At 40.6% G+C, this 52,404-nt stretch overlaps 7 protein-coding genes and 1 long non-coding RNA gene across 17 annotated transcripts; 5 read left to right on the forward strand and 3 right to left on the reverse strand.

Annotated features, from left to right (window-relative positions):
* Window positions 1-317: 317 nt before the first annotated feature.
* On the reverse strand, window positions 318-4,099 carry LOC103704128. Of its 2 annotated transcripts, XR_603570.4 has the most exons (3): window positions 3,954-4,096; window positions 993-1,285; window positions 318-885 (listed from the first exon to the last, which is right to left on the reverse strand). It is a non-coding gene; the product is annotated as an uncharacterized LOC103704128 (long non-coding RNA). The 2 variants fall into 2 exon arrangements; XR_003385052.2 differs by having other exon boundaries at window positions 318-1,285; window positions 3,954-4,099.
* Window positions 4,100-10,675: 6,576 nt separating this feature from the next.
* On the forward strand, window positions 10,676-14,806 carry LOC120110135. Its single transcript, XM_039124076.1, has 2 exons — window positions 10,676-14,172; window positions 14,365-14,806. The coding sequence occupies exons 1-2, from the start codon at window positions 10,676-10,678 to the stop codon at window positions 14,804-14,806; spliced, it is 3,939 nt and encodes a 1,312-aa protein (XP_038980004.1).
* Window positions 14,807-16,709: 1,903 nt separating this feature from the next.
* LOC103704127 (probable mannose-1-phosphate guanylyltransferase 1) lies at window positions 16,710-20,981 on the forward strand. Of its 8 annotated transcripts, XM_039125076.1 has the most exons (7): window positions 16,712-16,893; window positions 16,988-18,222; window positions 18,393-18,509; window positions 18,587-18,719; window positions 19,586-19,648; window positions 19,756-19,995; window positions 20,068-20,981. In XM_039125076.1, the coding sequence occupies exons 4-7, from the start codon at window positions 18,609-18,611 to the stop codon at window positions 20,737-20,739; spliced, it is 1,086 nt and encodes a 361-aa protein (XP_038981004.1). In that variant the 5' UTR covers window positions 16,712-16,893; window positions 16,988-18,222; window positions 18,393-18,509; window positions 18,587-18,608; the 3' UTR covers window positions 20,740-20,981. The 8 variants fall into 8 exon arrangements, with proteins under 8 accessions (XP_008785518.1, XP_038981004.1, XP_038981002.1 ...); XM_039125074.1 differs by having other exon boundaries at window positions 16,988-18,509; XM_039125073.1 differs by having other exon boundaries at window positions 18,321-18,719.
* A 1,282-nt stretch (window positions 20,982-22,263) lies between these two features.
* LOC103704125 (CASP-like protein 5B3) lies at window positions 22,264-26,294 on the reverse strand. Its single transcript, XM_008787290.4, has 3 exons — window positions 25,866-26,294; window positions 24,512-24,644; window positions 22,264-22,813 (listed from the first exon to the last, which is right to left on the reverse strand). The coding sequence occupies exons 1-3, from the start codon at window positions 25,994-25,996 to the stop codon at window positions 22,613-22,615; spliced, it is 465 nt and encodes a 154-aa protein (XP_008785512.1). The 5' UTR covers window positions 25,997-26,294; the 3' UTR covers window positions 22,264-22,612.
* A 279-nt stretch (window positions 26,295-26,573) lies between these two features.
* On the forward strand, window positions 26,574-27,914 carry LOC103704187 (NADPH-dependent aldo-keto reductase, chloroplastic-like). The gene is made up of 4 exons (XM_039124078.1): window positions 26,574-26,578; window positions 27,287-27,512; window positions 27,610-27,625; window positions 27,661-27,914. The coding sequence occupies exons 1-4, from the start codon at window positions 26,574-26,576 to the stop codon at window positions 27,912-27,914; spliced, it is 501 nt and encodes a 166-aa protein (XP_038980006.1).
* Window positions 27,915-32,631: 4,717 nt separating this feature from the next.
* On the forward strand, window positions 32,632-39,227 carry LOC103704122 (NADPH-dependent aldo-keto reductase, chloroplastic-like). The gene is made up of 7 exons (XM_039125077.1): window positions 32,632-32,802; window positions 33,606-33,656; window positions 36,055-36,131; window positions 36,264-36,351; window positions 37,494-37,772; window positions 37,890-38,135; window positions 38,834-39,227. Exons 1-7 carry the CDS (start codon window positions 32,692-32,694, stop codon window positions 38,915-38,917), a joined length of 936 nt encoding a protein of 311 aa, XP_038981005.1. The 5' UTR covers window positions 32,632-32,691; the 3' UTR covers window positions 38,918-39,227.
* Window positions 39,228-40,594: 1,367 nt separating this feature from the next.
* Window positions 40,595-42,482, forward strand: LOC120110319 (uncharacterized protein At2g39795, mitochondrial-like). The gene is made up of 3 exons (XM_039125080.1): window positions 40,595-41,015; window positions 41,561-41,928; window positions 42,037-42,482. The coding sequence occupies exons 1-3, from the start codon at window positions 40,731-40,733 to the stop codon at window positions 42,194-42,196; spliced, it is 813 nt and encodes a 270-aa protein (XP_038981008.1). The 5' UTR covers window positions 40,595-40,730; the 3' UTR covers window positions 42,197-42,482.
* A 2,084-nt stretch (window positions 42,483-44,566) lies between these two features.
* Window positions 44,567-52,198, reverse strand: LOC103704123 (protein YIPF1 homolog). 2 transcript variants are annotated; one of them, XM_039125079.1, is made up of 7 exons: window positions 51,911-52,198; window positions 51,473-51,515; window positions 51,299-51,367; window positions 50,413-50,572; window positions 48,637-48,910; window positions 45,534-45,781; window positions 44,567-44,883 (listed from the first exon to the last, which is right to left on the reverse strand). In XM_039125079.1, exons 1-6 carry the CDS (start codon window positions 51,962-51,964, stop codon window positions 45,590-45,592), a joined length of 792 nt encoding a protein of 263 aa, XP_038981007.1. In that variant the 5' UTR covers window positions 51,965-52,198; the 3' UTR covers window positions 44,567-44,883; window positions 45,534-45,589. The 2 variants fall into 2 exon arrangements, with proteins under 2 accessions (XP_038981007.1, XP_038981006.1); XM_039125078.1 differs by having other exon boundaries at window positions 44,567-44,841; window positions 51,911-52,197.
* Window positions 52,199-52,404: the final 206 nt, after the last annotated feature.

Here is a 52,404-nt window from a genome sequence, read left to right on the forward strand (position 1 = left end):
GTAATATGATTTAATACCAACAAAAAAAGACATCGATGGCACTGTATCAATAAACGTACTGCAAACTTATTCACTCCATGCACTGCTGTTACATATTCTCTACCAAACCAACATCGATCAATACATTCATTTGAAGCCTATAAACTATTGCCACGAAAAATATTTGCTCTCTTTGCATGTGAAATGGTGATGCTAGAATTTAAAGGCCTGAAATACTCATGGGACATCCAAAGTAGAGGGGAAAACCATGGCATCTTTTATTTCTCCATCATCACACGTTTTTTGCAGCAAAAAAAAGCATGATTGCATTGTTCATGTAGTACTTAATCAAAATCTAATTGCAGCAACTCAAAACAGAGTAGTCCACCCAACAGAACGTCAAACATATGGCACATCTTAAGGAGAACAGGGCAAAAAAGTGAGAAACACGGATTTCAGCATGTGATTATCCGTCTATGAACTTTTTTCTATGTGACCATGTGGGTATTAACCATGAACAAGAAGCAAATAACCATGCCTAACAAACTACAACAGTCAACAGTCAAAATGATCCTCTGGACTTCAAATAGCAGCAGGACTATCCAATCAGAACTTCGATTCAAGTTCTTGAAGCATATACAGCCTCTTAAAGATTCTGAAGTTTTTGAAGCAAAATTTAAAAAGAAAAAGAAAAAAGGAAAACAAACAGAGCAAAAGAGCTTCCATCTGGAATCCAAGTGACTCCAATTATCCTGTAGAGAGCTCAACTTTGAACAGCCCTTGGAGTTGCCCACTCATCAACTCACAGGATAGGTTGTCGCAGCCATATTCCCTGAGCTTGTTGATAACGCTCTCAGCATAATTTCCTGCTGAAAAAGCTGAACCAATTCAACTCCATCCAGTCTTCTGGTCAACAGCAACACAAAAAATTTAGTCAAGAACAGAAATATGGAAGGGCACCAAAAGATCAGGCTTGTCTTAGTATTCTCAGAAAGGTTAATTGATTCCGACACCTCATCCCAGTTCAATTCCTCTCTGATCTGGCTCTCATGCATTTGACGGCATGCATTCCTTTGCTAGCGCCAGAGGAGGGTACTGCAGTTCAGGCAGCTTAAAGGCAGTCGATAAAATCACACAACCATCTGCTCAAGTTGCTCATATGGCAAGATCCCTGTAAGGGTGTCCTGACATTCAGTGATTGCCTTTCTTACCACAAGGCCCGCATCATTCATACCATGAAAGTGGCTCCTGCTTTTCCCATAGCAGCCAATGGATCTTTTGTGGCTTAAATCTTTGGCTCTGCTACCTGCCATCAGTTAAATCAGACAATGAATTCTTGAATGAAAATTTTGATGATAAAGCAGAAAAAGAAATGAACGAGAGCAAATGACCACTGTGTGTGAGAGAGAATTGCATGAATATTAACTCAATGGGTGAACTGTTTCACTAGTCTGATGCTATCCTGCATAAAAATACTTTTCAACGCAGAAACTTACATGCTACACAAGTATATGGTGACCTAGGATACAAACATAGAAGAACCGCAAAGCATATAAAAAACAACAAATCAAAAGTATCAGTTTGTCCACTTTCATAGGCAAATGGTTCTTCCTTGATTTCAGGATGATGCATCCTCAGTGACATTAGAATGCTGTGAGCTATGATGATACTGATAAATTCTTACACAAACAAATGCAATATTGACACTTCACCTTACTAACATGTAGGCCCTACTGCCTCAGCCAATTTTCGGCGGATAGCAGCACTTCCAGTATCAAAGGTGCACGATATTTGTGGCAAAGAGATGTGGTAGCTGACTGGTAAAACGGTAATGTATTCTTTCTAAACGAAATACCAATTATTCCATGGGAAAGCTCATGTCACCCAAAAACTGAAAAACAAATTGGTATACTCTTTTTTTTTGCATGATATTTGTGGCAAAGAGATGTGTTAGCTGACTGGTAAGGATGTGCTGAAATGGTAATATATTCTTTCCCAATGAAATATGACTTACTCCACGAAAAATCATATGTCACCCAAAAACTGAAAAACAAATCAGCATACCTTTTTTTTTGGGTCTTGATTTGCAATTTATCAGACATTATATGGTACAATTTGTACGCTCCCAGTGGAAGGTTAACCAGAAATTAAACCTGGAAGCAACCCACCCACCCCAAACAACAAGAGGTTACCACCTTAAGAAACCTGATGAATTACAACCTTGAAAAACAGCTTCTTAAAGGCTGAAATATCAACAATATGTGAGTTCTCCCACTTTTAACTTTTTCTTAGAAAGAGAAAGAAGAAAGAATGGCCCCAAAATGACACCTACTACTCAAACATACTCAAAAAAATAAGAGATGACCCAAAACATACTCACACGTATATTACCATTTATTTTTGGTTTCAGTACATTCCAGACATGACTGACTGAAACTGCTGTCTTGGCAAAATTGCACTGAAATCAATCAATTTCAACTTTAAGTGGTTAAAGCTGCTGATAGAGGCAGTTATAGATCAGTTTCAGCCTAAGTTAAATGTTGAGTGCCCCAGAATGAATTAGAGGTAATGAAATTGGGCTTTGTAGTGATATGCTGGTGTGAAAATTATTTTTTGTAGACTTATCTACCTTTCTCAAAGATACTCATTTCAGGGAGCCAAGGTGATGAATCAGTATTGTGATGGAAGAGTGAAGATTTTGGTATCCTGTTTTCAGAAAAAAAAAAAAAAAAAAGCTTCTACAAAGAGATGTTTAAGAAGTGAGAGATCTCCCTGCATTACATGCTCCTCAATTTTGTATACCAGAAATCTGTGAAGTTTACTCTATAGAGCTCCTGGACAATACCCCTGCCTAGTCCCATTCTAGAGGGTGGCAATTGCAAAGTTTGTTTGAGGCCCTGTAGAAGCATTTTGCAAGAGAACCATTGTTTGGTGTCTAGGAGGTTGTTCAAGAAAAAATCCATGAGACGGGAAAATCTTGTTAAGAAAGGGATTGATGTGGAATAAAAGGGCTCAGTATTCTGTGGATGATGAGTCAATCAACTATTACTTTATTAAAAAATTCTTCCTGTGGGTAAATATTATTTCCTCATATTATACAATACGTTAGTCACTGCAAGATTGCCTGCCATGGATGTTAAATCGGTCTTCATTATCTTTTAATGGAGCTCATAGAAGAGACTAGATGATCATGTAGCAGTATGATATAAGGAAAAGATGAAATAGAATGTACTCCAAAACATTGAGAGTTCAGAGTCACACGTCAGATGATTTCATGATTAACTGCAATTATAGAATATTTCAGAATGGGGAAACTTGGCAACAAGATACGTAGTTTCAAGGTAGAACCGCAGCTATGAAGTATGAACTAACTGTTAGTGAGGGGTAAAATCAATGGCTTGCTATTAGTAGATCAATACAACAGTAAAACAAAAGGAATTGTCTCCGTGAGGGGAAAACTGGAAAGTCAATTTGTTAGCATTTGTTCTATGGACAAAGTAGTCACATCTATCGATTTGAAAGCGTAGAAGATCTGCCGAGGAAGAAACCTCGTTCCTTCTTTATCTGTTCCCATTAACTAAATCCATAAACTCTGGAGCATTAAGTCTCTCTGTTCTTTAACAATCAAAGAAACAAAACAAGAAAAGCTAAATCATATTAAACAATACAGATAATCTTGATGGACAAGGCATCAAAGTATTTCCCTCGAAGGTCAAACGCATTAAGCATCATGATTCCCGGGAAAACCCTAAAAAGATCTGATTTTTATGCCAAATCCCTAAACAAGCAACGGATGGCATATATATAAATGACAACGAACTCCAAATTGAGCCGATCAAAATCTTCACCAAGACCCACCAACACGTTGGATTCCAAGGTTCTTCTTAGGGTTTCACCGCCCCATACATTAGAGAGCAAAGATGGATCAAATATACGAATCTTGAGAGGGTAAAGGAGAAGGAGAAGGGTCGAACCTGGGGCCCGGCACCGAGCACGGAGAGAACTCGAGGTCACCGCCATCGGAGAACCTCTCGCTGCGCTCTTGGCTATACGGTCTTCCGTGCCCTGTCTACAGGACTCCGTACCAGTTCGAGGCCTTGCAGCTAAAAGTTGCGAAAACATACACTAAAACCCATGTACATCAATAATATTATACTGATGTCCTCCTCTACTTAATGGCACCCATTTCTTCGTTTTTGAACCAATCTCGTCGTGCTGCTTGCCGGGACTAATTGTACACCGGGAGGACTAGTTTAAAGTTGTGGACCTGGGTTACGGAAAAATTGCGTTTAACACCCTGCCAGTTAGAACTTGCACTTTAGAAAAATTTACATGTAAATCCTTATATATTTGAAGTATCGCGTTTTGGATTTTTCTATGGTGTATTTTTGTTTACAAGTACGTAATCCTAGCCGTCCATTTAAAATTGAATAGCTTTAGATGAATGACCGGATGACTAGTAGTACAGGTTACCATATTTGGTTCTTATTATAATTAAATGTAGAGTCTTATCCTTTTTATATTCATCTATCCGACCCTTTACCTTCTTCTACCCCCCTTGTTAGAAACTCCACCATTTCTTTAAAAATAAACCATTTCTTTGCAACTAGATATAACTTTAGCCCAAGTGCCCAACCATTAAAAAATATGTATGATTAAACTGATGCCAAGAACGTACTTGAATCATTTTAGTTGTCGATAGAAGTCTCTAATGCTCTATTTTAGTTCCCCTAATCTCTTTTTGGCCTAGCAAAGTATTGTATTTTCTAAAATAAATCATTTTGCAACTAGATATACCTTTAGCCCAACCTTTAAAAGATATGTATGATTAAACTGATGCCAAGAACATACTTGAATCATTTTAGTTGTCGATAGAAGTCTCTAATGCCCTCCTTTAGTTCCCCTAATCTCTTTTTGGTCTAGCAAAGTATTGTATTTGCTAAAATAAACCATTTCTTTGCAACTAGATATACCTTTAGCCCAACCATTAAAAGATATGTATGATTAAACTGATGCGAAGAACATACTTGAATCATTTTAGTTGTTGATAGAAGTCTCTAATGCCCTACTTTAGTTCTCCTAAACTCTTCTTGGTCTAGCAAAGTGTTGTATTTGCTAAAGTAAACCATTTTGAGATGGTAATCGGGCTTTGATAGTGGCTCACAATCATTTTTTGCTACCCTGTCTTGTAAACTTATTTGAAAATAAATCGTTCTCCTAAAAATAATATTTTCTTGGAAGGTATATATAACTTAAAAACTCCATTCTGACTAAAAAAAAGAAAAAAAAACTAAAACCTCTGATATTTTGGAATCTTTGTTTTGTGTGAGAACATATTTGTAATATTCTCATGACAAAGTTTTAGAAGGTGCTGCCTCGGCGTTTGCATGATTTGCAGCATGTGATATCATTGGTTGCTTTTAACATGATAATAAAGACAACAATGATTTATAAACATCCAATAATAAAATTGTCTCATTCTTCTAGTTTCTTATCGTTATCAATGATATAATTATTATTAAACATAATTATTAAAATTGCATGATTTAAGTTGAATGGAAGGATCCCATCTTTCCTCTCTGAAAAAAAAAGGTTGAATGAAAGGAATTACACAGGGACTCATTTAATGAGATTGCCACCGTTGCGGGTTTTCCCAAACATAATTAAGTTTATTGATCCTTTCATCATGTTTGTTTTGTTTGACTGAAATAAATACGTGGTGACATTGCCTCGTACTGAAATTGTTCTCCACCAACCCTTCTATTCTGAAACAAATTCCTAGCTTGAACGAGGAAATGTGACCTGTCTCTAAGATTTTGTCTCTAAGATTTCGGTGCTCATGAGACTTGAGTATCTTGTACCATAATAACGGAGAATTAGACCTTAATTGACAGATTAATTTGGCATCAGTCCATGCCAACTTCGATCTATTTAACCCCCCAGTATTTTCAAATGGGCGTTTGCATTTGGCAGATCACGTTCATGGAGGATAGTGTGGTTGAGGGAAGAATAATTGATTAACTTTTAGTAGTCGTCTTTAAAGGCAAATCGCATGCATCATTTATTTTTTGAGCTTAATTTTTAAATATTTTATTTTTTAATTTCTACAGATGTATTGGTATTAGTTTGATTTAATTCAACTTATTTTAACTTAATAAACTTACGGAAACACCCTTCCAAGTTTGGATCATTTACGCATAGATTCTGAAACTTTAAAAAATACCAATTAGCCATCAAAACTTTAAATTTGTTGCAACGTGGCCCAGCCATCTATCTCTGTTCCAAAATATTATCATGAGAAAATTATATATAATAATTTTTATATAAAATATTGGAGTTGCCCTTTCTACTAACTTAGCAAAAGGCTCTTATTTTGGCAGAAATTGAAAGAAAGGGCTTTGAGATCTGTGTTGGCAGATGAATGTAAAGGATGGGGTGCTTTCAGAGCTGTGCAGATAGATGGATGACAAAGGACCGAGCGCTTCAAGATCCATACAAACGGATGAATGATAGAGGATAGAGTAATTTGAGATCTGTGTAGGAAGATGAATGCTAAATAATGAAGTGCTTTGAGATCTATGCAAACAGATAGATAATTAAGGATGGAGCGCTTTGAGATTTATGCAAGTAGATAGACAATAGAGAATAAAATACTTTAAGAGTTGTGTAAACAGATGAATGATAGAGGATATAGTATTTTAAGACGTGCAACAATGCAAGCGAATAGATGATACATGATGAAGTGCTTTGAGATTTGTGTGGGGCGAATGGATAATAGAGGACAGGTGCTTTGAGATCTATGCAGGTGAATGGATCATGGAGGAAGTGTCTCGAAATTTATGCAGATTGTTGGATGACAAAAAAGAGGCCTTTTGAGATATGTGCATGTGGATGGATAATCGACGATGAAGCACACTGAGATCTGTGCAGGCAGATGGATGGCAAATGATGGAGCGTTTTGAGATTTATGCAGGTGGATAAATGACAGAAAATAGAATGATTGAGATATATGTAGATGGATGGATGATATCATGATAGAGAATGAAGTGGTTTAAAATCCATGTAGATGGATGGATAATAGAGGATGGAGTACTTTGAGATATGTGCAAATAGATAATGACAGAGGACAACCTCTTAGAAGAAAGGATTTTTTTTTTTTTTCTGATTCCATTAGCGGTGTTAGATTCCATATAGACGGTTAAGCTATATTACAATAAATTTGAAGTTTTGGTGGCTAATTGATACTCTTAAAACTTTTGGAGCTAACTGTAAATGGCCCAAACTTGATCGGGCATTTTTATAATTTCTCTAAGAAAAGAAAAAAAAAGAAATCAAATGTATGAAGCCTTGCGTTAAATGTGATTAACCTAACCCCGCTCAAGGTTTATTAGTCCACGCGTTTCCAAATGCCAAAATCTCATGCCATTGGCAAACAGATCGCCACGATCACCTAAATGCATTTCAAGAACATAAATGGAAAGGCATTTCACCTTGCACGTGTTGACTTGAACCGGGTACTGGAGCCAGTGTAATTTGGGGGGACAAGATGCATAGGATTCATTAATGATTGAACAAAAAGGACCATAGAAAAATATTTCAAGGAAGCTTCCGATGCAAAAGGTTGCGACAGGGTCAATACCGCCACAATCCGTGCAAAACTACTTACGTTTCTTCTTCAAACCATGAGCCAAAAAATGCCTTGCCGTGTACAATGCCTCTGTTTGGTATGTATTTAAAGGATATATATATATATATATATATATCCTGCTAAAATGAGCAATTCATACTATTTTAGCATGAATATATCAAAAAATAAAATATTCCGCAGTGCTTGGATGCTGAGTCGGTCTATAATACATCATCAGAGTGTTTAGCTACATGAGAGACCATCCAATCTTTATTTATTTATTTATTTATTTAATATATACATGCTTCTTATAGGGAAAAAACTACGTTGGAAAGAAACAGTTCAAGGAGTTTGCCCATCAAAGAAAAACCAAAAGGAAACTTGAGAGAGAAACTCTGGGGAAATAACGGCTAGTTACGCCGTACCTCAGAGGTGTTTAACGGCTACTTACGCCGGCGTCTTCCCTCCGGCGATCGTCACCGATCCAGCCTGACAACCCCGGAGGGGGGGGGGGGGAGGCCATTGCCCTCATTCATCCTTGCAGTCGGGTTCACCTTAGAGTAACCCCGCCGTCCAAACCGTTAGCTCAGTCTCCCCGTTCAGCGGGCCTTCATCCTCGGCCTCCTCGCAGGCGGTTCCCGGCACTCGGCTCTGTGCTTATTTTCCAGTTAACTTCCTTCCCTTCTTGCAGGTGGACTTCGTAGGGCGCCGTCATGGATCGGAAGGGGAAGGGGAAGGCGCCGGCGGGGACGGAAGCGGGAGGTACGGCGAGAGGCTCAGGTAAGCCCAAAATACCCGGTGGAGCATTCGACGGCGGTCGTGGGGAGCACTCCGGTGCCTGGTCGAGGCCGGGGCCGTGGGTGACTCAGTGGCCCACGGCCGCGGAGATTGAGCGGCTGAGCCGCCGCTTCCCGGAGATCGTGACGCTCCGGGAGGAACCTATCGCGGTGGCTCGCGTGGAGTGGGACGGGCGGGCTGTTGTGGTGCGCAGCCTGGGTCGTCGAGTCCCGGCCGAGTGGGTAGCCAAGGATGTGACTACCCGGGCCAAGCTCCAGGATGTGGTGGCCGTCCCTCTTGCGGACGGCTACCTAGCTCTCCGTTTCCGATCATCGGCGGACCGTGAGCGCGCCCTCAATCTGGGACCTTGGGTAGTGGGGGGGCAACTCCTTGCTATGACCCCCTGGGTCCCCGATTTTGAGCCAGGGGAGGAGACGGCGGCGCCGGTGGAGGTGTGGCTTCGCCTTCCACGCTTGCCGCCGGAGTATTGGACACCGGCGACCATCCTGGATATTGCAAGTAGGGCCGGCCGACCAATCGCCGTGGACGCTGTCACCGAGCAGCGACGGGCGATGGCGTTCGCCCGGGTGAAGGTTGCAGTCGATGCATCCGAACCCCTCAAACCTGGAATCCGGATCCAGGGGAAGACGAAGGTGCGGTGGCAGCCCTTCGTCTTCGAAAATTTACCTCTCCTCTGCTCCCGGTGCGGGCGAATGGGCCACATGGAGGCGGCCTGCCGGTTCCCGATGGCCTCTGGGGTGGAGGTTCCGCCACCTGTGGCGGTGGACCCTGGTGGCGGGTCGGCTTCGGCGCCCCCTGGTGTAGGGGAGGAGAACCCAGGGCTGGTATTTGGTCCCTGGATGGTGGCGACGCGGCGGAGGCCTCCGCCGCGGGAGTCCCGACCACCACGGCCGAAGGAGGCTCCACCAGTGCCTGAATCGGGGCCGTCCCGACCGCCTTCTCCGGTAGCTAGACCGGAGATGCCCGCGTCTGACCCGAGGCCTGGGTCGCCTGCCGCTCGACCGCCATCGCCAGCTGCCCTACCGGTGTCCCCTGTGGACACCGAAGGCTGGCAAAAGCCGACGAAAGTCGCCAGGCGACGATCGCCGGCGGGTGGGGGCGAGGGCTCGCACCGAGAGCTCTCGATCCCGCTCTGGGTCGACTCGGTCGATGACCTCGACGAGGTCGACCGAGCGGCGGACTCGGCCCTGGTCGTCTCTGGGCCCAGCGAGCCGAGTCGGGGCTGCGCCAAGCGGGCCAGGGCCCCGGTGGGCCCTAGTTCGCCAAGGGGCCCAGGCAAGCAGGCCCAGTCGATTAGGCTGGGCCGCCGGGCCCGGGCCTTCAGAGCCCGACGCGGGGCCCACGGCGTGTCCCGCGCCGATGGCGCGCCCCGCGCCGATGGCGCGCCTGCCCGCGCCGATGGCGCGTCTGCCCGCGCCGAAGGCGCGCCCCGCGCCGATGGCGCGCACCGCGCCGTTGGCGAGTCGCGCGCGGGTAGTAGGCCGCGTCCGCGGGCTTCGCGACGGACCGGGGCTGTGCGGGCCCAGCTGGGTGCACGGGGTGCGATGGGTCACTCCCATCTGGCGCGGGCTCTCCGTGGGCTACGCGGGTTGGGTCGATCTGGGCCGCGGCCTTTGCTGCAGGGACGGGGCCCGCTAGCTCTATTAGGGGGGATCCTAGTGGATCTTCAGCGGGGGGCCTACAAGCCCAGTCAGCTGAGTGCTTGGGGATTGGGGCTGCGCAGGACTTTCAGGATGTGCAGGCCCAGGATGATCCGGCTTGGGATCTCGTGGAGCCAACTGGCCCTTTCCAGTATAGGTCTCCAGGTCGAGGACCTGTCCCAGTGCAGGGGACCCACCTGCTTGTTGGTCAGACCCCTCCTGGGCGGGACCCTTGGGATTCTTTTGTGGGTTCTGGGAGAGGGCCCGATGGTGTCTACCGTTTTGGTACTCCGACCCAAGCTTTGGGTGAGCAGCACTTGGCTAGCCCAGGGGTGCCACTGGAGGCAGGTTCGGTAGAGCCCCTGACGCTTCGTGATGAGGCAACAGGGGTGCCGCTCGGAGAGGCGCCACATGAGGGTCTCCCGGAGGCAGATGCCAGTGGTGACTGCTCCACGGGATTAGCTACGGCAGAGGGGGACCACCCAGCTGTCGTGCGACTCATCAGGGCGGCAGTCATGTGCGAGGTATCTGATGAGGTCGAGCAGCTGGGGGATGTAGGCCGCCAGCCTGAGCTAGCTCCCGAGGCCCAGGGGGAGGAGGTACCTGAGGCCGACCGAGCAGTTGTTGATCCATGAGGATTCTAGCCTGGAATTGTAGGAGGGCGGCCAAGCCGGCCTTCATGTCCTCCTTTAAACGGCTAGTGCAGTTCCACTGTCCTGAGATTTGTTTTCTTTGCGAGACACGTTTGTCGGGTGATGGGCTCGGTCGACTGAGGCGACGCCTGGGGAGGGACTGGGAGACCTATGCAGTCGAGTCCCAGGGGCTGTCTGGTGGCCTTTTGATCCTGTGGAGGCGGGGGGTGGCGAAGATTGATGCCTTCCACAACTGCTCTCAACAGGTAGTGATGGTTGTTTCGGAACCTGAGGCGGACCCCTGGGTGCTGTGCGGTGTGTATGCGAGCACGGACTACAGGGTCAGGAGACCCCTTTGGCATGAGATTACCAGCTTGCTTGCCCAGGGTATCCCAACGGTGGCAGTTGGTGATTTTAATTGTATCCAAAGTGCGGATGAAAAGAGGGGAGGTGCGCCTTTCACTGATAGGATTGATAGGAGGGAGTTTCGCGACTTTGTGCAGCTAAATGGCTTGGTGGACTTAGGCTTCTCGGGGCCACGGTTCACCTGGTGCAATAATCAGCCTGGCGGTGCTAGGGTGTGGGAGCGGCTAGATAGGGCCTTTGCTTCCCCAGACTGGATCCTTCGCTTCCCTACCTGCCGAGTTAGCCACTTACCCCGGATTGCATCGGACCATTGCCCCTTGTTGATCTCGACCTCGTCGGTATCGGGTCACCATAGTCCTTTTCGTTTTGAGAAGATTTGGCTGTCGTACCCCCAGTCCTGGGACATTGTTCGAGAGGCGTGGCGTGTTCCGGTGCGGGGGGACGCGATGCGGCGAGTCTCACGCAAACTCGAGTTGACCAAACGGCGGCTCCGCCGTTGGAATCGCGAGGTAGTGGGTGATATTTTTCGGAGATTGGAGGGGGTGGAGGAGGAGATTACGACACTACAGGAGAGAGAAGACCTACGGGGTGCACTCCCGGAGGATGACATGTCTCATCTTTGGGGGCTTCTTGCGACGCACCACTCACTGCTACGACAGCATGAGATTTTCTGGCGACAGAAATCTCGGGTCCAATGGGTTAACGAGGGTGATCGCAACACTAGGTTTTTTCATCGGACGACGGTTATTCGGCGTCAGCGGAGTATGATCCACTCACTGCGTGATGGGTCTGGCCGCCGAGTGGAGGGTGAGCCTGCCGTTGGACAGGTTCTACTCGACTTTTTCCGCGCCAGATGGACTGAGGATGAAGGCCCTGGTGCTGATGACCACCTTCCGCGGGCTGATGTAGGTATTACTGATGATGAGAATATGACCCTGGTTCGGCCGGTGTCGGCGGAGGAGGTGCAGGAGGCAGTCTGGGCGCTAGCAGCGGACAAAGCTCCAGGACCAGATGGGTTCCCCCCTATTTTCTTCCGCAGATATTGGGGTATCATTCGGGAAGCTGTGATCGAGGCTGTCCAGTGTTTCTTCACCCAGGCAGCCATGCCTGAGGATTGGAAGGCCACTTTCATTACGCTCATCCCGAAACGCCAAGAGGCAGTGGAGCCGGGTCACTTTAGACCCATCAGTCTATGCACAACCTTGTACAAGGTTGTGGCGAGAATCATGGTGGGCAGGATGAAGCCCCTACTGCCAAGCATTATCAGCCAAGAGCAGGGGGCTTTCATTGCGGGAAGGAACATTTCCCACAATGTCATGCTGGCTCAGGAGATGATGTGGGATCTCCAGCGGGCATCGAAGCGGGGCAGTTTGATGGCTGTCAAGCTGGATATGGAGAGGGCTTATGACAGGATCAGATGGAGTTTTCTCCGGAGGGTACTGGAGGCTTATGGCTTCCACAGGCGATGGATTGGATGGATCCTAGGGTGTGTCCAGGGGCCTAAGTTCTCTATTTTAGTCAACGGCACACCTTCGGTATTTTTTGAGTCCACCATGGGGCTGCGACAGGGATGTCCCTTATCCCCTTATTTATTTATCATTTGCTCTGATATATTGTCCCGTGCCCTCCAGAGGGCGTGTGCAAGCCGGGAGCTGGAGTCCTATGTTCCAACACCGGGGGCGGGACCTGTCTCTCACCTACTTTTTGCTGACGATTGTCTTCTTTTGTCCAGAGCGCGGGTTTCGGAGGCACGTGTACTTCGCAGAGTGTTGGCAGCTTACTGTGCGGCATCCGGACAGAGAATCAACTTCACGAAGTCGGCTATCCAGTTCAGCCCCAGCACAGAGAGCAGAGTCCGACAGGAGATCAGGAGTATCTTGCAGATGCCCGAGCAGGAGGGGACTCTGGTTTACCTGGGAGTTCCCATCACGGGCCGGAGGCTACGAGTGGCGGAGTGCTCGGGGTTGGTGCAGCGGGTCGAGAGCAGGCTGGAGGGATGGAGGGCATCTTCACTATCCATGATGGGGAGGCTGACCCTTGTCAGATCGGTGCTTGGGTCCATGCCGGTATATCTCATGGCCAACACTGTGGTCCCTAAGACGACTCTGTTGAAGATTGAACGTCTTCTCCGGAGCTTCCTCTGGGGGTCCCATGGTGGGGGTCGTGGGGTACATTTGGTGGCCTGGGAGCGGGTATGTCGGCCCACCAGTGAGGGTGGTCTGGGAGTTCAGTCCCTTCTGGAGCGGCGTGAGACACTCATTGCACGGCACGCAGCTCGTTTCTTGTTGGAGCCACATGGGCTTTGGAGTCGGGTGATGGCAGCCAGATATGGCCGAGGGAGCCTCGAGGCGGCACGGCGCGGTCGCCGCATCTCTTTCATGTGGCGGGAGATTGGGCGGTACCTGCCGACCGTGTTAGCTCATACCAGGTGGCTGATGGGCGATGGCCGGACCATTGTTGTGACTGATGACCCATGGGTAGATACCATTCCCTTGAGATATTGGCCGACGACGGTGGATTTCGAGGCAGCAGTAGGGCTCCGGGTGTGCGACCTCCTAGCACCAGGGAGGGCAGAGTGGGACGTGGACAGACTCTACCAGTTGTTCGGGGCACATCTAGCTGAGAGGATACTTGCCATGCCAGTACCAGGATGCGAGGGCCCAGATGTCAGGGTTTGGAGCACTTCGTGCAGGGCCAATGTGAGGCTGGGTGATCTGGCCCGGGTGATTCAGCGCGAGCATGAGAGTGGATGGGACGGTGCCTGGATTTGGAGGTCTAGGCTCCACCCGAGAGCAGCACTTTTCCTATGGAAGGTGATGTGGGACCGCCTTCCGACGAGAGCTGTGCTGAGCCGACGTGGTCTGGGGATCCCTGCGGAGTGTGGGGCCTGCGGTGCGGATGAGTCAGTTGATCATGTACTATTTGGATGCTTGTGGGCGCGGCAGACATGGCAGTGGACGGGTATCCCAGAGGAGGTTTGGCGGGAGAGGAGACTGTTTTTGCAGATGATACGTCAGTGGCTGACTAGTCCGCGGACATGTCAGGAGGCCATCCGAGCGATTTGCACCGCCCACCAGATCTGGTTGGCAAGGAACGCTCGCACCTTTGGCGAGCGTCGGATGTCGCCGAGGTTTGTTGCGGAGTCCGCTCGAGCATTGGCGATGGAGTTCAGACCTGCCAGCCCTTCAGATACGACCTTGATAGCTCGGGACACCTGGGGTTCTTTCTCTGCTCAGGCAGCTCTTCGGACGGTGTTCTTCACCTGGGAGCCCCCACCCCCGAGTTTCCTCAAGGTCAATTTTGATGGCTCAGTACTGGACAGTGGTACACGAGGCGGTGCCGGCTTCGTCATACGAGACCCTCACTCTCGGGTAGTGGCAGCGGGCGGCTGCCGGCTTTTCGACACATCAGTGCCAGCGGCGGAGTTGCGAGCTGCCTGGGCCGGCCTCTGCCATGCGCGGCGGGTACTGCGGGCTAGCTCGATCATCTTGGAGGGCGACTCATCCACTGTTATTGGGTGGATTCGGCGGGAGAGCATTGACCATCCTCTGATCCGGGATATTAGGATGATGATGAGGGACGTTGTGGCCTTTGAGGCCAAGCATGTATTCAGGGAGGCCAACGGAGCGGCCGACTGGGTTGCTGCATATGCAGCACACCATTCGGGATATGCCTTGTGGGCAGGAGAGCGGGAGTTGCCATTGGCACTACGCGAGATTTTGTATTTTGATGTTCTTGGGTGTATTCGGACACGCGCTGTCTGAACAACCCGTTTCAAGCAAAAAAAAAAAAAAAAAAAAAAAAAAGAAAAAAAGAAACAGTTCGAGAGGAATTGCTGCAAAAAGCTTTAATGGCTTCCATCTTAGATAAAAATAATAATAAAAAATAAGAATCTAAAGTTTTTAAAACAAGACAAGGTAGCATCAGAATTTCCATATAGATATTTCTCTCTCATAAGCTCTTTAGTTAATTGTATCTATTATGTCAATCTAACTTGAGAAAGGAAGGCATGTGCCCCAGTGAGACCCCTATGATAAAGGGCAATGATACATCCATGTTCCCGTTTCAATTAATCATTTTTCCTTTTTTCTTTTTTTTTTGGCCTTTACATTGCACATGCTCCTTGTTTGTATTCTCTAAAATGGGCTCATATAAATTTGTTATTTAGTGTTGAAATGAAAGAAGCAACTCTATTGATTTTTTTAAATATGTAACAATAGTTTATATGCTAGTTGTAAATAAAATATTAGAGAGCATGTATTTTAATCAAATAAATAGTAAAAATTAAAACTTATAAAGTGGAAAAATAGTCAAACAACAATGGTTATTAGATGCCTCATTTAAAGATCGAAAAGATTCTTGCGGTCAAACTTAGTGTCGATTGTAACTAAACTCCTTTTAGTTTTGTATCTTTTGTTGCATTTATTTTAAATTTACTTTTTATGTGTTGTGACTTTATTCAGTTCTTATAGAAGTATTGGAATACTGCTTTCTTCTACCCGTATCTTTGCATCTTAGTTCAAGTTTATTTATGCAGTCATACTCTTTTCATACATCATCTAAAAATGCCAATTCTCGGAATAACATCAAGTAAACCATCTTCTTGCAATCCGTCAATTTGAAAAGAAATAGAAGAAATACTTATTTTAACCTCCATTCCTGCCTACTTTTATCACACAAAAAACTCTCTCATCACCATATGTTAATAGATACTTCCATCTTTAGTAAATAAGTCTATTTGGCTTGCTTCTTGATCGCTTCAAAGATAGTAAATATAAATAAAACATCATCTAAAAGAAAAGGCATACATACTGTAAGTAGAATACCGAATTCCTATTTTTTTTCATGTGTATTGTTGTGCCATAAACTAACCTTCAATTTAGATGAAAAAGTCTTTCAATAGACTCTCATCTTTTCTACGTTAATTCCTCCCTTTTTATGTCTATGATCATATTATTGCAAAAATTTTAGTGCAGTCACCTTCCAAAATATAAAGAGAAGAGGAGAAAATAAAACGCCAATATTTCTATATTTAACCAGAATATGTTTTCAATTTAGACCGACCTAGAAAGACCAGTTCCTATCTTTCTATGTGTATGATCATTGTCAGAGTTTAATGCAGCAAGGAGAGGAAACATAAAGAATGAAAAATGAAAGGTGGCACATCTCCTTCGACTTCGGAAAAGAATATTTTCATATTTAACTAAGACATATTTTTAATTTATGTTTTACTCTCCAACAAGAAAGAAAGTACGCAAGAAATTATATTTATATTAGTTCTTGCTCATTTCGTAAAGAAAAATAAGAGTACATGAGCAAGAAATTTAGAGAGTGATTCATTGATTTTTTTTCATGGATGACAACAAATCCATGAATTATTCACCTACCACTATTTGTACATGAATAGGTTCATACTTTCAATGCGTATTATTACTAATTCAGTTGTTTCCCATGCGCCGTGCATGGGCGGCACACTGCCGTTGTATGACGTGACTCGCCGTTAGGGGAACAGCGAACTCTCTCTCCTCTCAGCGTCACCGACTAAGAGACGACCGTTAAGGAGGAGAGATTAAAAAAATAGAAAGGAGATGGAATAGAGATTATCGTCGTTATTAAATGAGTAAACCAGGATTAGTTCTAAAACTCGGCAGGTGGCTATATATGAAGAGCAGCGGGATCTCCCTCCGGGATTCGCTTTCTGAAACTTCTTGCGAGCCTGAGCACGGAGCTGCTCTCCCTTTTCTTTTTTTTTTCCCTTTTTCTCGCTCGAAGGGTGTATAGAAGATAAGGAGGCAGGGATTGGAACTCGCCGGGATTCGCGTCCTCTAGTCGGAATCTGACCAAAATCTTGGTAAGATTCGACAAGCTTCTCCATTTAAATCTTTCCCCCTTTTTTTTTTCCTTGCTAGATTTATGTAGCAGGTAGTGATCTCATCCTCTTAAAGTTTCCGGTCTTCCGACATCTGGAGGCGTCTTCCTGTCTCGGTCCGGGCCCTTCGAGTTGGATCTCCGGGTGGATGCGGCAATGTGGCCTGGGAGTTGTTCGATTATTCGAGGAAAATGATTAAAGTTTTAATCTTTATGCTTCTGTTGTTCGACTAGGGTTTCCACACCTGTTAGGAAGCTTTTTTTTATAATAATAATAATAATTTAAGTGTTTTTTCATATAATTTTGATGAACTTGCCTTTTTTTTTTAAAAAAAAAAACTACCCAAAAATTTACAATCTTGAGAATTTTGTTTACCTTTATGTGCTTCAGTTGAATACTAGCCAACTTACTTGACTTATAGAGCTTATTTGCGTCTCTACTACAAAAAAGTCCATTTTGGAGCTCCTTTTAAGTGCCAGTTTTTTTTTTTTTTTTTTAATAGATTTGGTGAAATCTGCTCTTTTCCCGCCCTTTCTTTTATGATCTTTTGATTTAGTTGAATATCAACCGTATTTTTCTCCACTTAGAGTCTCTAGTTTCTGATTTCCAACAGCTAAGATGATTTCATTCTATTATAACAAAGTCTCTTCTCAGTTCCTTTCTCTAGGTCTGATTGCAAATACATGATTTCATTCTGTTACCCTACTCTTGTCTTATGCTATTCCTTTTTTTTTTCTTGTAAATCTTTTCTGCATTGTTGAGTTCTTCCCCTTCTCTTCATCTTGCTAGAATTATGCTTAGGATATTAACCGAGATTCTTTTAGAATTTTGACCCAATCATTAGAGTACTGAATTATGAATATCAAAGAAATAACTCTAAATGATTACAATCCATTTCCTTTCTTCCTTTCAAGGAAAGCATAATTACAACATGATTCGTAGTCTTTTGAAAGGATTCTGGAGGACTTTCCTTTCTGTTATGCATACTTCTTAGGAATAGCCAACAAAAGAGAATTCATAAGACCAACCCTATAATAAAGCTTTATGCTTCAGGTTGTGGTTGTGCTTCACTTCAAAGAGTTGAAAGAAACAATTGTTTTCTCAAAGAAAAAAAAAGGCTCTAATAAGAGTTAAAATGAAGTATCTTTTACCAGTGGCTTAATTTGTTTATTGGGAACTTCAATGGTTCGGCTTTCTTGCATTGATGAATGCAGCCTGTGATCAAAAAAAGGAAACAACACAAGAAAAACAGGACCATTGAAAACACAAAGGGCGAGATCATATTAGCTGGAATTTGGAGCTTCATTCCAAGTAGAACGTAACGACAGTTTTCACCTAAACCCTACCGATTTTTATGCTTCGAGCGACACCTGCACAATCTTTTTTCTTTCCACACTGCCCGACCGCAGATTTCAGTTCCTGTGGTTTCTTCCTTGCATGTCAAGACACTATGATCTTGTCGCTTTCTTGGTGCTTGGAAGGAATTTTTCTGAGCGGAGTGGATGCCAGGCTGGTCACATCAATAGCTTTTCAGAGTCCTTTATGAACAAAGTGGCAATCACTCTCCATTCACAGATGCAAATATAGAGTTCCATAAAGTAGAATACTGTGACTTCTTCTCAGGTTTCAGGTTTGGTTTGCTTCGTGGTATTGATTTCTACCATTTAATCAAAAGGGGAAGAAGGGAGCAGCCAACAATGAAGGCACTCATCCTTGTTGGAGGTTTTGGTACCCGATTGCGGCCTTTGACACTCAGTGTCCCAAAGCCTCTCGTTGATTTTGCCAACAAGCCCATGATCCTGCATCAGGTATATGTTTTCTGTAGTTATGATGTTGTTAGAGTAAATAAGAGGAAGAGTAATTCTCATTAAGGTAAAAAACTGTTTTTTCATGTATAGTTGATGTCTGGTCTTAGAACGTAATCTAATTTTAGCATGTTGTACCTTTATTTGTGTGTATCGAGCCAGTTAAATGAATGTAAGAATAGTTTTTGGAAAGATGAAGAATGCTACAATTCTTTCTGCATATATCATTTAATTCACTTTGTGACTCTTGCTTCTTAATTCTAAATCAGATTAAAGGATTGTCACTTTAGAGATTGCATTATACCTTTGAATGTCAAGAATTGGCCCCAGTTGTGGTATCAACTAGATAAGTCTTTATGGCCAGATCTTCTTTTTGCTACTTCAATTCCATTTTTGCCTAATTTTAGTAATTCATCTAACCTTTATAAGGCATGCCTCGGTAGGTCCATGTCCATAATTTATTTTGGATCAAAGCACTTTTATATTGTTGTAGATCTCTCACAACAATCATCAGTTAAGATTTTTTTTCTTCTTTTTTTTTTTATCGAGAATCAAGTGCATTTTTGTCAAGTATATTGATCTCTATGGTTAGGTCTTTCTTTCTGTAACTTTAACTAATTTTTTGGGCTAACATCAACCATAAGGGGATACTTTGGTAGATACATCTCTATAGATTCTTTTCAGATCGAATCACCTTGGTCTTGTTGATCTGTTATTTTTTCTGGCAGAAGGAAAGATAAGCTATCCTTATAGATTTTATGCAGTCATAGTGTTAGTCTGAACCAATATTCTTAGTTGTTTGGATATAACGCCGGAATCCACATTCAAATTCTTCATTGTAACCAATGGTTTATAACACCTATGATCAGATTGAAGCTTTGAAAGAGGTTGGAGTGACAGAAGTTGTTTTGGCCATCAATTATCAACCAGAGGTAAAAGCATGGACCTGTTATCTATATCTACCAGTCCTCTATACTATTTAGCGGGCTGTCTTGCAATTAAGTTTCTGCATGCCCTAATCTGAGGTCTCTGTATTCAGGTAATGCTCAACTTTTTAAAGGATTTTGAGAGCAAGCTTGATATCAAGATTACCTGCTCCCAAGAGACAGAGCCATTAGGAACAGCTGGTCCCCTGGCTCTAGCCAGAGACAAGCTAATAGATGGTTCTGGGGAACCCTTCTTTGTCCTCAACAGTGATGTCATCAGTGAATATCCATTTGCTGAGCTGATTAAGTTCCACAAAGCGCATGGCGGAGAGGCTACAATTATGGTAACCAAGGTATAAACCAAGTCTTGGCAATTATTTCCTGTAACATTTGTTTTATTTGCAGCCTGACCTTTTATCTGATAGGTTGATGAGCCATCCAAGTACGGTGTTGTGGTTATGGAGGAGGAAACTGGAAAGGTTGATAGATTTGTAGAGAAGCCAAAAATATTTGTGGGCAACAAGATCAATGCCGGGATCTACTTGTTGAATCCGTCTGTCTTAGACCGCATTGAACTGAAGCCCACCTCAATCGAGAAAGAGGTTTTCCCAAAAATTGCAGCAGATCAAAAGCTCTATGCCATGGTCCTGCCTGGTTTCTGGATGGATATAGGACAGCCAAGGGACTACATCACAGGCCTGAGGCTCTATCTGGATTCTCTTCGCAAGAAATCTCCCTATAAACTAGCTGTTGGCCCACACATTGTGGGAAATGTTTTGGTGCATGAGAGTGCTGTGATCGGAGAGGGGTGCCTGATCGGACCAGATGTTGCGATTGGACCAGGGTGCGTTCTGGAGTCTGGAGTAAGGCTGTCAAGGAGCACGGTGATGCGAGGAGTTCGGATTAAAAAGCACGCATGCATCTCTAGCAGCATTATTGGGTGGCATTGCACTGTCGGACGGTGGGCACGGGTTGAAAACATGACTATCCTTGGGGAGGATGTGCACGTCTGCGATGAGATATACAGCAATGGAGGTGTCGTGCTCCCTCACAAAGAGATCAAATCAAGCATCCTAAAGCCTGAGATCGTCATGTGAGCATGGAAAACTGGAGTGGTTTGGGTTGCAATTAGAGCTATAGTTGTGTTATGTTCCTGTTCTTTTCTTATTATTTCTGTCTCTAGCTGCAAGTGTATGGCTATTTTGCTGTCTGTCAGTTTATAAGCGTCTATGTATGCTTTGTTCCAGTGCTGGGCTCATGAAAGTTTGTAGTCTGGGTGTGTGGATATAAATTTCTCCATTGGACATGGAAAGTTAAAGAGTTTTATTCTGTGATAAAATCTTGCCTGTGGGTATTGTTTTATTTGTTGATCTTATCCTCCTGCTTCAGGAGCAGTAACGTTGCAAGGTTGAGCATGATCAGTCGTCCTTACATTTGTTTTGGTTTTAATACCTTGTCCTCCTCCTAGGAGATATGCAGTTAACTATGAACATGGTGGATAGGCGAGTAATACTTGCCTATTTCGTTTAGATCTCATTCATGGAATGTGATAACGAGGGTTGCGTAAGTATATTGATTTCAAACCATCAAAAATAGAAAGCCTTGGATCGGTCAATAAGGGTAGTCAGGTGAGATTTATATAATAGGTCTAAATTGATGGAATATTAAGACATTTTGTTGATGTTGTCCCAAGTTGCGACTTACTTCTGGCCATGACTTGCATCATTACTGGCCAAATGAAAAGCAACCTCCTATTCCGATTCAGAGCGATTACGGCTGACTTCCTGGCTACAATTGCGGACAGTTGGAGTTCCTTTTAATCTCCTGTAAGTCTTCTAATTAAACAATGCGACCGCGAGCTTTGGTCAAGTTAGAATTGTAGAGATTGCAAGCAAGTACAGTGACTTCTAATCCAAATCTTCGGAAGCTGACCGCTGTATCTTTGTGAGGGTAAAGGAAATGGATTCAACGTAATTGAGAGCCTGATTTCAGGCAAAAGGAAATGGTATATCGCAGCATCTGGAACAGTCAGGAGCGTCTCTTCCACAACCCAAGTTGTAGGAAATTTATTCAACATAGAAGTATGGAATAATTTAATAGTCTAAAGAGAATATCTAAACAAGACCAGGGTTGTAGAGGGTAAGAGTTTAAAGACCGTAGGAATTCATAATATCTGTCCATCTTATGTACTTCAGCATACTTCAAAAACATATCTACATGTGAATAAAGAATCTCATGACTAAAAGAACCTCATCTTATCATGCATTCATCAGGAAGTTCCTTTGGAATCAGGCATGGATTGTGCAAGATGCAGAGCGTCAATTCAGTGGCTTCAGCATTTGCCCAGCCTAAGCGGAGGAGGCTCGTGTGTTACAGGAAATCAACCACAAAGGTACTGAAACGGGCATTTTCTCTCGTTATCATGATCATTTGGTTTTCAGAGTCTGTTCTTGCAGCTCCCCCTCTTTCATGCTTTACATCCTGAGTCCATTAAAAACCTTACAAGATGAGCTATGATGATGCATAATACCACGGTGTGTGGAGGCAACTAAATCGGCCTATCCATAGAATGCCATAGAATGCTACACTATCAAGGACTCCACCTAAGCCTCTTAATCAGCAAACTGACTGACTCATTAACATAGGAAGCTATTAGTACAGCAAAAACTGAAACAAAATAACAAATAAAAGAAAAGAGAAAAAGGAAACTCATTTTTGCCTGCTTCCATAGCCAGCACTGTCATCAACTATCGCAGCAGATGCAGAAAAAAGCTGGCCAGGCTAGATTGTAAAGCATTACATGAGCTAGAACTTTATAATACAGGTAAAGTATACAACAAACATGTTCTGGTAACTTGGGAAGTGACTTGCAGCTCAAAGCTCAGCACCATTTTCTTAAATTATGGTGAATTTCGTTTCTTTTTTAACAGTAATTAATATCACAAAAAAGAGAGATTCATACAAGACCCGTCAAGCTGATGCCAGGAGCCAAAACATCACTAGGGAAGATACGGCAATTAGCAGCCATGTAAGAAAAGCCAATGCAATGGAGATTTCAAACTTGCCACATGAGAATTGAAGAATTATTCTGCAGAAGTCTGAATCTCTTGCAAAGAGAACTGTTATAGCCGCTGAAGAGCATGCCGCCGCAAGTGACAGGATTGCTGTTACCTGAATTAGGTAGGATAACTTGCCTCAGTGACACAGAAATATGAAAAGGAAGTCCTGTATGAGCTCAGTTTTCAACATCCCTAGGTATGAACAACACTTGACGAGATGTCAAGTAGAGTGGTAAGAGCATGAGGTAAATGACTACATCACAGAAACAGCAGCATGAGATAATGGATTCAGCGCACGGTTCATTCTATGATTCATTTGAGTAATTAACATGGCAATGGCATTTACCACGTTGCTTGCTTTCTGCTCACAATTATAATCACAGTACTCAAGATTTTGCTATTTTGGTGATGTTTTTTCTATAGCATGCCCGCAGGAATAATTCAGCTGAAACTCCTTAACAATTAATTACGGAATTGGAAATTGATTAGAAAAAATTAACTGACAAAGAAGAAGAAAAAAATGAAGATTGGATCAACTGTGTTTTCATGAAGCTATGAAATGGAGATCATACAAAAGTTTCAGATAGAATCAGTTCTTGTTCATATGCAACAACATCCAAAACAATGCACACAAACTTGACCAGATGAGACAAAGTGATAACTCTAACAAGATTGCAACTTTGATTTGTGACTTAGGTCTAGCGAAAATACAAATATAACCATGGCACAATGCCTCAGCTTAGAAATGAATGGTACCCGAAATGAGTTGAATACTTTCATATTACCCAATTATGTTAGATGTATAAGATTAATTTATGTACCCTCACCATGAATACAGTCCCTTGTTAATCAAACATAAACAAGCATAACTTCTCGTCTTTTCTTTTCACATTCAATTTTCACAACACAAATTACATGTGACGAAATGTGGATAGATTCACAGAATTTCCTATGGGCTTTTTGAAGAAGTCTTGACTTCAATTCAGTTAAGGGGGTTAAGAAAAAAACATAGTTCCAGATCCTAGCTACAAAAACTGCTTTCATCAAATGTTTTCTTGGTAATCTGAATTAGTTCCTTAGACTGCAAACCTTAATATCCCATAAAGGTGGACCAGAGGCAACTTGATGTTTAATTACTTCCCTAAAATATGCAGATGGAAAGGGAGTATTGACATGTCGCATGGTACACAAAAGTCATCATGTCATACCATAGAAAGCAGAAACATCACAGAGATTCTTGTAAACTTAGTGAGTACAACAGTGAAACAATAGTAAGCTTGCAGAGCTTCTCTCTCTAAGTCATAGAAACATGCATTATTTGAGCAAATGATTGCATTCAGAATGTCCTGAAATATTCTGTCAAAGAGTTCCAAAATCCCATTTTACTTTCATTTAATAAATGAAATTATACCAAACATCGAGCAGTGTAACTTGAAACAAACATGGGTAAAAAAAACATCGGACAGCAGATATGGCACCGTGACTTTGTTCATCAGCTGGATCTAAAGAAAACAAATATTTTAAAGAGAAGCAGGTGATGGTGATGTTATTTATAAAGGGTTCCATGACTTATGTCCTATAAGCAGGTCCACCAAGCATTTCCCGTCAGACAAGTTTCAATTGTATTTGAGTATGAACTTGCCATAAATGAAGCGAAAAACCTCAGCTGCCTTACATAAGGATTATGTTCGTCTGCTAGAGGGATTGATGTATCATTTATGCATGCAAAGAGAATATTAAATTCTAAGAACTGATCAAGTCATCTAATTGTGACATGTAACTAAAACAGAGTAAAGGGATGAAACATTACCCAGTCACCGACCAAGAACAAGCTTACTAACATAGGATTATGCAGATCTCTTTTAATCTTTAAGGCATAGATATCAACACATGCAAGTCCCAAGCTCCATAATGCTTGTAGTCCCATAGAAGAAATCAAATAGCTGAATCCAAAGGCATTACCAACAATTCAGTCCAATGAAAAAGTCAATATCATCAGAACAGTATGTTGAATATGCTAGACAAGCTTTACAAAGCATAATCTGCAAAATCGTTTTCTTTCATGAACTTATCATTTCAGAATCATAAAATATGATTGCACAATACTGACCTAGGTATATCAGGGAGTAAACTTTCCTTTTATTATACTCTGCTGGTTAATTAGCTAAAAGTACTAGCTAGAAACAAACAATCCATGTGCTGACTGTTTTGAACAAGTTCGATGCTGTTTATTCTCGTTGATTATTTAAGACCGAGCATAAGATTTTGGAGAAGTTCGAAGCCATTTACTATTGTCGACTATTTAAGTTTGGAGATACATATGTGGAGATAATTTGTGGGTCAATAGCCAAAATAAAGTCGGTCCTGACTAGAGGATCGGAGCTTGTCATCGATGATCTGCATTATTCAATGTGATCTACTATCTCTAAATTGTTTATTGCTAAAAATCATGCAATTTGGAGAGCACTAGCCTATGCAGCCATTGGTCAATATATATATATATTGTTCGTGTTATTTAAATTGTCCATATTTACCATTGGATGTATAAGTGCTGCATAGGCTAAGAATCTCTAAATCACATGATTTTTTGATAGTAAATAATATAAAGATAGTACATAACATCGAATGGCTTGGATCATTAGTGCCTGGGCTCTCGATCATCTGGTCAGGACCAACCTTATTTGGATTGTTGTATAAGTGCCAACATATTAGCTCTATTTTTGTAATGTGTGCATGTTGGACAGTAATAGGCTACTTAACTGCCTCCCCGGGGGTTGCAATGCCTAATATGTTGCCATCATTTGCAAAAGTTTTACTTTTTAACTCAAAAACTTAACCACAAGACTATTATGTCGTTAGGTCCCCGCCTAGAAACCCCCTCTACCACTAACTGGACATCTACAGCCATCCCGATATATAAGAGCGCTTAACGATAAACAATCAGCTTGATATCTCAACAAAAAGAAGTCACAGGCTAAATCAAAGAGGCATAAAGGTACGGCAATAAATATGTAACTTTATGAGATTAAACTAAAGTATCAAATATAAGAAAATTAGAGTTAGAATTAAGCATCTGAGTTGCCAAATCACTCAATTCGATATTAGATGAACACTATAGTTTAAGGGCTACCATATTAAAAAGGGACCTTGGGATTGGGTCATACCAGAAGGCGGTGTAGTTGGAGAACCCTAGAGCGGAGACCATGAACCCAATCGAAGCACCGGCGAAGGCACACTGCCCGATCCTCAGCAGCAGCCCGCTCCAAGTGCCTGGGCTCCCCACCACCACCTTCATCTCCTCCTCCTCCTCCTCCTCCTCGAAGAACCTGAGATTCCAACAAATGCCCTAGATTTCTTCAGACCGCCTCCCACTGCTGGATCTCCATACCAAAAATCCTCGCGGCTCTCCGCGCCCGATGGCCGATTCCACGCTACTTTCTCTCCGATTTCTTCTTGAAACCCCCGATCTCTCTTCGAATTCGAATGCAATCGGTCGATCGATGTGAGAATTCTCGAACACAAGGAAAGAAAAGCAAGGCTAATACAATGACCGCAACAAGTTTCTCCTCTCGATTAAAACCAATGTATAAAAAAAATTAATACTTTAGAAACCAGACTGTTTATCCAACCGGAATAAAAAAAATTAATGTCGTCATCACCGGTTTGACCATCCATAAATCCGGACCCAACCGGAATAAGGACCGGGTCATCATCGCCGGCCATAAATAAATTTTATTAATATATATAATTATAAAAAATAAAAAATTATTAATTTTTTTCTGATAACTTTTGGTACTAAAATAGCACCTTATTACAAACAATTCATGACATAAATTTAACAAAGAATGATATCCACATTAGAGAGAAATAGGATGGCGTGAGGAAAAAAAATGTCATGTAAATTAAAATATAAATTTATTTTTTTTTGTTTTTGCTAAAGATAAATTTCAAAATTTCAAGTTTCAACAATATATCAATTTTTCCGGAACAATGCGGAGTAACTGGGAAATATAAGGCGGCAGGATATCCTAAAGGTGCATGAGAAGCTCGAAGAAGGACGTGCATCAGTGTCTAGGCATGCACGTTGCCACAGTATCCTTTGTACCCTCCCTTAACTCACCAATAACAAGTTAAATGGCTTATTTGCGAATACTTCGCTTTCCCAATAAATAAATCTGGAGGGACGTTTTCTGTCCTCCTTTCTCCTCAAATAATAATAATAATAATAATAATAATACCAATTTTTTGGGATAAAAGTGTGTGTATATATATATATAAAAGCATATATACATATTGGTGTACCCATTTAGTCTTATAGAGGTTGTAGAACAGTTAAAACTTGGAATTCTTGGAGGAGGGGAAAGAGAGAGGAGGGGGAGGGAGGGAGAAGAAGAGGGAAAGAGAGCAAGATGCCATAGGCTGATCCAGACCTTTTAGCTAGCAAGGGGAAGGAGAGCAGGAGAGGGGGTGGTTGATGCTCCGTGCTGGCTAATTATATAAAGCAAGGAAGAAAGAAAGCAGGATGCTGCTATCCTCCGACGAGTAAAGTTAAGAGATAGAGATAGATAGATAGATAGATAGATAGAGAGAGAGAGAGAGAGCATGGGAGGGGATTTCAGCTTCTGTGCCCACAAGGCCACAAGCCAACCAGCGGGCTCGGGCGAGGTAATTTGCTTGCTACCAAGAAGTTGGAGGATTTGCTTGCTATTGCACGAGTGCCTCCGGCTGACAACCAGATGGAATGCCACCCTGCAGGTTGGCAGCAAGCTAGGCTTCGCAAGTTATGTGAGTCGAAGAATGTTCACCTCTCTGTAAGTTATGCAACTTATTACTACTTACTATAAGCTCTTTTTATATGCTGACCAGTAACCTCACAATTCAATATTTGTCTGTGTGTTAAATTCTCAGGCATATTCCCCGCTGGGTTCACCTGGTAGGCTGGTACACCTAGCATAAAAGGAGGCAGCAATGTCCTTACGAATCCTGTTGGGACTACGGTTGCTGAGAAATTGGGCAAGACTACTCCTGCGCAAGTTGCACTACGATGGGGGCTTCAGATGGGCCAGAGTGTGCTTCCCAAGAGCACAAGAGAATCAAGGATAAAGGAAAATTTTGACATATTTGACTGGTCTATTCCTGAGGAGTTGTTTGCCAAGTTCTCTGATATTGAACAGGCAAGTACCCATTTTGTGTTTGAAGTCCCATGCAACTAAAATTATATTATTTGAGTTCTGATATCCAGCTGATCATATGCGCAATTTGAAACTAGAAGTAATAATAAAAAAAAGAACTACGTAGAGCAGTGCATTTTGTAATTTTTTTTACTTCTTGTTACCTCTCGATATTGGTTTCGAGAAATCCAAAAGTGCAGAGGATGTATAATCCTTTAAAAAAAGATAAAAGGCAGTTGAATATCACAAATTTGCATAATTGTAGCAATATAACATCGTAATATAGCCAACAACCGGCATTTTGACAGTCGATCAAACAATGGTGAACTAAAGTCAGACCGGTTATTCTCTGAGAACATTTTATTGATTTCTGGTCCGCAAGTTGGTTGCTGCTTATTTCGTAACTAGGTTCTTAAGTTTTCTCAAAAGAGCAACATACTGATTACCAGAATATAACCTTAGTTTGGTACTCTGTTTACTGCATTGACACTTCAACAACATGTACAATCTTCTATACTACTGGTTTATTCATTATTTTATACACATGCTCTTGAACTGCGTCAATTTGAGCATGTAAACATTGCATCTGATGAGTCAATCACTAATAGAGATAAGAATCTCTGTATGTGATCACCAGTATATACTTATTTATTGATTTGTATCACTGGTTTTGTATCGTTGGATTTGCATTGATGAATTCAGTTTTGCATGAGATAATACCATTTTGTATGATTCTAGATATCTTAAAATTGTAATAAGTACATTAATAAATCAAAATCGATTTGACAAGAACAATATGCAATAATCAGAGGAATAAGAATTAGTTTAGACTAACCTCCACGTGCTTACACGTGGGATAGTCTTTATGATGTATACATGAAATAGCCTTCACGAGCTTATGTGTGGGATAGCCTCTATAAGCTTGTGTATAGGACAGTTTCCACTAGCTTATATGTGGAATAGCCTCTATGAATTTACATGTGGAATAGCCACTATGGGCTCACACGTGGAAATTTTGTTTATTAGTTATAGACTGGAGCACGATTTGGTTAGTATAAAGCCGAAAAAAATTGTTATCGAATTTGGAATTAAAATAGTGAAAAATGGATGATAAAGCATATGAAACCATGGCTAAATAAATGGTTTAATTTGTTGGTATTTGTGATATATATTTCTTTTGATAAGATGGATATTGATGACATATATATATATATATATATATATATATGTTGTTTTGAATGAGTTTTTAAAATATTGTTGTTGGGGGAATAAGATTTTCCCCCCAAGTGACACAAATGCCCCCAAGAAGCCGCACAATCGCCGACCCTGAACGGCCAAAGTCGGCGTCCGACCTCGGAACGCCCGACCTCAAGACATCCGACCTCGAGACCTCCGACCTAGGAAAATCTTGATGCTCAAGGTCTACCCTTGTCAGCCACCTACTACGGCCGTACTCCTCCGAGGTCCAACTGAGGACCATACCCTGCCACTGCTTTAGCATTTATTGCGCATGGCCGCTGTAACCCTCCGGTTCACTCTACAATTAATGTGGATCTCCGGCTTACTCCACCATTAATGCGGATCTCCGGCTTACTCCACCATTAATGCGGATCTCCGGCTTACTCCACAATTAATGCGCATGGCTCCTGACATCTACGGATCCTCGGCTCTCCACGGCAAGTTAGCCCAGCAGAGTCTGGTCAACCATGATAAGTCTCTGATCTCGGCCATACCTCCGACACCAGTGCAATGATTCGCCTGGTAGCGTACTGGTTCGGGTCGTACGACGCCCTCACCGCCGACATCAGCACAATGATTCGCCTGACCGTGCGCCGACCTGAGCCACATGCCGAGCCGTACTATGGCCTCGCCCTGTTACATCACAGGTAAACCGACCCCCACCTATAAAAGGGAGCCTTGGCTTCTCAGGAGGGGGTTGGGAAATTCCGCGCCTTACAAGCACTGTTCATCTCCTCCTTACACTATCTGCCCCCTCCCTGACTTGAGCGTCGGAGGGCCGGCGCCGGAAAACCCGGCCACCGGTTTGTCCGCAGGCACCCAGACGGAGGACGCCGCCCGCTGACGGATCGCTGCCCCGCCGTGAGGACCCCCAGCTCCCTCTCTCCGGCCACCCCAGACGGAGGACGCCGCCCGCCGACTGGTCGCCGCCCCGCCGTGGTGATCCGCAGCTCCCTCTCCCTCGACCGAAGATTGCCCCCGGGTCCAATTTCCAACAACAATTGTTATGGTATTTATTTCATTCGATATTGTTTTTCCCATTATCTTTATCATAATTTATATTATTTATATTGATGTAGTAGTTGGAGATTCTTACAAGACTAGAAAGCTTATATCCATCTATTATATATATTTTTCTAGAGTCGTAAAATACATAATTTTGGATGGGTTGGTCATGAAATTCGAGCATCAGAGTTACTAGTTAGAAAGTTGCTTTTCTGTTACCAGATGAGCATTTAAATTAGTAATTTAGTAAACTTTGTTATTTGATAATAAGGGATTTATTTAAATATGGTTGAATTCTATGATTGCGATGATTTTCTAGTTTTATTAGAGATTTTGTTCATCTTATAGGCTTTACATGATCTTTAAGGCAACGCTTTAGAGTTCATGTGGTTGTATTACATGGGCGACCCAAGTAATCGGTTCGGGGTGTGACAAGAACACAATGCATTGAGATGAAGATGAGCGTTGGCACAAACGGTGAGCTTGCTTCATTATAACTTGAAGGTCACGAGTTTGAAATATAGAAATACACTCTCTATATATGGAGCAAATGGTGCTTATATTTGACTCTCCCCAAATCTTGCAATTGCAGGAGCCTCGTGCACCAAGGCCTCTCCCTTTTTTTTACATTGCATTGAGATACGCATTTGGGTATAGCATTAATTATCTTGCCGGCATTATCTTCAAGGCTTCATGCAATTCTCTGAATTAGGATGCATGTCACTGAATGCAGGACATGACAATGTTTTCATAGTATTTCTAAGTTTTATATCTCAAGTTAGTATATGATGCATTAAGATATATGCTTGAGTAGGGCATAAGGTTTCATTCCAATAATAGAATATAAATCATTTATCTAGTGAGGTTTACTAGTGACTGCAACATGCTCGGCTGCATGCATCGATCGGATATTTAGTAGATGTTAAGCACAAGCCTATTTTCACTTTAGAAAACCTAGCTGCCAACTCATCTAGGAACATGTGCATGCAACCGACATTTACTAGATGTTATGTACGTGCCTATTTTCACATCAGAATACCTAGCTTTCAAGATCTAGATTCGGATATCTAGTTAAAAAAAATCCTCCAGCAACTTATAATAGGGGAAAAATTTTCTTTTATATAACGTATACAAGGGATCAAATTGAAGACATCTTGGATTGTTACCTTCTACTCAGCCGCTATAACAACATTAACTCCCAGCATATAGTTATTTTTAAATCCAGTGAGATGGGGGGTATCATGATTTCTCACAGCAATAGGACACCGGCTGTCCCACTCCCACCCGATCCCAAAAGTTCTAATCGCCGTGGTATCCTCCATCGCTCTATTTCTTCTATCTTTTCTTTTTTCTTTTTCTCTCTCTTTTCTTTATTTCTTTTTCTTGCACCTTTCTTACTTTCTTTTTCTTCCTTTTTCTCCTTTTTCTTCTTCTTTTTCTTTCCTTCTTTTCTTCCTTTCCTCTTGTTTCTTCTCTCCTTTTATGGATGTGCCCCTTAAAATCTTGATACATCGATGTCCACAGTCCAATTCGTTTTCAGCCCTGCTACAAACTCATATAGGAAACGCAAGCATGCATGTGAACAGTGCATGCGTTTATAAAAAAAAGTGGATGGTGCATGAGGTTTCTACTGTTACAGAAACTGGTGAGGATCAGAAGCAGCCTTGCCACCGCACATAGCTGTTTTTATTTTTGGAATCCATAGCAACCAGATTACAGTAAAGCAATCACACCGTCAGCCAAATTCCGCCCAAAGGTGCATGCATTGATTGATATTACAAGAATTGTCGGCATTCTTTTTTAGATAAAAAAACGAGAAACATCAGTGCATTGCATTGATTGATGTTGCTCTCAAAAACGTACGCCCCCAGTCTCGCACTGACTCTTCCATCACTCTCTTTCAGTACTGTATGCACTGATTGATGGTGCGAGAACTGTGGGCATAACTTTTTTAACTTTTTTTTTTTTTAACTAAGCAACATCAGTGCATGCATTGATCGATGTCGCTTTAAGAAAATGTATGCTCAAGCCACATCACTGTCCTCACACGAATCCGTACGAATACATATTTAGTCCCACGTCAACTATATAAATATTGAATACTTATATCGAATCAAAAAATCCAAATAATACATTTCGGCTAGCCATTTTAGATGAGGTCTTGGATTGTTCCAAATGGTATCAGAGCGGATTCGATCCATAACCTATGTGGATTAGGAGATACTGCAGTACGGGTCTATTAGGATCGATCACAGGCTAGTCGTGGTGTTTGTGATTAGATCTGAATGGATTTGAACCCTTAGCTTGACGAGGATATCAAGACTTAAATAAGAAAGCATGTGAGGATCCGAGCAGGTGTCTTTTTAGTTCTACATCAATTATTCGCTAGATAGATCTTGAATATTGATATAGGCTCAAGAAGTCCAAATAATACTTTCTGACTAGCCATTTTGGGTGAGAACCTTATTGTTACACACCGCCTATTCCACAACTCTCTTTCACTCTTATATCTTCTTTTTCAACTTCTTTCAACAAAGTTTAAAAGCCAGTAGCTCTCAATCTCCACCCGAGAGAGATGGCTAGGTTTTTTCCTCTTAGTACTGGGGCAAAGATCCCTTCCGTGGGATTAGGTACATGGAAGGCTGAGCCTGGAGTTGTTGGAGATGCTGTTGTTACTGCTGTGAAGGTCCTAATATCTCCCTCTTCATATAACCTTCTTTGCGTATCCTTTAAAAAGAAGTTTGCGAGAATTTTGATTTCATCCATTACATGAAATTGCTATGTGCTTTCTGTTCTTTTTGTCATTCATCATTTATAATGTATTGTGGGAACAAGATTTGGGCTTGTTCAAGAGTAAATAAATGGTAAAGAAAGTAGGAGGGAAAAAAAAAAATTGAGGAGCGAATGATGCTTCACCATACAGTTTTGACCTGTATTTTTTTTTAATGTGATACTTTCATGTTGATGAGAGTGGGTTTACTGTCTCACCTAAGGACCAAAATAATGGTTTTGGATGGATGACCTTTATATGCCCGCCACCAGATTTTCTTTGAGAAATTGGTGCAAATTAATGTGGATTAGTTGCAAGCCTTTCTTGGGTTAATTCAATGCAGTGTTTTCTGTTCCATATGTAACTGCTCTAGCTCCTAAATCAGCTAATGTATCTGATACTGGATGCTGCAAATTTCTGTAGTGCCCTTTTCTTAATAATATAACTTGATTTACCAGATAATTCGAGTTTGTTTCTCTCGGAAGAAAATATTGAGAATATTATTTTAAATCATAATTTTTTTATGATTTTACTTCCATCTCGATATTTTACATTTAAAGCTAACAGTTGCTTTTTTGAGTTCTGATCATGCTTGTCTTGATGTTGTGAGATATGAATAAAGACCATTTTATCTATGTAATGGTTTAGTCTGAAACATTGTTGCTAGATTTCGTATTCTTCTTACGTTTGACATTTTTGTTATCTGTTTGTTGATGCAGGTTGGTTACCGACATATTGATTGTGCTCGAGTATATGATAACGAGAAGGAGGTATTTCTCGAAACCTAAGATTTTTCTCCACTTTTTTTTGAGAATAATGTCTGGAGTGCCACATTTTCAAGTTAATACCAGAACCTCTCCCCAGCTCATGCACTAAGAGGAGAGGTGCAGGTGCCAACTGGTGGACCCATGTATCTGGCTAGGAAAACAATCTTTTGATTATAATGAAGCAGACTTGGAGATGCATGTTCTCAATAATTCAATTGTTAAATTATATGTGGTGTGATTTTTTAATGATATTATTAGGGCATTTTATGATAATCGGAGGAAAAGAATCACCTAAACAGGGTTTAGTGAATTATTGATGATCTTATAGGTCTAGCATAACTCTGAGAAGGAAATCAAAACCAGTGCTTTCACTTATCATGCCTGTATCAATGAGCACTTGGCATAATCACATCATGCATTGGCAAAGAGAATATTCAACCATAACCTACAGACACAAAAGCATAGTGTGATAAATTAGATATGTCGGTTAATACTCTTGCATCTGGAATGTAGACTGTTCTAGACTTTTGCATAATGATTTTTTTGAGCAATGACTTTTGTATAATGATGAGTAGACAAGTTTGAACATTAAATATATATGATTCTTTCTTATAAAACATGTGTTCAGGTAATACTTCAGTTGTTCTATGCTTATGAACAGGTAAATGTTAATTTAAATTAATCTTATGCGCAGGTGCTGCATTTTCATATGAAGATAGGTTGAACTATCGTTTGTCTGGTTTATTCTAAACGAATGGTTCTCTATAAGAATTATAAATGAAAAAGATTGTCTTGCTTTGGTGTCCATATGAAATAGAATAGAAATAGTTGCGAGCACACGTTTGGATACATACATATATATGCATTTGTATATGTATATGTGGGCACTTTTTGAGACAATTTGGCACCAAAAGCTATTGACCGATCAATTACAATGAAGAAGTAGCCAACAATTTGCTAATGGAGTATTACCCAAGGTATCTCGTACCAGTACCAGTAGGCGTACCGGTCGCCTACCAGACCGCTATAGCTCTAGTTCGGACTGGTTTGAACTGGTACCGACAGAGCTAAGCGTGCGCGCCCCACATTAAATGCCACTCTGTGGCGTTAAATCTCCTGTGCGGGCGCGCTACCCTGCACGCGGGCCGGTGCAAACTGGTTCGGTTCGCACCGGTACGCAGCAGAAACCGGTCGGTACCGACCGATTCCGGCCCCTTTCCACGGCTAAACCGTTCCGGTTGGCGCCAGTACCAGTACGGTACGTGCTGAACCGGCTGGTACAGGCCCGTTTACCAGACCATGATATTACCCAAATCTTCTTTTTATGTATGTGTGAGGCCCCAACTGCTCCCCAATGAAAATCAATGGTGGCCTCTTAAAATGAAAAATCACACCTTTGATCATGATATAAGATTTATAAAATGCCTTCAAACAAAAATCGCATGCTTCAAAGCTCTTTTAGCCATGTTCAAATGGATACAAATATGAATAATTTGAACAGTATGATATTGTGTTTTGATTTGATCTATAATTCGAAAGCATCCAAATTAGCTGATTTTTTGTTTGAATATGTTTTAAAATATTTAGATCAAGATCAATGGTTTGCATTTGCAAATTATGTAGTATATAGTATACTTTTACTTGTTATCTATATTTTTATCATTCACTTTATGCCCATTTGATACATGGGCAAGAGGCCTCCAAAATGTGGGACTTCTAGTTTTTAAGCATCTGTACACTGTCGATCATGATCATCACAATAAGGTGTGGTGAGATATGAATATCATAATTCAGTTCCATTAGAATTTCAGAGGAGGCCAAACATTAGAACCAAACCAAAAGTCACAAATTTAGATTACTATACTATGGCATTGCTTGAGATTCAACTTAGTTAACCAATTTTCTTAATGTGGACCTTGGCCTCAAATTGAGATGGTAGAGGATTCAAGAAACATGTAGTGCCCACCGTAGCATGAAATGTTACTAGAATCAGCATCAAATAGGTGCTCTGACAGTTCTAAGAGTAGTGACGAGATAGAATTTCATCCTTCACAACCATGTCAGACTTGTCTCCATAAATCATGAAAGTGAATTCTCTCCTTTTCCCCCTTTCATTTTCCTCACCTTTTCTTCCTTAAAAATATTTTAGAGATATGAAGCTGTGAAAACCCTTGTAAGTTGGTAAATGATCTTTTTTTTGTTCAATCTTATCGAATACATTTTTTATGAAAATATAGAATCCAGGTGGCTAACTTCATGATTAAGTTCTACGTGTTGGCTCTTGGATTAGTTTTCTGCTTTCATTGCTGCCAAATTCCATCTTATTTTGGAGACCTTTTGCAGCTTTGCCTTGCACGCATAGAACTAAGATGAGCATAATATACTTTTGTGGTATTTGTAGGTTGGTTTCTCTCTGAAGAAGCTATTTGATGAGGGTGTAGTCAAGCGTCAAGATCTTTTTATCACCTCTAAATTATGGTTGGCCTTGCTTCTTGGCTTTTAACTCTTACACAGTAGAGCATCTGCTATTATGGTGTTGAAGAACCAACTTCTCTCCAAGCAACCTGACAACCTTTCTATTATTTAACACTATGCAAAACTATTTTGCAGGAATAGTGATCATGCACCAGAAGATGTGCCAGCATCAATGGACTTAACTTTGAAAGCATTACAGCTAGACTATGTTGATCTTTACCTTGTAAGTTTCTCAGCATTGTCAATGGTGGCTCGGCTTGATGTTACAGTTTACTTCGGGGTCTGACATTCATGCATGCTCGCAGATGTTATATTTTAGTGAGATCCATGATTTCTAACGCCTTTTTTTGGAAAAAAAAGACTTGTTCTATTAAAATAATACACATTCTGGACCCTGCATTAAGCTACTTAAAGAACAACCATCTGTTGTAGAATATTTTTGTCAAAAATTGTTTTATTTGCCTCAATATTTTCTTTGATGAAAATGCTCTTAGGTAAACCCATGATCCCTTTGTTTATGCAATGCAAAGGATGGTAAGTGTTAAAAAGAAATATTTCTTCTACTAAAGCAAATATTTCCAATTGTCACACAATCAGGCAAAGGCAGTTCTGATCCCTGAAAGCTAAATACAGTCCAGGCACCTGGCTTCTACTAGCGGCCTTTTTCTTTTTTCAAACTAATTGTGTTTCAAAAATCACCTTTACCAGGGAAGCAACTCATGATAGCAATATTGGACTATGCATTTCTTCTCTGCCATGGATTCTCGACTGTAGATGGGCATGTTAGTGGGAGATCCCAATGGAAGGCGACGTGGGCGAACTGGACTTAAGAGTGGTTTCCTGCAGTGGTTTAGAGATTCTTTAGACTTAACCTTGTAGAGTATGCTGTGTTACCTGATCTCTACTGTAAAATGGTTGCCGCTAGAAACTCTACTTTTCGAGATATCTTTTAATGTTTCAGGGTCACATAGTTACCGAGTCACCATGGTGCTTTCTTTCTTACTCTTGCTTTGCAAACAGAATCACTCATACGTGCTGTTTCAAAGTTTGTGGCAGAGTTAGAAACTGAAGTCTGGTAAGGAGTATCAACTGACAATTTGGACCATACATATTATGTAAATAGTTGTGCAGTAGTGTTCAATTTGTTCGTATCTAGTGTAGAAGATTGCTTCCTTTTTGCCAGATGCATTTATATGACACAGTATTGTCTTAAACACCGCATTAGCACTTCCAGACATAACACTGTTCATGGCTGCTCAGTCTCTCTGTATCATTTTAGCTGAGTCAGAGGTTCTAGTTTATGATATAATTATTGTCATGACAAATTATTACTTTGTAACTTACTGTGCTGCATATTTGTTCAAGATCCATTGGCCTTTTCGCTGTAAGAAGGGGACTCCTTTTGTTCTTGGCCCTGACAACTGTGTCGAACTTGACATACCGGGTACATGGGGGGCAATGGAAAAGTTGTATGATTCAGGTAAAGCTCGTGCCATCGGTGTGAGTAATTTTTCTACCAAGAAGTTGGAGGATTTGCTTGCTATTGCACGCGTGCCTCCAGCTGCCAACCAGGTGGAGTGCCACCCTGGTTGGCAGCAAACTAAGCTTCGCGCATTCTGTCAGTCAGAGAATATTCACTTATCTGTAAGTTTACAATTTGTCATCAGTGCTCTCTCTCTCTCTTTGTTTGCCAAAAACTAATCAAGAACAATTGCACATATGATTCTCTATCAAATTAATTTACCTGTGGACTTCTCATAGGCATATTCCCCCCTGGGTTCACCTGGTTGGTTGAAAGGCAGTGATGTCCTTAAGAAATCTGTGGTGGTTATGGTTGCTGAGAAATTGGGCAAGACGCCTGCACAAGTTGCTCTACGATGGGGGCTTCAAATGGGCCATAGTGTGCTTCCCAAGAGCACAAATGAAGCGAGGTTAAAGGAAAATCTGGACATTTTTGAATGGTCTATTCCTGATGACTTGTTTGCCAAGTTCTCTGAAATTGAACAGGCAAGTGGCCATTTTCTGTTTGAAACCTTGTGTGACTAAAATTATGTGACATGAGGATGGGAACAGCTTTTTCAAACTAGGAGCAATAAAAACTAATGAAATAGCATATTTTATAAATTTTCCTTTGGACTTGCTGTTTCTTCCTAGTACTGCTTGATACGAGGTTTTCTTCAAGTGCAGAAGATGAAAGAGGCATTTAATCCTTTAAAAAAAACATTAGATAAAGGGAGGTTTATTATTGAATTTTTTTTATTATTGTTGACAATTAAAGATCATAATATATCTAGTAACCATTGTTTTGATGGTTAATCTAAATTTTTTTAATGCAAGCCATGCCTATTGTTCCGTTATTACATTTTATTTGTTTTTGGTCAACAAGTTGGTTGCTGCTCACTTTGTATCTAGGATTTTAAATTTTTCTTAAAAGAACAAAATATTAATTATAACTTTACATGACTGGTCTATGGCTGACGATTTGTTTGCCAAGTTCTCTGAATTTGAGCAGGCACTTATCTGTCTTTCATTTAAAGTTCCATCACCCAAGAGATTGGAATTTTATGATGAGTTTTCAAATCCATCTGATATGAACAATTTCAAAGGAACATGATTGGTTAAATAAAGAATGTACACGTATATATGTAGAAGGATTTGTTCTGTTGTTTTTGCTTCTAACACTTCTTTTGGTCTGTGGTATACAGGCTAGGCTATGGACAGGTGAGTTCTTTGTTCACCCTCAATGTATCTACCAAAGTGTGGAGGAGCTCTGGGATGGTGAAGTCTGAGCATGCATCATATTCATTGGTCAAAGAGTGGGCATTAAATTCTGCATTTGGCCAGAATTTATATATTAATAAAGATGACTAAGCCTGTTCTCAATAGATCACACATTTACCTTCTATGTTCTTGCATCTATGCTGCTAGTTCTTTCTGCAAATAAAACCTCTGCATCTGAGGATATTGTTGATCTCTGCACTTGTCTTGCATTCATGCTCTTTGAGCATGTGAGTCTGCTTTCAGGAAGAAATGGGCAATAAATCCTGCATTTGGCCAGAATTTATGCATGAATAAAGATGACAGCCTGTTCTCAAGACATCATACATTTACCTCTTATGTTCTTGCATGTATACTTCTAGTCCTTTTCTGCGAGTAAAAGCTGTGTCTGAGGATAATGATGATCTCTCCATTTGTCCTGCATTTAGTCTGCTTTCTGGAAGAACACAAGAATACCTTTTCTTTGTGTACATAAGCTATCTATAAACAAGCCTGTCTTATTGTGAGAGAGAAATTATTGCCTGTACTGCATGCACCAACATGGCCATAAAGGCAGCCAATAACAGCATGAGATAAGAGGAATGGTAGCTTAGCTAAGGTACAAGGGAGAATAGTCCAACTCGGTGGTTGATCTTCTGTTAGCTTCCATTCGTTAACCAATCAGACTTTGGCTACACCTTCAAGAAGATTGTTGGTCCTCTGTTTTCAGCATCAAGGGATAAGAGAGCACCTGTTAGATATGCAAACAAGCCTGCCTCCTAAAATGAGCTGTACCAAGAGAGAGGAATAGCTTCTTTCGAGTTCTCTGTGCTACGCTTGCTGCTGCAGCATCATAACTCGCCAAGCTTCTTTTATCTTAGTTATTAGCTTTTTGACTCAATTTAGAACTTTTTTTTCCTCCTTTTTCACCCGAGTCGTTTAATTGCCGCCGGTTCCTCTGACACGTATCTCGGTGCACCATCATAAGAACCGCAATAACGCAATGTGCATGATCATGCTGGTGCATGCAGTGTAGACAATAATTTCTCCTTATTGTGGTAGGAAAGATTGGTAAGCCAGGAGTTATTTCTTATGGCGATGCTCCATGGTTCCTCTTTTATTTGTTGATGCTTCCATTAGAACCAAAGTGCTGCTTGTCATTGTCTGCTGAACATCACCAAAAGCATGATGATTTACCGGTTAGAGGGATTGAATAGATGTTCCCTTCATTTTTGGAGGAAGATGGAAAAGCAAAGCAGCTCTGACGGTGATTATCGAACAACTAGTTTGACAAGCTAGTTCATGAAATTTGATCAAGCAGCTGTTGAATTAACTCATGATGATTACTTTGCTTGGGGTGATTAGATTTGCAGTTGCAACTTTGTGGGGCATGTAGTTGCAACTTGTCATGATATTTTTCATGATCAAATGGGAAAATTTTCTTTTAGCCCTCTTCACTTTGCCAGTGTTGCACATACACTTCTTGGCTTCTTGCACTTCAAATTTTTTTTAATCAGATCCTTCAAAACATCATTATTGCAGTCTACTCCTTGCGCTAGTTTTCCGGTGGTGCCGGTAACAACTGCAGCCAAGAAGTATTCCATTTCCGAAACTATCCTTATTTCTTTTCTGTTCAGACACTCGATCGAACGGTGAGAAATTTGTATCATGTGACCCTTGATCCCAAGGTAAGGTACTGCATAATTTCTGAACTCGCCGGAACATGTTACCGCCACTTCCCTCTTTAACCCTAGACTACGAGTAGACTCCCTCGCTAAAACCCTACTCGGCCTGCCATTAAGGTTTCGTTCCATCCCTTCTAGAAGGCGTCGGCGGGCGGCGGCCATGGCCTTCTCCACCCCCCTCCGGCGAGCATTGTCTGCTGCGTTTCCTCTCGCGATCCGGTGTCTCGGAAGAAGTTGCCATGGCGGTCACCACTCCGCCCTCCTCCGTCCCCTGTCCCTGGAGGGGATCGTTTCTCGGGCGACCATAGGAGAGCGAACCGCTCTCTCTTTCCCTTCTCTCGCTCTATTCTCTTCGGGGGCCAAGAAGCTGCCGTCCGACGCCAACCTCCTCCGTATCATCGACGATGAGATCAAGTGCGCCGAAGACTCCGACGACCACGACCGGGTGAACCCTAATTTTCGCTTTTAACAGATCCTAATCTGTTTTTGCTTCGATTTATTTTTCTTAAAACCAAAATCTTTGGAGAAAATTGAAATTTGAAACCTGCTTTCGCATGAAGATTGCATTTTTTTCTTTTTCGGTCTCATGTTCAAGGAAAGGGAACGCTATATCGGATTGCATTTATATATGCTTGTCGAAAGTTGAAAACGCTTTCACAAGCCATTCTTTTTTCATTTCCCGAACCAAAGTTGAAATGAAAACTGCCATCATGTAAAAACTCTAGCTTTATGTGTCTAATATTCACCAACACTCTGATGGATGAAACTTGGTTAATGGCTGCGGGCATACCGTATACTAAGTATTAGTTACTTGATACTAATTTATATGAAAAGGTTTGGTTTTTAGCAATTGATGGTCAAAATAGTTTCTTGGAATTCCACTTTATATATAAAAAAGAGACGCTTTATATATAAAAAAGAGACAGGAAAGAGTATTTTTCTCTTCTCTATTATGATCGGAGTGCTTGCTTATTTTATGACTTTGAACAGGTAGAGGAAATACCTGAAGGGTTTCCTTTTGAGATCCAAGATGAGAAAGAAATGAATGTGATCACTCTTAAGAGAAGCTATCAAGGTGAGAACATTGAAGTTGTAGTTTCTATGCCAAGCCTCGTCACTGGAGAGGAACCAAATAATGATATGGAGGACGACCATGATGAGGATGAGGATGGTGGCCATGGTGAGAAGCCTAGCCAATCAAGCATCCCGTTGACTGTTAATGTCTCTAAAGGAGATGGACCCAGTCTGGAGTTCTCTTGTACTGCTTACCCAGATGAAGTTACGATCGATAGCATGTCAGTAAGAGAAAATAAAGAATCTGAAGAGGAGATGATTGCCTATGAAGGCCCTGATTTCAAGTGAGCATTTCCGATCTCCCTTATGATCTCCTTTGCCATTATTATGCATGATAGTTTGTATCATTTCTTTGTAAGTTTAGCTAAATAGTTCCATTTGTTGTGTCATAGTGATCTGGATGAGAACCTTCAGAAAGCCTTTCACAAGTACTTGGACATAAGAGGCATTTCGCCGATGACCACCAACTTCTTGCACGAGTACATGATTAACAAGGATTCCCGTGAGTACTTGCATTGGTTGAGGAATTTGAAACAGTTTGTTCAGAAGTGAAATTCTGGAAGTTTTGCCATGAAGCTGTGGCACATGTTCCATTTTTCAGATATCTATATTCTGCACCCATATATTGCCTATAAACAGTTTTTGTTGAAGAGTATGTTTGTTATATGATACAGTTTTAGTGACTAGTGGATTTTGCTCAAACTAATAGGCATTACTGACTGCATATCATCTTTCAGATGGTTAACTGTATGCAAAGAGAGATGTATGCCTGTAGTTAAGTTTTGAGAACTGGTGGTAGTGATTAAATTACCAATATTGTTGTGTAATCTTTCTTTTCTCAAGTTCTGCTCTCTCTCTCTCTCTAATAGCTTATGCTGTACATGCAACCCCACTATTTTGCTCTTGCTAATTAGAGCAAGTTAGAGATATTATTTTGCCTTAGTTCATGAACCTTTTTTTTTCCCTTAATGTTCAAGATCCTTGAACAGTCATACGTGCTAATCTTGATTTGTAAGTTCTGATGCACCTAAAAATTGCTAATCTGAGCTGCAGTTAAATGTTGATGATGAAATGGTATCTTGACCGGACACCTGGTTCTCATTCACAAACATTCAACTTATGATATACCTATTATGAACCATGGAGTTGCACAACTACTAGTCTGTGATGCCGTTTGTAGTTGCACTGTATGAAATGGAGGTGGTATCAAAAAGAAGCAATTCTATTTTATAGTGAAGCTGATGGATCCCTTTTTGTCATCGCTTAGCCTCTGGATTTATTTCTTGGTGTTCCTATGATGGCTGAAATTCTGCTTAGCCCCATAATTCCTTGCTTGTTATTAGTTTATGCCTGTGAGAGCTGATCTATACAAGCAAGCTGCTTGCCTTTTTGATGAAGATAATAGTCAAAATTTTGTAGGCTTTTATTGTGGGACAAACCATATTCAGTTTATGGCTTATTACATGTTGACTGTCTCACTCTTGGAACTATTAGATCAGAGGCTTTTGGATTGGTTTGTCTAGTGTTTGTTTTAGGCTTTTGTTGAATTGATCCACGACCTGGATAACCTCAACAACATGCAATCTGGTTTCACGCACCTCTGTTATTTATTCAGAGTTCTCTGTAAGTTTGTTGAGCAGTGAGCTTCGCATCTCAAGATTTTGCAAACGAGGTCCAGGAAACTTCTCTGCTTTTCTTCAAGTTGAAAAATATTCATTGAAAACCTTCTCAGTTGATCATATAATCAGTACGGCTAGGCCTTATAACTATTGCGCACTTGTGAGGTAAATTATGATTTGCGCTTACCTGGGATAGCCAAATATCATTGAGACTTGCTGCTGCAATGCTCATGTTATTTTAGAAAAGTGCTTTTTTTTTATTTGCTTTTTATGTCGAATTTCATCTATACAGGGGTAAGACCTTTGTTGTTTGAGCAGCTTACAGGGTAACAGCCTTCATTCTCATCATCTCCATGTACATTCTATTTGGGAGCACCCTTTATTGTTGTTTGCTAATTGTAAAATTGTGTGGTCAGTTATGGGCATGGTGATACATATGAGTTCTAATATACCAGTCAATTCTGTGTTAAAGCTGAGAAACAGACTGCAGGCATATGCTCTATGGTAGCATGTGGAGTTATAGTGAAACTTTATTTTTTAGAAAAAAATAAAAGGAATTTTTTTTCACTTACATGTATGGTCAAAATTAATAAAAATTATTTTTCAAAAAAAATAGAGATAGGGTAACCAATGTTCTACATTGGATTCTGTGTTTTGATTATTAAAAAAAAGGGTACCAAACTGGGTCTAAATATACATAGGAAGGGTATGGACCATTTTTCCATTTTAGCTCCAAAGAGGAAAACTGCCTTTTCATTTTTGGCTCCAAAGAGATAGTAAGTCTTATACACCAAAGAATAAAAAAATTGGAAACGATTTTGAAGTCCCAGCGTCCAGTAGCTGGACCATGCGAGATGGCGAGCCTACCTAATGATGAGCTGACCTGATATTTGTGTGACAAACGGGGTTTATTGAGGTATGGTCGTATCTAGGCGTTTCACGTTATATATATATATATATATATATATATTAGATGCAGTGCCATACATGAAAGCCCTGAAATAGGTCTTTGAACAAAATCTTTCCGATGGCACCTTCACCGACCAGCAAATCAAATCTTTCTGATGCTACCTTCAAATCATAAATGCAAACTCCAAATACATGAAGCGGTTTGAGGGCAAAGGCAAAGGTAAACCACACAATAAGTCCACCTAAACCAGGTGTACAAGCCTGATATTTTAATATCACCCAATCTCACTGATATTAACTGTTAAGTCCTCACCTGGGGAAAAATTCATGGCAGCAAAATCTTCTTTTAAGCCTTGCCCATAAAAACAAAAAGATATCTTCAGAAAGACGGGGAAAAAAAAAAGGGACCCAAGAGGCAATTCCATTCAAAGATCAAGCAAGGAGATCCTCTCCACCACAATTCCAATAGCATGATATACATTGTAGGTCCAAGTCAGTTTGAAGCAAAAAAGCATCATCCAGCAAACAGTTTTCAAAAATATCAAGTCTGGCAAAACATTTCACTGCAACTCCAGACATCAATTTAAGGTGTTTACATCATCCCTTCTCGTCCACTAGGTTCAGTATGTAAAGTCAGACCTTGCAACCTCATTTCCGTATGATAGTACCCTGCATATAGAATGAAGTAAAGAGCCTTGCCTTAAAATTCATCCGTAGCAAGTTGCAAAAATATTTAGCAAATGTACTGGTTCTTTGAGTAAATTTGTACATTTTATAAACAATATTTCTCAGACAAAATTCCAAATAGATCACGAAGAACATTTGTGCAAATTAGATCAAATCAAACAATTAGATTTCTCAAGTTTTAGACACTAATGATGAATCTGAAAGATTTCATTAAAATTTCTGCACTTGGCCTCCAGCAGAGAGTCCAAGATACTGAGTGAACAGTATGATTATGCAAATATTTTGCAATGCCCTTGATGCAGATCAGTAGCAAAATTGATGGCAAAAAAATATACTGCAACAATTTGAGGTATTTCAGAATTATTGTTTCTGATATCAAAAAATGCTATCAAGAGGTCAACTTATTTGGAACAAATGATTTATACACTTGAATAACATTATAGAGATTATATAATGTAGTGGATAGGGAGTTACAATGCCAAAAGTAAGCAAGCTTAAATAAATCTTGAGAATAAAACTACCTTCAATCATCATTGAACCTACCTAAAACATGTTTTAAAACATGTTTACATAAATTCGGCAGCAGCATGGAACTCTTTTTAGTATTTCACACACAAGCAAATGATCACATAATTCAACCTACATTACATACATCTTGGGAATCTGGAGCTTACCTGTACATCTGCTATCAAATATGCTGCACGCCATGATACCCCCTGAACATACAACCTCACGCGAAGAAGAAAATTTTGATGAAAAGTGCAAGCACAATTTGCAACAACAAGGCGCTAACAATTAAAACCATCAGATCACTCCCCTCTGTATAAGACTTTAAGTTTAGCGCAACGAACCAAGATGATGCAGCACCAGCAAGAATTATAATGATCCATCGGAAAATCTCAACAGGAGCTATCAACAACAACTGAAATATCAGTTAAAAGAATCCATAATTAGTTGATAAGAAACGATCATTTTCCTATGATGGAAAAAAAATTTTATAGTACAACTGGTTGTATGCATCATTAGATTGCGGTTGCTCTGCAAAACAAGCATAATTTTTCCCCATTTCCTCCATTTTTGTTAATCAAGCATACAGTTGAAGATGATATATATAGCTATGGCAGTACAGTACAATGGAGGTAGGAGAAAAATGCTTGCATCTAACTACTGTCAATAGATTTGAATCAATCTTAATCTATCAGACCTATAATTCACATCATGGAGCAGCAGGTGCCAAATATTATCATGAACAGCCTGGTATCCTGCTTTTAGGCAGCGAAAGATTAATAGCTGACAAATGAAAAGGAAGCTCACCGGTGTCGGATTTATCTTATTTAATCAAAGTGAAGTTTGGGTGGAGGCATGCTCTTGAAGTGAAGAAACCCACTAGTGAGCAATTATTAGTCATGACCTCTTTAAAGTGGAAAAAAGGGTTAAATTTTGCTTACTCTCCAAGTAGAAGTGTCAACCTATTAAAAGTTTTTGTGTTCTGTTGTTGACCTAGATGCACCATTGTTTATAGATATAGTGCTGAAAGAATCTTCACCAAAGTCATATACACCTGGAGTTCTCTCTTAGAATATAGCTAATCAAAAATTTATGAAAATGCAAATGACCAAAAGCAAAACAGAAAGGCCCGACTATTTAGAACCAACTTTTATAAATCAATCGCATTGACCCTAACGGTTGCACCTCCATTAACTTTAAAACCTTCCAAATCCTTTTAATGATTTTTCTCATTTTCTTCTCTTTCCCACCCATGCGTGCAAATGTGAGTCTCTGCTTACCCAAGCTCTCCAAATCTTTGTCGAATGTTTCAGTAACATCGATGTTCTAACATATTTTGTCCTCCATTGATATTAACCCTTGCTCTTCTGCTAAGTACTACTTTCTAATTGTTCTTTGCATTTCCATACAAATACAATTCAACATTTCCCAAAACTCTGACATTCTTTTTATGTGTTTCAGTGCACTTTGTCGCCGGACAGTCTGAAGAATATATGTTGCTGCTGACCTTGTTACAGCCTTAATGTTTAAAGAGATGACAATCAAAAAACCACCTGGATGCACTGTTCCACTTCTTAAACTCCTCCCTGATACTAATTGAATATCCATCTCTCCCTTCTAAGTTCTAACCATATTTAACAGGAAAAAACATTACATTGGAGCATCTCCCAATCATCATCTTTTATGGGCAACATTGTTGAATTTTCATGCCACCATGCAGCTGCAATACAAACCCACACAAAAACATTCCTATTTGTTCTGCCAATTTTTTAACCTATCCTTGTCTTTTAATTTGATGCTCTGTCTGCAAAACATACTGTATGATGGAGCTTAATTATCAAAAGTCAGTACACACATGAAAGTAATAACTTAGGACCTGTGGCATCATTGTTGTTTTTGTGTTTTTTATTATCTATAAATTAGTAAAATCCCATATGGAGATCGATGTGGAAGACAACATTCACTCCAAACTTCCGCTATTACTTGTTTCCAATTTCGCCCGTTTCTGAAAGCAACAAATCTTTCATTCCTAATTTTCTGAAGATTTTCACCAAACAAATTGAAAAAACAAAAGGGTTATGGTCTACTACATTTTGTTCATATTTAATTTTTGAAAACAAAAACAGAAAAACAAAAGCAACACAAAACAGGCCCTTAATCATTAAGATGGAGCTCAACTCTGCACAAACCGAATCAAGTGCTTCATCTCATAGTCTAAAAGTTCTGGTTTTCACCTGGTTGCCAACCTAACAAAATCATTAACCTTCATAATCCAAGCTTTTATGACCAACATCAACAGGGTTCTAAGACATCAGCCTATATGCATAATGAGTAAGGCTGAAACTGACTCTCTGATAACAACTATTAGAAGCCTGCAAATAGTCCTTTGCCCATGCCCTAACAGTTGTACAGTTACTGTAACTTTCTTAATGCCCAACAATCCAACTCCAATGACACAAATCCCTTCCAAGCCATTAAAACCCATATGCATAAGCTCTGTTTGACCTCAAATCTTCACATCAATCACATAGCAAATAGAGACATGCAGCAAAATTGATGCACAAGGATCCTCACATTTCTATATTGTTTTTTTTAAATCACTTCTCTTATAGATTCATAAAGTCATGTATTAGCGTTATATTATTTCTGCAATGATCTACACAAATTAATGACATTTTATTCGGTCAAAACTGATAAGAACCCTATACAACCAGTGATGTCCTGAGATATACCTTAGAACAAGTTGTGAGAAATTTTATTTCAAGTTGAGCTCCTAAGAGAAAAAAAGGAGGGAGGTTCATTCAGTTATCAAGAAAGAAAAAAACCTGATACATCTTCAGCCGGATAAAGGGACAGAGAAGTAAAACAAATAAATTGAATGAAATTAATGAACAATTATTTTATATATATTTTTCAAAATTATTTTGTGAAATTTCACTCTATAAAATGTTCCAGCAAAGCAGGCACTGCGCCTGAACAAAAAATTAGCTTTATGAGTGACAACTCTCCAAAGATTTCTTGGAAAGGATTATTCTTTTTATACCATCAAGTTCTGAATGTAAATCTGGACATCCCTCCAAAATCCTTTTTTCCCCTAAATCCACATGATTTTCTTATGATGGATTTTGGAACAATACGAAGTGATCATTCATTTAAATAACTCAACAATTATGTAGTTTAACTGGATGATGAGTCCTCAAGCAAAAGCAATCATTTGATTGAACAGTACAAATCAATTACAGAAATAAAAAGATGTAGCAAGAAACTTACAGAACTTGGTACGAAGATGAACAGCGAGTAGCCCCACATACACCAAAGGCGTATGAGACTTGCATTACATCCAAAGTACCGAAGCAAGAAGTAAAATGCAACTGGCACAGCAAGTGCATAACCATATATGATACATGCCGCCCAATTTACATAAGTGACGTCAAAGGCCCACGCAATATCTGGTTCATTTCTTTTGTGCATAAGATAGGTTGCACAGTTTCCAAGGGCAGCAAGCATGAATACCAATGTAGTAGAGATCCAAATGGGGCCATACCTATAAATGTCCAAATGTTTAATCATGTAAGCCACACATAATCTTTCATGGAGAGGGGAATGTAAACATTTTTCTTCCATTAAATGAGTGCCAGGAAGGATAGATCAACTCATCAACCAAAACTCCAAATAGAGAATTGTTGATTGGAGCAACCAGGGAAAAAATGATGACTTCAATGATTCAAAAATGTGAAATAATGATCTAGGAGAAAGTGCAGTCATATGCTAGTTGTAGGGGATCACAGGTAGCTAAGCACAAGTGGAGTAGAATGAAGTGAAATAAAAAACTCTCAATCATTTAAAATCCCACCAGACTAAGGTAGACATAGTTTCTGTACACATGCATTCTCAACAGCCAGGCAACTCTCTAAAGAAGAAACAGTTCCCATTTTTACAATAATGTAATATTGTCTGATAATCTAAGAAACAGACAAGTGACACATACACACATTAATTTAATCCTTGCATGAAAAAATGAGCCCAAATTTCAAAAGCTTCATCAATGCTTATGCAGCAGTAATATTGTGATTGTAACCTTCCTATTTACAGACCTTTAAAGGAAGGTTGTAAAAAAACTTCCACAAGGTAAGTACAAATTTCAAGAGCCCATTAAAGGTTTACTTTCAGGATGAAAATAACAGATCAGCAAGAGTTTGAGCCAAGATAGCCCGGAGATCAGCACACTGTACAAGAGAAAATAATAATGCAGTGACATTTAATACACAAGTGGCAGCAGGTATTGTTACTTCTATTAATTTCTTAGTATACATAGATTTATGAGAACAAACTTCATATGCTTGTAAGATGACAAAGATGGTATGAGAACACAAAACAAATACAAGCGCCTCAAATGTGATAGGGTAAATAATCTAATTTTTATTTGTTTGTCAGAGAGTAGATATCTAAATTCAATGCAGTCCAACCAACACAATATATGGGGACAAAGGTCGCAGCAGCCAGCTCACAATGCTCGTTATTCTTATGAAGTTAACTGGTATAAAAAGGTTTTTGGAAATGTCCATGATGGGTCAGCTTGAGAGGGGGAAATATAAATCAGTGAGAACTTAAGCCAAATTTACCAATCAGCAAAGATGCCTGAAAAAAACAGAAGTAAAAATGTAAGCATCAAACATGTATTATCAAACCTGGCAATATCTTGACACGTAGTTTTGACAGGACAAACATAATATGATCTCAAGCAGATAGGGATAATGATAATAAAGAAAAGATTAATGCTTTGGTTATTATATTTTATAGCCTACATGGATATTATGATTTTATGTATAAAGCAATTTGTGTATAAGCACAAATTAAATCTAACTGCCCAAATACACAAAAGAGTCTCATAAACTTAGGCTTCTATTTTAATTTATATTATGAAAAGGACATATTAGTAGAAGGGGAGTATTATATACACACAAAAAAAGCCTAAAAGTGAAAATATCAAGAGGAAATTGCAAACTATATATAAGCTGGTAAAAATTACAGGGAGGAGGAACTCACAGATCAGGATTGCCATCGATTTTCCCGGTAAAATCATTCATGGGATACACAGAACTAATAAGTCTACCCACCACAATATCGGTATCAACATTGAAATATGGGGTGTACGATGAAATGCTACATACCCCTTTCCAACTGCTTGTAGCTTGATCATCTCCACCTGCATCAATAGAAAAATGTTGTACATAAGCAAGAATAGCAAGTAAAGAAAGTAGCAACAACTACATATGGGCAGGTACAAAAACATATGGCCTTCTTTCAAATTACAACTAATATTTGATGGTTGAGCATCGACCAAATTTTATTCTAGCTATCTGCTCTCTCTCATGGTAGGTGATTATTAGCACACCTTCTTGTGGTAGGAGCTTCATCCAGGTACCCTTCATCCAGGCTTTTTCCAATTTTTATCAGTATAGGACTAAATGCATAACCTCGAGTTACAGGCACAAAGACTGCAAACTCACCTCTTTGGACATAATATATATCAGATTATGTATTTCTAACAATATAATTTTTAAAGTTAGGATTAGGCATCATTTTGAAGAAAAGGTTATTTAAAAAAGTTCTAGCAGTAAGTATTACATGTCAAGGGAGATAGAGAAGCTAGGTTTCAATAGAAAGCACAAACAGCTCCAGGATTGAATTGGTCATGATGCAAATTTTAAACTTACACAAGGCACCCATATTAATCTGGCCTTAGGCAGTTATAGAAAGTAATCCATGTAATTATTATCCATCAAACTGATCGTCAATACAAGTAATAACAAGAAATGAGATCATTAATTAATGATCTGCAGGTTTCATCACAACAGTTCCACGATTTCCAGGCCCAATTCGGTCATTAAACATGATATCTGAACAAGAATCGCCTTAAAAGCATACATACCATATGGACTCCCAGGGGCTTGATAGCCTCCATTAGCAGGCGGAAAGATTTGCAAGTTGGCAGATGAGGCTGCACATATGCCACAGTCAAAAAAAAAATTTAAAAAAGGAATCACAGAAATTGTTGTTTAGATTTTCCTTGCTAAAATTAAACAGCAAAAATCTTTATTCTTACATTCACTAGCAGCGCCTTTGGCTTTTTCTTCAGCAACCGCAGCCTAGACACAAGTTACAGCAGTTAAAAAAAAAAAATCAAGAAGTCCAAATTCAAGCAATAGTGGTGCAGGCATATGAAAATGAAAAAACACCAGTTCATGTCACTGAAAATAGTTTTCATTAAGAACAAATAGGGAGAAGCAAGAATGATTTCCTATATCAATTTCTGAGAATATACCACTAAAGGCGATCAAATCCCAATAAAAAGAACGATGAGAGAGAAGATCAAATCGGAAAAAATAAAGACGAAATTTTCTTGAAAAAGGAAAGCCAATAAACGATCGGACCATCATGTGATTAGAAGAATTCGCGTTTTCTTGAAAAGAAAAAAGAAATAGCCAAGAGAAATCGCGAACAAACGAGGGAAAGGTAGGGGGAAAGAGAGGAAGATGCATACTGGAACGGAACCGAGCAAGTGGCTGGTAGGCAGGCTGGTGTAACCTTCTTCCATGGCGGAGAAATCTCAGCAGAAGAAAGCCGGAATCACCGTCGTCTATAGATCACCATTTGCGAGCCCAATCGGAGGACTTTCCATCCCCTCTTTTGATTTCTTTTTTTTTATATATATACATCTCTTTCTTCCGTCGCTCACTAAAGAAAGCCCTAGCCTCGAGATATCTGCACCGAAGTCTTCTTTCAGACTCGGATACCTTTCAACTGTACGGGGCACAATTGCACCAGAGAAAAAAAAAAAAAAACACTATACGGGCACAAGAGGGGGAGCCAGACCCAAGATGTGGCCACCGTGCGATAAGATTCGTGGAACTTTCCGCATATTGGATTTTTTCAAAAAAAATTGAGAGAGAGGGCGTTGCAAAGTGAGAGATGGAATGTTGGAAGGAAAAATAAAATGATACCATCACCGTGTCAATACCAAAACTTTGAGCTCTC

Source organism: Phoenix dactylifera, chromosome 3 (genome assembly GCF_009389715.1).
Source record: "Phoenix dactylifera cultivar Barhee BC4 chromosome 3, palm_55x_up_171113_PBpolish2nd_filt_p, whole genome shotgun sequence".
NCBI classification, from domain to species: Eukaryota; Viridiplantae; Streptophyta; class Magnoliopsida; order Arecales; family Arecaceae; genus Phoenix; species Phoenix dactylifera.

Bases quoted from the DNA above. Each gene is read 5' to 3' on its own strand.
- LOC120110319 (XM_039125080.1), top strand. From the start codon at position 40,731: ATGGCCTTCTCCACCCCCCTCCGGCGAGCATTGTCTGCTGCGTTTCCT. The intron at 41,016-41,560 runs GTGAACCCTAAT...GACTTTGAACAG, and splicing joins ACTCCGACGACCACGACCGG to GTAGAGGAAATACCTGAAGG. The intron at 41,929-42,036 runs GTGAGCATTTCC...GTTGTGTCATAG, and splicing joins TATGAAGGCCCTGATTTCAA to TGATCTGGATGAGAACCTTC.
- LOC103704122 (XM_039125077.1), top strand. From the start codon at position 32,692: ATGGCTAGGTTTTTTCCTCTTAGTACTGGGGCAAAGATCCCTTCCGTG. The intron at 32,803-33,605 runs GTCCTAATATCT...TTGTTGATGCAG, and splicing joins CTGTTGTTACTGCTGTGAAG to GTTGGTTACCGACATATTGA. The intron at 38,136-38,833 runs GCAAGTGGCCAT...TGTGGTATACAG, and splicing joins AGTTCTCTGAAATTGAACAG to GCTAGGCTATGGACAGGTGA.
- LOC120110135 (XM_039124076.1), top strand. From the start codon at position 10,676: ATGAGGATTCTAGCCTGGAATTGTAGGAGGGCGGCCAAGCCGGCCTTC. The intron at 14,173-14,364 runs GTTTGTTGCGGA...AGTACTGGACAG, and splicing joins GAGCGTCGGATGTCGCCGAG to TGGTACACGAGGCGGTGCCG.
- LOC103704125 (XM_008787290.4), bottom strand. From the start codon at position 25,996: ATGAAGGTGGTGGTGGGGAGCCCAGGCACTTGGAGCGGGCTGCTGCTG. The intron at 24,645-25,865 runs GTATGACCCAAT...CTTTGGATTCAG, and splicing joins TCCAACTACACCGCCTTCTG to CTATTTGATTTCTTCTATGG. The intron at 22,814-24,511 runs GTAATGTTTCAT...TACCTAATTCAG, and splicing joins TGTTCTTGGTCGGTGACTGG to GTAACAGCAATCCTGTCACT.
- LOC103704127 (XM_008787296.3), top strand. From the start codon at position 18,609: ATGAAGGCACTCATCCTTGTTGGAGGTTTTGGTACCCGATTGCGGCCT. The intron at 18,720-19,585 runs GTATATGTTTTC...ACCTATGATCAG, and splicing joins AGCCCATGATCCTGCATCAG to ATTGAAGCTTTGAAAGAGGT. The intron at 19,996-20,067 runs GTATAAACCAAG...TTTATCTGATAG, and splicing joins CTACAATTATGGTAACCAAG to GTTGATGAGCCATCCAAGTA.
- LOC103704123 (XM_039125079.1), bottom strand. From the start codon at position 51,964: ATGGAAGAAGGTTACACCAGCCTGCCTACCAGCCACTTGCTCGGTTCC. The intron at 51,516-51,910 runs GTATGCATCTTC...ACTTGTGTCTAG, and splicing joins ACTTGCTCGGTTCCGTTCCA to GCTGCGGTTGCTGAAGAAAA. The intron at 45,782-48,636 runs GTAAGTTTCTTG...CTGATATTTCAG, and splicing joins TCATCTTCGTACCAAGTTCT to TTGTTGTTGATAGCTCCTGT.